Below are 72,089 nucleotides of genomic sequence, written 5' to 3' on the forward strand. Positions count from 1 at the left end.
CTTTATGAATTTTAAGATTTCCTACCAAGGTACAAGCTCTATCACAGCATTTGCTAACTTCCTGTGGAGTAAGCTCATTGCTTCCTTACATATAGTCATTTGGAAAAAGATAGCTCTTGACCTTGCTGGGGATATTAGGGCTAATTGTCCTGACTTTAATAGAAAACAGAACAAAGTTGGAGAAACATGTTCTGTCTCTCTGGATAAGGAAGAAAACTAGGAATTATTGGGAATACATTCACAGACCAAAAGAATTTTTTTGAGACTCACTGAGAAAGAAATCTGAGTACCTTGTATAAGTAGGGAAAATGAGACACTGAGGAATTTTTAAAAATAATAGTTTTAAATATTTTAAAATAATAATAAAATAATTTTTAAATTTTATTTTTAAAATAATAACAGTTAAGAAAGTCATCCTCTGTTATTCATGAATCGACTTTGGTGGCTAAGGACCAAAATAATTCTGTGTCTGAGTAGCAAGACACATTGTGTAATCATCTAGGGGGTCATTTGACCCTTCCAAGAGAAGAATTAAGAAATATTGAATACTAAGAGATAACTGACATCAAATTCCTCAAAGAAGCCATGAATGAATATCCAGATACCAGAATCCAAAACATTGGAGAAAATTATGAAATGCTATTTCTAACAAAAGTTGAATCTGACATTCAGGCCAAGTCTCTGATCAGCTCAGTGGCTGTTGAAAGCAATGTCTTTTTAGCAAAGTAATTGGCAGAAATATGGTCCTAAATCATTCTGAGGACCACAGTGTCCTTTTCTATCATTTGCAGGTTTTTACTGGCTTATTTTGGTAGAAGGCTGATGATTTTAATTGCTTTCTGTGCCAGAAGTGGGGCAAGTGATACTCTGTTCCTCCTGATGATAGGTGTGTCCCATACAAGATATCATTTATGCCACATGAAGCATCACTTCAGACATATCTGCCCAACCATATTGGAAATGGTTTGTGTGCCACTTCAGATCAGAATTAGAAGAGAATACAAGATCATATTCAAGAATAGAGGTCAAACTAATACATTGTTAGTGGAACTGTGAATACATCCAACCATTCTGGAGAGTAATTTGGAACTATGCTCAAAAAGTTATCAAACTGTGCATCCCCTTTGATCCAGCAGTGTTACTACTGGGCTTATATCCCAAAGAGATCATAAAGAAAGGAAAGGGACCTGTACAAGCACGAATGTTTGTGGTAGCCTTCTTTGTAGTGGCCAGAAACTGGAAACTGAGTAGATGCCCATCAATTGGAGAATGGCTGAATGGTACATGAATATTATGGAATATTGTTGTTCGGTAAGAAATAACCAACAGGATGATTTCACAAAGGCCTAGAGAGACTTACACGAACTGATGCTGAGTGAAACAAGCAGGGCCAGGAGATCATTATATAATTCAACAACAATACTATATGATGATCAATTCTGATGGACCTGGCAATCTTCAGCAATGAGATGAACCAAATCAGTTCTAATGGAGCAGTAATGAATTGAACCAGCTACACCCAGCAAAAGAACTCTGGGAGATGACTAAGAACCATTACATTGAATTCCCAATCCTTATAATTTTGCCTGTCTGCACTTTGGATTTCCTTCACAGGCTAATTGTACAATATTTCAGACTTCAATTCTTTTTGTATAGCAAAATAATGGTTTGGTCATGTATACTTATTGTGTATTTAATTTATACTTTAATATATTTAACATCTACTGATCATCCTGCCATCTGGGGGAGGGGATGGGGGAAGGAGGGAAAAATTGGAACAAAAGGTTTGGCAGTTGTCAATGCTGTAAAATTACCCATACATATAACTTGTAAATAAAAAGCTATTCAAAAAAATAGAGTTCAAATTCCTGAAAAATGGTTCAGAATCTGCAAGGAAGATGTGCTGAATGACCTGAATAAGACACCAAAGAGCTTGAACATAGGGTATTTTGAGAGTTTGTTCTCTGAGGAATGATTTTTTCCAAAGATGGATATTGGAGACATAACACTACCAGATATATTGTAATATATCATCACATTAATCATCAAAACTCTTTATCACTGCTTAAAAATGACTTTTTCCCAACAGAGTTGACAATAGAAAACAATTTTTAATATCCAAGAATATAAATTATTTATGGAAGAACATTTGTTTGAAAAAATTGTTGGAAAAATTTCGAGTTTTATAGAAATTAGGTTTAGAGTATCAGCTAGGCTTCAAATATCAGTGTAAGCAAAAATGGATGTGTAACCTCTATTCTAAAAGGTCACACTATTAGAAAATTATCAAAGAAATGGAAAAGGTACCTTTTGTTATCTATAACCAGGTATATAATTCTTAAATATATTAGAGAGATGTATAGTTATAAAGCAAAAATTATGTAAAATTGAAAATATTTTATCCAAAAAATGAGCATAACTCATATAGAAAGAGGTTAGGTCAAATGAGAAAATTTTTTTTGCATTCTGACAAGGATTAAAAATACTTTCAATTAACAAATACATAACTGAAAAAGTTCCATTGTTTTGAAATATATATAGTGTTCAAAAGAAAATGTTTAAACTCTTAGTAACCTTAAGAAAAATCCACGAAACCACTACTACTAGAAATTAGAATTGAAATAACCCAGAAATAACCCAGAGGTTTTTATCTCATATCATACAATCCAACTGGAAATAACGACAAAAAATGATAAGAATAATCAAAATTTTACTTTGGGTAGTGCTATTGTGGAAAGGTACATAGAGTAAAATTATAAGATTAAATGTAATTGTGAAATATTTAACAAACTAATTGAAAAGGAGCAGATAACATTAATATGTAGTTCTCTAAGCTAATATGTATCCATAGAGATTGATATTCAATGTTTATTCGTTTCACTTTCAGTTTCAATTTGACATATTGCACCAAAGTATCAATGTGTGGAATTCTGTATGCACATAACCATTCTGGAAAAATTTTAAATTATGCAATGAAATGACTAATATGTCTGTACTCTTTGATTTAGTGATTCTGTTGAGAGGCATAAAACCTGAATATGTCAAAAAGAAAAAAGAAAGGTTTCTTTCACAGAAATAGTTCTAATACCACTTTTTATGGGAGGAAAGAACTGGAACAAAGTAAAGTCTATCAATAGGCAATGACTGAACAAATTGTGACATTTAAATATAATGATGTATATTGTAAAACATTGTTGATCATTCATTTTTGTTCATATGCTTTTTAATTACACAAATTTATTTCTTATAAATCATAGCAGATTAAGAAGTGTATATGAGATTCTCTATAGGTTGACAGGGCATTGATTTCAGTTAACCAAAATTCTTACTTCTATTAGATGCCTTTTTTCAGTTTATTTCTTATTTCTATTAAGAGCCTTACTATATACAGCAGCTAGGTGGCACAGTGGATAGAACACCTGCCCTGAACTTAGCAGGACCTGAGTTCAAATCTGGTCCCAGACATTTAACACTTCCTAGCTGTGTGACCCTGGGCAAGTCATTTAACCCCAATTGCCTCAGAAAAAGAAAAAAAAAAGCCTTACTATAGATTTTAGTTGTAGTCATAGTCCTTGATCAAATATAAGTCATGGAAAACACCCTGAGTATTTCTGACCTGTCACAATTCTCCATTCTCAAGAAAATTCTTTATTCCTGTTAATGATTAAGAGATAGGCTTCTGTGATGACAATGGAAAATCTCAAAATCATGTAAACCCTTGTGAGAATCAATATCATGTCCCTCAATATGGGATTCATGTTTCCCTTCTATTAACAACCTAAATGAAAATGCATTAAAACATAATATTAACATGTGGTTTTCTAAGTCAATATACAGTCACACAGATTGATATTTGTGATTTGTCTTCCTTTCTATTTGACTTTGATTTAATGCACCAGTATTTCAATATGCCAATGCACCAATAAATTTTGATATTTCTCATGTATGTCTATAAAAGTGCTCTGTTAACTCAGTTCTGCTTCCTTTAATAATCAATGGATTTTGGACCAACCTTTTTTTTTTTTTTTTTTTTTTTTTTAACAAAATGCTAACCCTGGCTAATAAGCTGCTTTTATTTCAATTTATTTTGATATGTTTCCTTTATTTACAGTTTTCAATCATGACAAGATAGTGGTGTAAAAATGATAATCATGCTGAATACAGAGGAGCATGGAAGAAATTTTATCAGTTGATCTAACATGGAGTTTTATATATTACAAGGCTCTACATAAAAAGATTTTATAAATTTCTACCAAGTCATTAAAGGTGGTTGACATTTCACTATTATATAATTTCAACGTATTTATTATTTATTTAAATTTTTTTCTTAAAAAACTTTCTTATGAGATTCTGTTCTCTGTGAGGAGACAAGATATTATATAAGGCAGAAATCTAGATAACTTCTGAATAAAAAAATCTACAAAAGTTGTACACTTAAAAAACAAACAAAATGCTATTCAGAACAACAAAGATTACAAAAGATGAAAGAGAAAAGTAAAGATGTACTGTAGGAAGAGGAAAAGGAATACACTGGTAGAAAATGCATAACCAGAAAGGAGACAGGTTCATTAAAGGTGAAATGGATAACTGATCATATAGATTTCAAAATGTGTACAAGCACAACTAAAAATTGAATTTAAATTAAAAGAGAAGCAGATTAGGAAAATATCAATGCTGTATATTTCTCTGATAAAGGTCTGATTTGTAAAATGTATAAGGAACATATTAAATTTGTAAGAATAGGACTCATTCCCTGATTGACAAATGAACAAAGATTAATACTTTTCAGAGAAAGAAATCCAATAGATCAATCGCCATATGAAAAATATCCTAAATCTTATATAAAGAAATGGAAAAACCCCACCAATTCTGAGGTACTACCTCCTATTTATCAGATTGGAGAATTTCAAAAAAGAGAAATGAAAAACACTGGAGGGTCATTGAAAAAGAGATACATTAATGCATTGTTGATGAAAATGTGAAGTGGTCCAGTCAGAGTGGAGAGTAATTTAGAACTGAATCCAAAAATCTGTTAAAATATGCATGTTTTTTGATGAATGACTGAAGAAAAGAGGGAGTGGAATCACAGGAAATGCCACTGAGATCAGAGGAAAGTAGGACAGGACTAGTATATATATACTAGTTATACCAGTTCTGAATCTACTTAACTGTTGTAATACACATGAAATTTTTCTCCAACTTGACTGAAAGTATATTAATAAAGGCTTTGTAAAATGTCTTGATGAAATGCAAGTATTATCATAGATATTAATAATAAGACAAAATATAATAAGGGTTAGTATAATTATACTTGATTTAAAAAAAACTCACCAAATGAAATTATAGGAAGAGCTGATCTAAACTATCTGTGAAAAAGGCCTGGATATTTTAGTGAATCCTAAATTGAGTACTAGTAAATTGTGAGATGTGTCAATAAGAAAAACATGTGTGCTTCTTAGGGGGTAATTTTTAAAAAGAGGAACAGGACAAGAAAAGAGTTTTTTGGTTCTCTATTGTCTGCCCTAGGAATACAGGATCTAGGTCATTCTGTTCAATTTGAGACATCACATATATAGTATAGAGATGCTGACAAGTTGGAGAATGTCTACAGGAAGGTGACTTTGATGGTAAATGGAAATAGGATGATTATGTTCAAATATTTGAAAGACCATTCTGTGGAAGATTGTGGTGTTCTTTTTCTTTAAAATAATAATAATTCTCTCTGGGAAAAAGCAGGTTTCTCAGGGATATTTTCTGGAGGCAGCTTTAGTTTCAGTTGAAAGTAAATAATTACTCCAAAATCGCAGCCAGCTGGTAAAAGTTCAGATCTTTTATTGTGTCCTTCAATATAGCCCGGTTAGCTCAGAGGCCTATCTCTCTGCTTGGTTCCAAGAGCTCCCTTCAAATGTCTCCAAATCCAGAGGTTTGTCCTTCAGACTCCAGCCAGCACCAAGATGGAAGATGCAAAGAATCTCTCTTGCCTCGAAGATAGGGCTTGTGGACTTCCTCCCAGAGTGCTCTTCTCCGACCCCTGGGAATATTCCCAAGTAACTCTCTCGAGTGGCTCACTGGAGCTGTATTTATGTTACTTCTCTGAGAGTGGGATTGTGGGATATCCCAGCATGCTCTCTGAAATCTCCCAAACATGTGAACTCCAATGAGTACTTAAATGTTTCTTGCTTCTATGAGCTCTCTAAAGGTGTGAACACAAGCATCGTTTCTATCAGTTGTACTTAGTACCTTGTTTCAAGTTCTGGCCCAAAATATCTCCTTCTAAGATCAAATCAATCATATTGAACCATGCTAAATTAGATAATTATTGTCTCTATCAACTCTAATGGCTTAACACTTTGTAAAGATTCCAACAGAAGAGTGATTAAATTTTTTCTTCTTGGCCCTAAGAAACAATACTAGGAAAAAAATTATAGGGAGAAAAATTTTGGCTCAACATAGGGACAAGAGTCATAATATTTACACCAACCAAAAACTAGAATGCATTGTTTCTGAGATTGCAATTTCTGGTTGGAGATATTCAAGTAGAAGGGAGAGGGCTCCTTGGTGAGGATATTGTAATTTTGATTCATACACTGGATAGGGCTTGGAATAGCTGAAAGATTCCTCAAAACTCTGGATTTTATACCTTAATGATTATGTTACTTATTATGTAATCTATGGCCCAGAAGGAAAATTTTGAGTTTATATGGATTCAGTCTTGGGGGTTTCTCCCTTTTGACCTCAGGTAAGATTTCCCTTGAAAACATCTATATTTGGATCTTAAATATATCTATCTATCACTAAAGAGAAAAGGCCTTCAGGTTTCATATAATTGTTAATGAAAGTAACACATAAAATATAAGGCAGGTTTTATCTAAACAAATATGTAAAATACAATGGTGAACATAGTCAAAATCATGTTTTCTTGATCTAGATTGAACCTCTACCTAGCTAAGGACTCGGACAGCTTTACACTGAATAGAGCCCCTCACAATAAAGAAAGAACTGGAGATGATGATAGACCCCTTTTCCTCCAATAAGTTGCCTTCCTAAGAGATCTAACAATCATATAGACTAAATAGAACTATCCTGATTTCTAGGAAAGCATATTGAAGATTAATTCTTTTCTGATATATGTCATGAATATATCTCACAGGAGTACTTGAAAACAATATCTTGGTTCTATCGAACCAGTGTCCAACTAGTTCAATTCAAACCTAAAAGCAAACTTCATGATATAATATTTGAAGAAATTATAAAGGGAAACTGTAATTATGGATCCTTCAGAAGGAAACATAGAAATTGAAAGCATACACTAATTACCATCTGAAAGAGGTCTCAAAATGAAAACTCTCAGGAATGTTATAATAAAATTAAGGAGCCTTCATATCTAGGGAAAAAATATTGCAAAGGAGCCAGGAAAAAACATTCAACCATTATGGGGCAACAGTCAGTATTGTAAAACATTCAGCAAGTATCATGCTAAAGGACTAGAGGGCTTAGAATATAACATTCTAGAAGGTAAAGAAGCTAGGATTACAACCCAAAATAATCCACCCAGTAAAACTGAATATAAACTTTCAGGAGGAAAAATAGATATTTATTTTAATAGAGAACTTCCAACTATTCCTGATGAAAAGAATTGAATGAAATAAATGAATGAATTAAAAATTTGACATTCAAATACAAGATTCAAGAGAAGCATAGCAGGTAAAGAAGAAAGAGAAATCAGGAAGGACTCCATAAAGTTAAACTGCTTTTATTCATATATGAGAAAAAGTTGCTTATAACTCCAAAGAAATTTGCCATTCTTCAGGCACTTTAAAGGAGTCTACATAAATAGAAGAACTGAATAGGATACATTGTATTAAGATGATTTCCCCCCAAAAGGAAAAAAAATGAAGGAAGGAAAAAGAGGAATGCACTAGGAGAATGGGAAAGATAGATGTAGAATTGGGAAATACTTCTCACATTAAAGAAGTCTGCAAGGAAGAGATTTTATAGTGATGTTGATATGGTGACAATAGCAGGCAATGTATGATTATCATTCTTTTTTGAATTGGTTCAAAGACAGAAGAAAACATACAGACTCAAACACACACACACACACACACACACACACACACACACACACAATCTAAATTGGGTATAGAAATCTATCTTACCAATATGGAAAAAGGAGAAGGGAAGAAGAGAGATAAGAGGAAGAAATGATAAAAGGGAAGCCAACATACAATTTATAGAAGCAAACAAATACAAATAAATAAATATAGTAGCCTTGTATTTGACAATTATAAAGACAAGATTTTGGAATAAGAATTCATTATTTGGTAAAAATAATATGTTGGGAAAACTGGAAAGAAATATCACAGAAGGTGAGCATAGACATATCTTACATAATTTATGAAAAGAAAGTAAAAATTGATACAGAAGTTAGATATAAAAAAAGATTATAAGAAAGTTTAAAGAACATGGAACATTACTTATCAGGCTTATGGATAGGTAAACTATATGAATAAATAAGAATTAGGTAGCAGAATGAAGAATAAAATAAATCATTTCAGTTACTTAAATTAAAAAAGGTTTGTACATATCAAACAATTATAGTCACGATCAGAAGAAAAGCAAAAAATTGAGGGAAAAATTTGTATCCCTCATGAACTGATGCAAAATGAAACCGTCTATACCATAGGAACAATGTTACAATGATAATCAGCTGTGAAAAACTTAGCTACTTTGATCAATAAAATAGTCAGCCACTAATTCAAAGGGTTCATGATATAGAAAGTATGTGAGATCTGCCCATAGTAAGTGACTATTATATGCACTGTTCATTCATTTAATGCTGTTTATGCCTTATAGCAATGTGCATGTACAAGTGAACACACAAGTGTAATTTTAAAATTTAATAGTGCATACATGTATAAATATATGTGTGTACATGTGTATAAATATATGTGTGTAGATATACATCCAAATCAGCATTTCCATAGCACTTTGAGGCTGCCAAAGTATTTTCCATATGTTATATCATTTGATCCTTATAACAACCCTATGAGACAACAACAAACTCTTTTGCTATACATGAGAGAGACAAGGAAGAGATAAATGCGACTAGATTAAGGTCACAGAGATAGTGTCTGAAGCAGCATATAAATGTATACTTTTCTGACTGGGCCCATCACTCTCTCCACCTGACAACCTTTGTTTCTCCTTTTCTGTATCTTTTACTAGTTCTGTATTTCTATGTCTTTATTCTTTTTGTCTCTATTCCTCTCTCATGCTCATTACACTCACATATTTCCTTGTGTATGTTATTTGTTTTGTCTTATCCTTTGTCTCTTGATACCCCCTATGTCTCTCTAAGTCCTGGATCTATCAATTCCTTATTTTGTGAGTTGAGCAAGCCATTTTCTCTCTGAGACCCTGCAGCATCAGCATGGGGAGGGGTTAGATTAATTGTCTTCACTCTCTGTGCCTCTTAACATAACGTGGAGTTACTGTGGTAGCTCTTTCTCAAATCAGATGAAAGATCACTCTGCAGAATTATAATCTATCGCTGTAGTTCACTGTCAGGTTTGCTCTTCTTTTTACCCTCTCAATAAATGATTCAGTAATGCATACATACTTTCTATAGTCTGATGGCAAGTACCTATTTCTGTTTGTCAAATATATGTCAATGTTGTTACCATCAGTAAGATACAAATTCATTTAGCTGCATCACTGAATACACTGTAGTTTTTTTGTCATCAGGAATATTCTTATTCAGTAATTATTGAAAGCATATCAACTATTGTGGGATTTGGTGATTATATTTTGAAACCAAATGAGGAGACTCATTCCTGAAAAAGTTGGAAGATCAGAAAATAGAACATGGAGGAATGGGGAATATCTGTGATGACCGTCTCCCTTCTCCTCTTGTAATATGATCCATTTCCATATCAAATATAACTCCTGCTTTGTAAATAGGAACTGCAGGACTATAAGCAGATAACCTCCAGTTCCACAGATTTTATTCCTTTTTTTCAGATTCTTCTCTTTCCCAAAAGGGGCAGAAGAAGACATGGCATCAGAGGGAATAAATGAAGCTTCTCTAACAAGCTCAACCAACAAGAAAGGACAAAGATAATTTTCCTGGATGAAGAGGAGAACAGCAAAACCCTGAGGAATCACTATGAGAGTGAATCTCTCATAGAAAGATTTTAAAAGTGTGGGTTCAGGGGAGGGGAAGAGAGAAAAATGAGTGAGAAAATGCACTGATTCTTTCTGAAGATTACCTAGGTGCCTCATAGATTCTTTGAAGCATGACCTACCAGAAACTCTCGAAACCTGTGACCCATGATCCCTGAGCCACCTGATCTCCCCAAACCTTGACAAAGGATATTGAGGAATGGATGGTAGGGGCCCTCTGACAGTGGCAGCAGAATTGAACAATTCTATATATGAAGACGAAACAATGCAATGGGACAAGTTGAGACAGAACAATGCCCTCTCATAAACCTAGGACTTACTCTCATCTATATACATATAGACTGAGTGAGAAAAAAAATAAGTAAACCAGAGATTCTACCAAATTCTTACCATGATGCATAAATGATTTTAATACCCCAAAATAGGATGAACAACACAAAAGAAAGACTATAGATTAATTTCTCTATCTCTATTGAATATTGATGCAAATTTAAAAAAAAAACAAGAGAATTACAACAGTTTATCAGAAAGGTAATGACCAGGTGAAGCATATTAGGAATGGAGGATTGGTTCAATGTAAGAAAAACTCTAGGCAACGATTATTGATCACAAAATAGAAAATTTTGATTACATCAAATTAAAAAGCTTCTGTACAAACAAAACTAATGTAAACAAGATTAGAAGGGAAGCAACAAACTGGGAAAACATCTTCACAGTTAAAGGTTCTGATAAAGGCCTCATTTCCAAAATATATAGAGAGCTGACTCTAATTTATAAGAAACCAAGCCATTCTCCAATTGATAAATGGTCAAAGGATATGAACAGACAATTTTCAGATGATGAAATTGAAATTATTACCACTCATATGAAAGAGTGTTCCAAATCATTATTAATCAGAGAAATGCAAATTAAGACAACTCTGAGATACCACTACACACCTGTCAGATTGGCTAAGATGACAGGAAAAAATAATGATGAGTGTTGGAGGGGATGTGGGAAAACTGGGACACTGATACATTGTTGGTGGAGCTGTGAACGAATCCAACCATTCTGGAGAGCAATCTGGAATTACGCCCCAAAAGTTATCAAACTGTGCATACCCTTTGATCCAGCAGTGTTTGTACTGGGCTTATACCCCAACGAGATACTAAAGAAGGGAAAGGGACCTGTATGTGCACGAATGTTTGTGGCAGCCCTTTTTGTGGTGGCTAGAAACTAGAAACTGAATGGATGTCCATCAGTTGGAGAATGGTTGGGTAAATTGTGCTATATGAATGTTATGGAATATTATTGTTCTGTAAGAAATGACCAGCAAGATCAATACAGAGAAGCTTGGAGAGAATTACATGAACTGATGCTAAGTGAAATGAGCAGAACCAAGAGATCATTATATATGTCAACAACGTTACTGTATGAAGATATAATCTGATGGAAGTGGATTTCTTTGACAAAGAGACCTATTTCAGTTTCAATTGATCAATGATGGGCAGAAGCAGCTACACCCAAAGAAAAAACACTGGGAAATGAATGTAAACTGTTTGCATTTTTGTTTTTCTTCCCAGGTTATTTCTACCTTCTGAATCCAATTCTCCCTGTGCAACAAGAAAACTATTTGGATCTGCACACATACATTGTATCTAGGATATACTAGGACATATTCAACATATATAGGACTGCTTGCCATCTAGGGGACGAGGTGGAGGGTGGGAGGGAAAAATCGGAACAGAAGTGAGTGCAAGGGATAATGTTGTAAAAAAAAATTACCCTGGCATGGATTCTGTCAATAAAAAGTTACTATAATAAAATAAAAAAAAAGAAAAACTCTAGGCATAATTGAGCATATTAATAAAAAAGATTATATGATAACTTCAATATGTGGAGGAAAAATGCTTTTTGACAAAACACCCATTTCTATAAAAATGCAAATGTGAATAATTGGAACTTTTTTCTTTCTTTCTTTTTTTTTTAATAACTTTTTATTGACAGAACCCATGCCAGGGTAATTTTTTACAACATTATCCCTTGCACTCACTTCTGTTCCGATTTTTCCCCTCCTTCCCTCCATCCTCTCCCCCACATGGCAAGCAGTCCTATACATGTTAAATAGGTTACAGTAGATCTTGGATACAATATATGTGTGCAGAACCAAACAGTTCTCTTGTTGCTCAGGGAGAATTGGATTTAGAAGGTATAAATAACCCGGGAAGAAGAACAAAAATGCAAGCAGTTTACATTCATTTCCTAGTGTTCTTTCTTTGGGTGTAGCTGCTTCTGTCCATCCTTGATCAATTAAAAGTAAGTTAGATCTTCTCTTTGTTGAAGAAATCCACTTCATCAAAATACATCCTCATACAGTATCATTGTTGAGGTATATAATGATCTCCTGGTTCTGTGGAGCTTTTTTCTTAAAATAAATATCATCTATCTGAAATAAAGAGCAAGCACTATTGGTAATGGAGATGAACAAGATGCTTTCCCAATAAGATCAGGGTAAAGAAAGGATATCCATTATGAACATTAGTGATTTATGTTGTACTAAGAACTATTGCTATAGAAAGAAGACAGAAAAAACTCAAAGCAATAGAATTGGCAAAGAGGATATAAAAATATTACTCTTTGCAGATGATATGGTAGAGTACTTAGAGAACTCCAGAGAATCATCTTACAAAACTAGTTGAAGCATTAATCCTTTAAGCAAGTTTCAGAGTATAAAACAAAGCAACCTAAATTATAAGATTTCTATATGTTGCAAATCATGTTTAAGCACAAAGTGATAGAAGGATTACTTCCATTTAAATTAACTGTAAACAATATAAAATATTTAGGAGTCTACCTGCCAAGACCTAACAGCATCAATTATAAAACACCTTTACATAAATAAAAGGATTTGAGAAATGTTAATTGCTGAGGAATGGACTGAGCCAATACTATAAAAATGATAATTCCACCCAAATTAATTTACTCATTCAGTGTTATACCATTCACACTACCAAAGAGCTAGAAAAAATAATAAAATCTATCTGGAAGAAAAGTGATCAGGAATATGAAGGAGATCAATGAAAAAAATGGTGAAAGAAAGTGCTATTTGACAAACAATGGCTGGGAAAAATAGCAAGTAGTGTGGCAGAAACTAGGCATAGACCAATAATTTACATAATATGAGCAGCTAAGGTCCACAGGGATATGTGATTTCTACATAAAAGATGAGATCATAGCAAATTAGTAGAGCACGAAAAAAATTTGCATGTGAGATCTATGGATAAGAGAAGATTTTAGAATAAAATAATAGAGAGGAATCATAGAAAGCAATGTGGATAATTTTGGTCACATAGAAAATTTTGGAGAAAAACACATAATTGGGAGGGAAGTAAGAAACAAGTCTGCTTGATAATAGCCAAATTTATAATAAATGCTATTCTGCATTTATTAAATAATCAAAAGATATGAAGAGGCAGTTTTCAAAAGAATAAAAACTATAATCATATTAAAATGCTATAAATCACAAATAAAAAAATGAAAATTAAAACAACTTTGTGGTACTGCCTCACACCTATCATATTGGTTAACAAAGCAGAATGGGAAAATGAGAAAACCTAGAAGTGATATGAAAATAAATTTGTCCATCATTGCACTGTTGGTGAACTGTTCTATTCATAATAGAAAACAATATGAAATTGTGCCAAAAGTTCTATAAAAAGATGTATATCCTTTGGCTTAGGAATATTACTACTATTAAGTGTATATTCCAAAGAGATTAAGGGAAAAGGAAGCAAATCTACATGCAGAAAAATTTATAGCAATTCTTTTTGTGGTGTCAAAGAAGTAGAAATGGAGAGGATGCTCATCAATTAGGGTATAGTTAAACAAGCTGTAATAGATGATTTTGATGGATTCTTATTGTGCTATAAAAATAGCAATAACTTTGTAGTTAACAAGTATAAAGAGAAGATTTGGGGATAAGAAATTAACAAAAAACATGTTGGTAAAATTGGAAAGCAGTATGGAAGAAATTGGATTTCTGATCAATATCTTACACCATTTCCCAAGATAAAGTAAAAATGGATATAGAACATATTATTTATTAGACTTCAGGATAGGTGAACAATGTATGAGTAAACAAGAGTTATAAGTGTAAAATTGAACATTTCAATTACTTTCTTTTAAAGGGTTTTATACAAATAAAAAAAAATGTTGCCAAGATCACTTTCCTGGATGAAGGGGAGCATAGTAAAGTCCTGAAGAGCCACTCATAAAAGAATCTGAGATACTGAGATTTTAAAGGTATGGATCTGGGTGAGGGAAAGAAAGGAAAATGGATGAGAGAATGCAATGACACTTTATCTAGGAGTCAGCTAGATGCCTCATTAACCCCTTGAAACATATTTCTGCTCAAAACTCTTGAAGCCTGTGATCCAACATCCCTGAGCTACCAGATCTCCCCAAACTCTTTGGTTTCCTTCATTTCTTAAGTAATCTGACACTTGCAAAACTCTGTCTGTCTGTCTCTCTCTGTCTCTCTCTCTCTCTCTCTCTCTCTCTCTCTCTCTCTCTTTTTCTCGGTGTGTGTGTGTATTTCTCTCTATGTGTCATGTGCATGCCTTTTTTCTGTCTTATCTCTCTGCCTTTTGCTACCTGTCCTATTCCTCTTTGTATTCTTTCTTTACTATATATCTTTCTGTCTCTGTTAATGTTTACTTTTTGCCTCTCTGTCTCTCTGCCTCTCTGCCCCTCTATCTCAGTCTCTGTCTATGTCTCTGTCTCGGTCTCTGTCTCTTTTTCTCTCTGTCTCTCTTTCTTCTCCCCTTCCCTTCCCTACCTCTCTCTCTCTCGCTCTTTCTCTTGCTCTCACCCTCCTCCCTCTCTTCCTCCCTCTCTCCATTTCTTTCTGTCTCTGCTCTGTCTGTCTGTCTCTCTCTCTCTCTCTCTCTCTCTCTCTCTCTCTCTCTCTCTCTGTCTCTCTTTCCATCACAATATGTGTATCTCTCTATTGTTTTTTCTGCCTTTTTTTTTACCTGCTCCTTTTGTTATTAGCTTTATTCACTACATATATTTCTAATTGTTAATGTTTTCCTCTGTCTCTGTTTCTTTCTGTGTGCATGCACATGCATGTATGTGTGTGTGTGTGTGTGTGTGTGTGTGTGTTTTGTCTCCTTTTCCTTTGGCTACCTGCTAATCTTCCTCTTTTGTCTTCTTTATTACATTTCATTCTGATTCTGCTAATGTTTTCTCTTTCATTTTTTCAGGCTTATTCTCTCTCTCTCTCTCTTTCTCTTTCTCTCTGTGTGTGTCTGTTATCTCTCTGTCTCTGTGTCTATCTCTGTCTGTCTCTCTCCTCCTCCTTCCTGATACTCCCCTCTTCTTTCATCCCTTTTCTCTATGAATGAGGGCCACTTGCTCTAAGGTTATAAATTGTTAAGGTAAGAATCAAGACAAGGGGGAGTTCAGACTTCTTCAAGAATTTAAGGCAGTACACCCTCTAAACATTCCAAAAGATAAGACTATCTCGGATACCTCATTGACGTCTTTACTTCTGTTTATTCAGATTCTGTTTATTCAATCTGGGTCCCAAATTTATGGCCTAGAAACTTCCTGCTCTTTTCTTTCTTTGTTTCAAGGCCTATAAAAAACCTGGGATCCTCACATTCGCCACTGGACACTTTGAGACAAGAGTCCTGTCCAGTCAATCATAGTCTCCAATTAAAATATTAAAAACTCTCTAATCTGTATCTTGCCTCAGTTTCTCCAGCATTACATTTTGTAAGCTTCCCACCGAGATATTAGGAACTGAGAATGGGAGCAGAGATTAGAGATCTTTGGGTCTCTGCCTTTGGCCATGGGGTGGCTAGAGATCTAAGTTGTTGGCCTGGAGAGGTGGCCCTCTGGATTTGTTTCCAGAGTCTCCAGGGAAGAGAGTGGTTTTCAGTTGCTGCCACGCCCGATGGTACACACCTTCATATTCAGCCCTGAGAGAGTAAGTTTCCATGTCTGTTTTAGGACATCTGATGTGTTTATCTGTTCTATCCATTTATGCTAGTATCTGTATTCTCAGAATAATAAAATGCTGATGGGCATCAAATTCTGAGAAGGATATCATTCTGGGATGCTGGAAGATATCCTCTGAGTGTCTTCTGTGACACATCCAGTTCTTTGTTTCAGTGGAACAACTCTGGGTATTCGAGAGTATAAATCTGGTTGGGTGTTCTGACACCATCTGGTCTGGTTCTGATTCTGGTTGCCTCTGGGCAAAATCTTGGTTCTGGTTCTATCTAGGCATTCTCTGTGAAGAGAGAGAAATGTATCAAATGGGCTTGGAAGATTAGAGAAGCTCCCTTTGGATTCTGGGAAGGAAGAATTTCAGGCTGAAACAAACTGATCTGTATGTGTTAAATGTTTAATGTTGTAATTGCAGTCTGTGTGATTTGTGTTCTGTGTTCTGTGTGATTTGTGTTCTATGTTCTGTGTGATTTGCCTGTTTTATTAATTTAAGAGCTCTGTTAAGTTTTAAGAACAATGATTAAGAAATTTGGGAATTGGTTATTTGAAAATTTGCTTGTGATTTTAAACTTTTTAACCTGATATACTAATTTGTAAGTAAAGGAAAAAAAAATCTGGGCTGAAGAGTTTTCAGAGCCTGCTACAGTAAAGGGCAATAAAACCTTATCTGATCGAAACTCAGGCAGGAGAATAACATTTGATTAGGAACTTTGGGATGATTCTGAAAATTGTGAGAAATAATTTTACTATTGCCTGCACATGCTAAATTTGTTTATTCTGAGTATAAGGTCTTGGAATTTGTTTGAATATTGAAACCTTTATTACTAAAGAGGAAAAAAAAAAACACAGCCTGCTTTAGTTAGAGATGAAGAGAAAGAACAATAAAATTCAAACTTAGCTTGGGCTGGGCCATAAAAACTACCTGGACAGATAAGAGAGAGATGCTAATTCTTGTCAGACAAACACTCAGGCAGAAAAAACTTCTGTAAAATGTTTGGTTTGATTTGGTTTATTTGTTAACATAAGTTATACTTTAAATCCAGCTCTGTTGGACGTGTGGGTTTTGTAGAGTTTTGAGCTATTCACTATAAGTGTGAATCTTACAGGTTTTGAAAGATAAAGGAAAGAGGAATGCAGGTGATTTATGAAGGATTGATTTGTAGGAGCAATTAAAGGTTTGGATGATTTCAGGGAATAAGAGAAAGCATTGGGAAGATTTTGGGAGTAGGAAGAAGAGGTTGGGGAGAGAGAAATGGAAGAGGATCCTTTGTTTTCAAAGGTAAAGATTCAATTCATACCCCTCTTCCCCCCACTGCTTTCTGCTACTTTAGCAAGCATCCAGTTAGGAAAGTTGTTGGAGATTGTTTAAGGCATGTCGCTGAGGGAAAGAGAAGAGTTAAGTAGTAAAAGAAAGAGAAAAGTTTTTTAAATGGAAGGATTTCTGTGTAAAAATTGAGTGGGGGACCTGAGGGAATTTTTGTCCAAGGGTGTAGGAGTGGGGGAAGGAGTGGCCTCCCCTCATGCCCCTACATATGTTCCAGCCGTTTTTTTTTGTTTTTTTTTGTTTTTTTTTTTGGTTCAGTTACTGCCAGTGCAGCAAATTGTGATTTAAAGGGACAGGATTACTTTTAGGTTAATTGACTGAATATTTGTTTCTTTATACATAATGGTTTTCTTGTTTGAGGCATATGGTCATAAATGTGATCCATACTTTGATAAGATTATTTCTAAAAGTTTAATTGCTATTTTGAAGAATCTTTCAGATTCTCTTATGTGGTATTTGGACATTCTGGATAAGTTTTAATTGATTGTATTGGGTCATCCTGAGGTTATTTAAAGGGCTTCTGAAAATAATAGTTCTTTCTTTGTCCTTTTGAAAATGTTTCTGTTATGGACAATATGCAATTTGGGATATTTTTCTATGTATTGGGTATTTTAAAAGCAAACTGATTTGTATGGATAATGTTCATTTATGAAACATCTACTTGGATATGATAATTGTTCTAAGTTGTGAACTTCCTGGGACAGATTTCTTATTGCTATCAATATAAGGTTATGATAAATATTTGTTTAGGATTTATCTGAAATTTGATTAATGGAATCTGTTATTGGAGGTAAAATTTCTTTGGCTTATAGTTAGTTAATGCTTTTTGGGAGTTTTAAAGCTCCACCTTCTGACAGTTAATGGGACGATTGGAATAAAATTGGGTTAAAGCTATTTTATCCTGTATGTGCTGAAGGTTGAGTTTTGACTGCTTCTGTTATGTCATAGTTATGTTCTTGCATTTTTTATTTCTGTGATTGATCTCTATGATCAGAGTGATGAAGTTTAGATTTGGGATACCCAAATGAAATTAGTGTTACTGATGGTCAGGGAGTTAAATGAGGTCTACTGGCAGGTTTGGGTTCAGGGAGTCCTGTGGAGCTCCGCTGTAACCTCTGTGGATTCGGCACGAGGGTAGGGAGTTTTGGGGAACTCCCTTCTGGTGGTGCAAGAAGTTTCTGGAAAGAAATTTACAGACCCGAAAATCCAGATTGATAAAAGAGGTTTTTTATTATGGGGATTGGAAGTAAGGTTAAAGTCTGGTTAAGGAAATAGGTGAGGGTAAAGAAAAGATAGCACTGGAAACAGTATTCCAGTGGGCAGAAAGATCCTGGCTATAAAAGGCACTGCCAAGGTCCATCTGCAAAAGCCTTAGTTGATAGAAGCTCATTATATTGCTTGTCTTGGTGGGGATTGGGAGGTCTGAGCAGATAATCAGAATTGGGCTGGGACAGCCCAAATTGTCTCAGATCCCGTGGGGCCTGGGACAAGCCCAAATCTCCTATCAGAATTCAAAGGGATGCTTTTGACCAGGATTTGTGAATCAATGACCCTAGCTTCCTGGATTGATGATGTGTCTGCCAGGAGAGCTTGGGAATCAGAAAGCAATAAATCAATCTGAAAGGAATTACAAATGCAGTCTCTTAAAAGGACCACAGCCCTCTTTATTCCCCCCTCAAGCAGTTCAAACTTAAATTCACTTAAGAGAAAAAAAAGAACTTGGGGCAGGGTCTCTTATTGAGGCAGAGTTGAAGGAGATTTTCTCCTTTGAGGATTTTCAGAGCTCCGGGGTCCCCTCTTCATTCCCCTCCTCATGCAGTCACCTCCAAATGCATTTGGGCTAAAAGGGGTGATGATCTCCTCTTAATTGCTTTGAGCTGGTAAGGGTTGTAGAGATTTTGGGGGTTCATGCCATGAGGTAAGGCGTGAGGTGTGGGGTTTGGGGATGGCAACAGGGCATCTAAGGTGTGTTTGTCCCGGTCAGTCATCTCCAGTCAGTTGTCCATGTTTTCCAGGCTGAAGGGCAGTTGAGAATCCAAAGTTTGGAGTCCAGAAAAAAATAGACCTCAGGAGCAGATTAAAAGTGGGGTGTCATCCAGGGTTGAGATGGTGACATTAGGGAATGGGGCCTTTAGCTGTCAATGAATTAGGTTCCTTCTGTGGGCTGCCTATAAGAATGCTGCTGGCCCATTTAAGTATCAAAGAGAAGGAGGAGAAAATGCTGGGAGCAAAAGATTCTTTTTCTATAGTAAAACGTGTTAAGTAGCCTAGAGTTTAGCCCCTTCACTCTAAATTTCAGGGTGGCAGGGATTAAGGCTGTGAACTCAGAGAGTCAGGGTAGGCAGGAGGCCTTCATATCTAGTAGATTTAGTAAGCAGCTGCTCTTTTGTGAGGTAGGGTCTAGGGATGGGCGTGTCCCTGCTTGTCCGGGCTGCAGAGCAAGATAAGAATACAGTTTAAACTAACTGTGCTGCTTTAAAAAAAATAGAGTTGGTTCCTCAACCTCACCAGAAAAATAAGCAAAGCCTTCCCTCCTACTATCCCCACTCTTTATGGGGGGTGGTGGTGGTGGTGGAAGGGGTCAGAAGGAGTGCGAAGTGCTGCCTACCCAGCTTACCAGCTACTGAGGTGTTCGGGCCTAGGCTAAAAGGGGAAACAGGGCCAGACCCCAAATTCCAACCAGAGAGCAGGACACTGGTTGGGGGGGGGGGTCGCAGTTCAACTCCTGTGGTGTTTGCTGTCATGTTGGAAAGGAAGTTCCTCCTGCTCCAACGCAGGACAGAGGCTGGGGTCTTCTCAGACAGTTTTCATGGCACCTACAGGTCTAATTCTGGGAGAGATTTGTATTAAAAAGGCACCTCCATTCTGAGTGTCTTCCCAGGAGGCAGAAGTTGCCCTGAGAAGAAAAGAGCTGAGAGTCTCAGGTTAGAGAGTTAAAGGAAAACCCACAGTGTAAAGGGTTGAAACTCTTGAGTCACTACACTGAGGTCAGGACTGCTGAGCACTTAGGGCTAATTACCGATTGGACAATACTCTATGGGTATATGCTTGGGGAATGGCCCTTCCCATTATCCTGTGCTGGCTTGAGAATTGGTGTATACAGAGGATTATAGGAGGAACTAGGGGGTGGAGTAAGAGGAGCCAGAGTCACTTTGGTGGTGGACGAGGAAGGAGGTCATGGAGATCCTGCTTCCATCCCCTTCACTTCTACCCCTAAAGACCAAGAATAAAGACCAAAGACTTTTGCCTATCCTGACTCCAGCTGATTCTAAGGTATCCTGGGTGTTAGCTTGGGTCGTCACACGGCTATTTGTAGCAGAGTGGGAGAAACATGGAGGGCTGAGGGGGTGGGTGGGTCCCAGGTCTCATGAGGCTGAGTTTTTCAGCTTTGAAAGAGACAAGTGTGCTGGGTGTGTTTGGGCTCCCCACTTTTTGTCTGAGGGCACGTGTGTCAGTCAGTCCCAGGGTTTGAAAGAAAAAAAAACACTTGTAAAAATGGACTTGTCCAGAGAGTTGGTGGGTGAAGAGAGAGATTGGAATTCAGCTAATCTATTCGGAGTTCAGGTTTTGAGACTGAGGCATTTTTCTCCAGCTGAGTGTGTCTCTGCATTAAAAGATAAACTAAAGGAGAATGAATCTCTAGGAATGAAGAAAGAAAGTTGACCCATCCTGTCACAAGCCCCAAACTTTTCCCTTCTACAGTGTCCTCTAGACATCTCTAGGAAGGTGAGATAAAGAAACTTTGTCATTCTGCAGGAATTTGTCTGCCCAAGGGTCCATGGTGCTCAAACAAACCTGAATTTGAGCCTTGCTTTGTGGGAGGGCCACCAATAATGAGGGCAAGGCTCTTGGAACAGTTTTACCAGTGATCCCCCCGGGAATTTGAACTGTCCCCCCACTGTAGAAGGGTGATGTGCTGGGCTTACTTCAGTGGGTGGGAGGGCCCCCAGTGATGAGGGCAGGGTAGCAAAGGAGAGGTGTGGCAAGAATGGATGTGACATTTCTCTGTTTTCCATTCAATAGCTCCTCACCTAACTCTAGACAGCATTCATATTCTATAGTCCCTGGGCCTTCTCTAGAGAAGGGAAACAAAACAAACAAACAAACAAACAAAAATACTCCTTGAGCTGTAATGCCAGAGAAACAGGTAGAACTGTGACACAACAGAGCAAGGGAGAATTTGTCAGGGACCAGGTATAGAACAGAGAACAAGCCTAGAGAGAACTTGAGAACAAGACAACAGGAAAGACAGACCTCTTTCCTTTAAAGCTGTTCACCAAATTGAAATTAAGGAGTTTCAAATAGTTTCAGTCTCTCCCTCTAACTCATTTCCTGCTGCAGTCAGGGAATGAGAAGAGGAAAGAAAGAAAGAAGCTATCTTTACTCTTAACAATCTAATTTTCCTTGATTTGGAATTTTATTCCCCAGCCATCATTGCAAAGGTCTTTCTTGAAGCTGCAACATGGCCAGGGTTGGAGCTTAGAAAAGAAACCTTTAATTGTTGGTGGGGGCATAGAATGCCAATCCAGAGAAATAGGAGAGAGTGTGCTAAAAGCAAAAGGTCTTGGGACTGAGAAAATTAGGAGCAGAAAACGTTCCCAGCTGTAAGGTTGGGTGGGAAAATGAGTGAGGGAGAGAGAGAAACATAACCTGGTTTAGCAAGGCTATTCATCTCTCTGTGGAGCAGCTGAGGAAAGTTTAAGCAAGTGTCCTGAGGTTAGGGAAAAAAAACTCCAGAAGAATTTGGAATCAAAGTTGGGGTTCTGTTTGGTCACCAAATTATGTCTAGTTTTCAAGGATTTTGGTCAGGGAACCAAATGATGAGGTTTAGATTTGGGGTACCCAAATGAAATTTGGGTTACTGGTGGTCAGGGAGTTAAATGAGGTCTACTGGCAGGTTCAGGGTTCAGGGAGTCAAGTGCAGCCCCCCTGCAACCTCTGTGGATTTGGCACAGGGTAGGGAGTTTTGGGAAACTCCCTTCTGGCAGTGCAAGAAGTTCCTGGAACGGAATTTACAGATCCAAAAACCTAGATTGATAAAAGAGGTTTATTATGGGTGTTGGAAGTAAGGTTAAAGTCTGCTTGAGGAAATAGGTGAAGGTAAAGAAAAGATAGCACTGGAAACAGTATTCCAGTGGGCAGAAAGATCCTGGCTGTAAAGGGCACTGCCAAGGTCTATCTGCAAAAGCCTTAATTGATAGAAGCTCATTATATTGCTTGTCTTGGTGGGGGTTGGGAGGTCTGAAAAGATCATCAGAATGGGGCTGGGACAGCCCAAGTTGTCTCAGATCTGGTGGGGGCCGGGACAAGCCCAGATATCCTATTGGAATTCAAAGGGATGCTTTTCACCAGGATTTGTGAATCAATGACCCTAGCTTCCTGTACTGATGATGTGTCTGCTAGGAGGGCTTCGGAATCAGAAAGGAATAAATCAATCTGAAAGGAATTACAAATGCAGTTTCTTAAAGGGACCACAACCTGCTCCAAGAGCAATGGTCAATAAGAAACTGTTAATGCAATTCATTTATGTCATACCTTGCTATTTTCAGTCTGATTATATGTAATCATTGTATCCTAAATGCTTAGGCAAATAAGTATTTAGCCTGGTTATCTGTCTATTATGGGATATGTGTTTTTTTTTAAGTTTTCTAAATGATGAGAGGACAATTAACAGTAGTCTGTGTGACCTAACTGCTGTTACGACAAGACTACAGCCGTTTTGCCTGTCCTGTAAAACAAACTCATCTCTTCACATAGGAAGCTGTTGGCTCTTTGCACTTTGCAGTAGTCTTGTGGACCATTCTTTCTATCTCAGGCTGTTTTAACCTTTATCTGTTAGATTTGTGTTTTTGGGGGGGTTTAGATTTTGGAAAAATTACAGATATTGACTTGCTTCTCGGACCTAGATCAGCTTTGATCAGCTTTCATTGTCAGCATGGCACACCACCCTCTACATGGAATGAGAGCCATCCAGACCATTTCTCAGCCTGCAGCAATTTTTGAATGAAGCCATGGGCTCAGCTTCTAGTGTACTTTGGACTGATATGAGGGACTTTGGAAATGGTTGATGAATGATTATTAAACCTTGCCTGGGTCATCTGTTACTGTGTGTTTAAGATTTGGGATGGGATTTGTAAAACTAACTATTGTTAAACCTTGCCTGGGTCATCTATTACTGTGTGTTTAAGATTTGGGATGGGATTTGTTAAAACTAACTATTGCTGTATGTTTGAGGGATTTTTAGGAAACTTACTGTACTAGTCTGTTATGTATAGGAATTTTGATCCCCTCTTGGGATTTATATGTGGAATGGTCATTTGATAATTCCTTTCCGTGAGAAAAACAGAGAGGAAGAGATAGAAAATTGGGGAAACTGGCAAATTTTTCACAAAATACCTGAAAGAATGGGAACCCCTTATTCTGTCAGAATTGCCCTGGCAGACTCAGTTCTTGGAATTATTATTTTTTTAGAAACAACCAGAAATCAGACACCTCTCTTGGGATTAGCAGTCTCTCTGACCTATTTTTCCAGTCTTGTAACCTCAGTTCATTAATTAGTATTTCAGCAATCTCAAAGGATTGTAGTTTGATATCAGGCATCTACAAGTTCAGAGTTTGCCTGCTTTGGTCTAACTGTGCATAATCTGCTCTGCCATCTAACAGAGCAGCAGATGGCAGAACCATCTGGTTCTTTTTGCGGCCCTGTCTGTTCCTCTGGGCAGGGGCAGATGAAGCTACTCCAAGCCTCACCCTTCTCCCTTGGAGAGGGTTACCCCTCTAAATGGGCCTTGAGCCCTTGAGCCCTGCTACACCCTCTATAAGCAGAGGCTGAGTTAAGTGTACAAATGACTGCAGATCACCTAACTCACAGTGAACTGGCCATCTCAAACTGGATTCTCTGGCTGAGATGGTGCCCCAACTGCAGAGGACCTGACATGCTTGCAACAGAGAGCCTTTGTATTGCTGCTAACTCTGGGGTTATCAGGGAGAGACTTGTCCTTGCATTTTTCTAGTTTTATTTTGGTTTATTTACTTCACATAGGATTAGTCAAAATTATGGTGCTTAGACCTCCTGGGTATCTGGGGAAAGGTGATTCAATGATTTGAATACTCCAAAGAGAGAGAGTATGGAATGTTGTGCCACAGTTCTCTTTTATTGTCCTGACCCAGTTTCCCTAATTGTTCTGATTTAGTTTCTTTAAATTGTTCTGCCTCAAGTTCCCTAAATTGCTCTGCCTCAGTTTCTTTAACTGTTCTGTCTCAATCCCCTTAGTTGCAACTTTCCCTTCTGGTTCATTAAGAATGAGGGTCACTTGCTCTAGGTTATAAATTGTTAATGTAAGACTCAAGATAAGGGGGAGTTCAGACTTTCTGGCTCTTAACTCTTTCTGTCCTCAAGAATTTATGGCATCACACCCTCTACATATTCCAAAAGATAAGACTATCTAGGATACCTCATTGACGTCTTTACTTATGTTTATTCAGATATTCTGACTCTGGCTCCCCAAATTTATGGCCCAGAAACTTCCTGCTCTTTTCTTTCTTTGTTTCAAGGCGTTTAAAAGGCCTGGGATTCTCACATTCGCCACTGGATACTTTGAAATGACAGTCCTGTCCAGTCAATCATACTCTCCAATTAATAAAGTATTAAAAACTCTCTAATCTCTATCTTGCCTCAGTTTCTCCAGCACTACACTCACTCATTTTTTAGAATTAGATTATTCAGTTTCCAATTGGTTTTTAGCATATCTTTGCTGGCTCCTTTATTGAATATAATTTTTATTGATTGTGGTGTGAAAAGGAAATATTTATTACTTTTTCCTTTTAGAATTTGATTATGAGATTTTTTTGTGCCCTAATGCATGGTCAGTTTTTATATTGGTGCCATGTATTGCTGAGAAAAAGGTGTATTCCTTTCTGTTCCTATTCAGATTTCTTCAGAGGTCTATCATATCTAGGTTTTCTAGGATTCTATGAACCTCCCTAGTTTCTTTCTTGTTTATTTTGTGGTTAGATTTGTCTGATTCTGAGAGGGGAAGGTTATAGTTTTGCTATCTATTTCCTCCTGTAACTGGCTACTTGATGTATACATATATAGTACCCTTATCAAAATATACTTTCCTTCCTTATCTTGTTTTAATAAGATCTATTTTTATTTTTGCTTTATCTGAGATCAGAATTCCTATCCCTGCTTTTGTTACTTCAGCTTAAGCATGATAAATTCTGTTCAAGCCTGTTACATTTACTCTTTATATACCTCTTTGTGTCAAATGTGTTTCTTATAAACAACATATTGTAGGATTCTGTTTTTTAATCCACTCTGTTATTCACTGCTGTTTCATGGGAACCTTCATCCAACTCATATTCACAGTTAAGTTGATTAACTCTGCATTTCCCTCCATCCTATCTTTCCAGGTTATATTTTCTTTCCCTTTTCCCCTTCACATCAGTGCTTTATTTCTCACCACCATCTCTCTCAATATGTCCTCCCTTTTTCAGCCCCGCTTCTTATCCCTTTCCCCCTCTACTTTTGTCTTCCCTTCTATGACTCCACTTCTCTTTTTTCTTTCCCCTCTTACTTCTTTATAGAATGAAGAATATTTCTATACCAAAGTATATATGTAATTCCCTCTTTGAGCCAAATCCAATGAGAATAAGGTTCAAGCAGTGCTCATACTCATCCCTTTATCCCCTCTTTTGTGTTTCTTCATATGATGCAATTTATTCCATCTTCGTTCCCCTTTCATCTTCTCCCAATACAATACCATACCTAATTTCCTTTTTATATTATCACATTAAAGTCAATTTATACCTATAATTTCAGTTTACCCCTTCTAACTCCCTTACAAAGATATACTTCTCAAGAATTACAGATATTATCATTTTATCAAATAGGGAGGTAAACATTTTAATCATCAAAAAATATAGTTTTTCTTCCCCCTTTACCTTTTTTAACTTCTCTTGAGTTTTGAAGATACAATTTATCCTGAAGATAAAATGTTCTGTTCTTTTCTGCTTTTTGCATTAGAAATGATTGGAAATTTCCTATTTCACTGCAAGTCCATCTTTTCCCCTGAAAGATAATGCTTAGTTTTGCCGGATAGTTGATTCTTGGTTTTAGTCCAAGATCCTTTACCTTCTTGAATATCATATTCTAGGCCCTTCAATCCTTTAATGTGGAACATGTTGGGTTCTGAATAAACCTGATTGTGGCTCTTTGATATTTGAATTGTTTCTTTCTAACTGCTAGCAATATTTTCTCCTTGAGTTGATAATTCACAATCTGTACCAAGGGCCATTTTGTGTGTTGGGACCAAACACTTTTCATATAAATGTTCCAAGCCAGAATAAAAAGAAAACTGACATTAGATCTAGCAACTGTGTGGGTTGCTGAGAAGTTAAAAATGACAATGAGTTTGTGAACCTGATATCTTCTTCTAGCCTTTTTTGTGTCTTCAACAGCCATTCAGACCCATTTAGCAGTCCCTCAATTAAAGAGCTAATATTTGAACCTAGAAGCTTTAAATGAACAGACAAGTGAGTTTATCTTTGAATCCTAACTCTAGTAGGTAGGAAGGATGTAGACAGTTTAACAAATGGGAGAGTGGCGTGGTCAGTTTTAAAGTCCGGGCTAGGTCCCTGGAGCCCTCAGAATCAGCCAGAGTCAGATAAGCAAAAGTCCTTGGTCTTTAGGGGGAGAAGTGAAGGAGATCGACAAAACTGCCAGGAGTTTTGCCAAGGATCCTTCCTTGATTCTAGAGTTCAGAATCTCCACAAATCTCCACACTTTTCTCCTCCTCCTCCTGAGATCAAGTGAAGTTCTCTCACTTCTCACTCTATCCCCCTATCCTTCCCTACAATTCTCTTTACCCCAATCATTGAGCTAGTGTCAACTGTGAGAAGAGAAATTCCAAACATGCTGATAGAGTTATTGTCCAATAGGTAATTAGCCTTAAGTGCTCAGCTGTCTGATTCAAGTGCACCTATTCAGTTTCAGACCTTTACAGTCAGTTTTGTACCCCACAATAATCACTTTGATAGCTATATAGATGGGAGGATGGAGAGATGCATCTGTGAGACCACAGAGAGAGACAGAGACAGAGAGAGGGAAAGAGGCAAACAGCGAGACAGAGAGACAGGCAAAGAGAGATAGATACAGAGACAGAGATAGACAGAGACAGACAGAAATAGAGAGATTGACAGAGAAATAGACAAAGAGAGACACACAGGGAGAAGACAAACAGACAGAAAGACAGAGAGAGAGGACATAGAGACCGAGGCAGAGAGACACAACACAGATACATAGAGAAAAAGAGAGACACAGAGACAAAGATAGACAGACAGAAACACGTAGAGAAAACGATAGAGACAGAGACAAAAGGACACAGAGAGACAGAGACAGAGAAAGACATACAGAGAGAGACAGAAATAAAGAGAAGATGAAGTCGAAACTAAATGAGCCACAGGAGCAAAGAGACTCACAGGAAGGATCTTAGGGACGGTCTAGGTCTATATGTTCATTGTGAAAATAGGGAAACTAATCTCAGTTAAGAGAAGAGACTTCTGTGACATTAGTAGTAGTGAAGTTAGGATTAATAGTAAGAAAGACATAAAATTGGAGACAGAAGAAGGCACAGTCAATCAATCACTAACCATTTATTAATTACCCACTATGTGGCAGGCACTGTGCTAGATACTAGGGAACAAAAATAACAATGAAAGATTCTATGCTTGAGGGGAAAAATGGGAACAAGAAATAACAGGAAAGGTCCAAGGGAAGATACACATAAGTTGTGATTCTGGCATGAAAAGTATTTAAACAATAAGAGAGAGAGAAAAAATTAGTTGGGAGAAGAGGGGCAGGGATTGAGAAAGGGGAGGAGAGAGACAGACTCACATCGAGATAGAGACAGTGACAGAAAACATTAGCAAAGAAAAGGAAAATGTAGTAAAGAAAGAAGACCAAGAAGAAGATTAGCAAGTACCTGAAAGCAGAGACAAAGACAGAAAAGAGACTCATACACACACACACACACACACACACACACACACACACACACGCAGACAAAGACACAGAGTGAGCCAGAGAACAAACATTAGCAGACACAGAAAGAAATGGAGTAAAGAAAGAAAACAAAGAGGTAGATGAACACATAACCAAAGAGAGAAAAGGGAGACAAACATACACAGAGAGGCACACAAAGAGAAACAGAGAGACAGAGATAGAAACAGAGAGTGATCCAGAGAGAGCCAAAGAGGAAACATTAGCAGAGTCAGAAAGTGTCAGTATTCACTAGGGAAATTAATCTATAGTCTTCTTTCTTTTTTGTTCCTCTTCCTACTTTAAATACCAAAACCATATTATTTCATGTTAGGAATGTAGTAGAGTTCTAGGTTTGTTTTGCTATTTTTTTCCAAATAATTTATATGGTAACGAAACGAATTGTTCCAGTTTTTAGTATAATTCACACTTTTGTACATTGGAATTTTTTCCCAAGAAACTCATTTTTAGCATATTCTTTTAATTTTTCTAAAATGGGATTATTTAAGTATTCTATTTCTTCTTATGTTAAGCTGGACAATTTATTATAATGTTCTTAGTTCGGTTTTCTGGAGGGCTCTGGGCAGCTTTCCTTTCAGCAGATTAATCACCACAAGAATAGCCAGGTGTTAAAAGTCCAAAAGTCTTTGTCTCCTTCACCTGATAGCTGAGGCTATCACCAAGATAGCTGAGGCTAGCTTTCTTGTGGCCTTCAAAGGGGACTTGGTTTCAATGGAAAAAATGCAAGAGACCAGGTCAACCACCACAAGGCTGATGAAGGAAAAAATGAATCTCTCTTTCCTTGACTCTAAGAGCTTGAGCTCCCACCTCCAGTTTACTGTCTTCTCTAGCTCTCTGAATCTGTCTGAGGCTCCCAGTTTAAATGCTCTACATTGAGTATAAACCAGTCATTATATCACTAGGAAACCATTATTTGTTGTAAGATTAAATCAATCATACTGAACTTAGAGAACTATTAAGCACCATGCTAAACTAGATAACCATTAGCTCATCAATTCTACTGACTTAACACCTTGTAAGAATCCTTGTTTCAGATTCTGGCCCATAATAATTTATAATTTTATAATTTAGCTTGTTAGTTTTATTGGCATATAATTGGGAAAAGAGTACTAATTGTTGCTTTAATTTCACTTCACTTAGTGATACATTCAACTTTAAAATTTTTGAAACTGATGAATCTGTTTTTTTCAAAAAAAATTCCCATGAAACCATCTACTAGTTTCATTTATTATTTCAAATTTTTTTTTTTTACCTAGAATTTTGTTTTTGATTCCTTTCATTTCCATTTTTTTGGTGTTTAATTGTGGATTTTATTTCATTCTCTTTCTAATATTTTTAAACTCAGCTTTTAACTCTTTGTTAACCAAGGTAGGGCTCTGTTCCTTGACCAGAAGGTCAATTTTCCTAAGCTTCAAGAGTTTTGTGCAGGTGTTTTCAGAGATCTATCTAGGGACATGACCACAGTCACTCTTTTCTTCCAGCAAGTTATTAGGAGTGTTTCTATCCCACTATAGCTATAAAATCTATTGTGCTAAAGCAACTGTGTCCTGCTGTGATGTGAACAAAGAGACCTCCCATGGACTGAGGCCTTCAGAAGCTGGCTCCTCCACTCTAACCCATGACCACTCTTGATTTGCTGGTTGCTCAAGGCCCTCTAAGGTTACTGAAAAACCTTTCCTGCAGATCTTGCAAGTGTTCTTTGGTGTCTCTGGGTTGAGAATTCTAGAAACTTCCAGTCCTGCTGCTGATTCAGAAGTCCTGTTTCGCTGGCACTGGGGCTGGAACTTCAATTAGAACATCTCCTGCATGCTCTGTGGTGGTATTGCATGCTAGACTCCTATCCTGTTGCCAAAGACCTTTTCTGCTGACCATCCAAGTCCTCAATAGGGCCTCTGGGCTAAGAAGTCTGGAAGCCACCAGTTCTGACCTTGATTAAGAAATCCTAGGCATAGCTTTGCTGGCACAGGGCTGGGACTGAGACTGGGCCAGGGCCAGGGACTACACACTAGGTTTCCATCCTGGTGCCACAGACCTTTTCTGCTGACCTTCTAAACTTGTCCTCAGCTGGAAAATGATTTGCTCTGACTTTTACAGTATTCTGATATTCTAACATTTGTTTAGAGTCATCATTTAAAGGGAATTAGAATGGTTTAGGAGAAAGATTGGGCAAGTTCCTGCCTTTACTCTATCATCTTGGCTCTCTAGATTTTTTTAAAAGTTGAATGCCCAATTCATTGATTTGTTATTTCTTGTTTTTATTGACACAAGCATATATAAGGATATAACAAACATACTTTATGTAGGTTTGTGTTTTGTACACATATATATTGTGTATATACGTCTATATGTATGTATATATTTTTCCTAAGTACTTTTGGATACATCTCACAAATTTTCGTATGTTCTCTCATGTTTTCAGGAGTTTTAGTGAAGTTATTGATTTTTTTCCATAGAATTAAAATGAATCAAGAATTCATCAATTATCTCTCTGGAGGCATATATAATGAAAAAAGAGAGAAAAGGAGAGAGACAGAGATAGAGACACAGACAGAAAGAGAGAGAGAGAGAGAGAGAGAGAGAGAGAGAGAGAGAGAGAGAGAGATTTTGTTTCATTTCTAAATGTATACTTAGACTCATTAGTTGTCAACTAGCACTGTGATCATGGGCAAGGTACTTTGATTCCCTAGTCTTTAATTTCCTCCTCAAGTATTTAAAGTTGAGGATCTTTTACTTCCCAGGCAAATCTTATGAAAATTTTCTATATATTGATAAATGAATCAAATAACTTACTCCAAAACTATATCTTTTCTGTGAATCCATATATAGCATTTATCAAAGTTGCACATAATAGGTTTTATATATACATATATAGAATATACATGCACACACATATATACTTAAATACTGATATAGGATTTCCCAAAAATGTTGGTGCAGTTTTAAGATTTGGGGTCACACAACCTGTGTGTACACCAAATTTTGTCTCAATTACTAAATGTTAGACCCTGGGCAAGTCCCTGCATCATTATTTGCTTCGGCTTCCTTGACTGACCATTCCTTCCACATTCTATCCTGATGGCCTTGTCCCAAAAATAGATCGAAAAAGCTTATGTGGGGTGGTCCATGTATTTCCCAGAATTTATTCATAATAGCTTCCTATGACCTATGAGGACCTACCTCAGGAGAGCCTCTCCATGATTGCACCTCCATGGCAGACATGGCCAAAAGACCTCACAGTGACCTTTCTGGCCACATTATATATACTGATGGTTCTTCATTTTTGAGGGATGGCCTGTGGTATACAGGTGTGCTGTCAGCTCTGACTATGATCCTGTTTGTACATCCTCTTTGTGACCTAAACTCAGCATCCAAGCAGCTGAATTCATGGCACTTACACAAGCTTGCTATTTTGCTGATGGACATAGCATTAATAGTTATCTATATCTATTCCTATCATGCCTTCAGAGGTTGTCATACTGTAGGGATGTTAACTACTACAGAGAAATTTTCTGTTTTTTCTTCTTAAGTTATTGTCAGTGCATTTATCCCATTGGACTTCTATCCTTTCTATGGCTTTCTAATGCCCAGGTCATTGTCCATTCTCCTGCCCATACTAATGTAACTGACTGTTTTTGGAGGAAATTACTACACTGTTGCTGTTGTAAAATATGCTGCCTTTAAAGACCCCACATATGTGCTTCATTTTTCTCTCCCTGATAATGCTAATTTTTTTCTCCTCTCTTATAATGGCCCTGAGATTGAAAAATAGAAACATCATTACAGTAGCAAGTAAGTATCTGAGGGTCTGCAAAAACCAAACCAAAACAACAACAAAAAAAATCAATCCTCCCTCTTGGATATAATCATCAGGTATATTTATCTGCCCACATAAGGTAGTGGAGGAGGCATTTTGGTACAAAAGTGATTGTTTATAGGGTTAGAAAATATAGGTTCCTCTCAGTAATACCTTTGTTGCTGTTTGTACTTGCTACTTTGTCAGCCATTTAATCAACTTACCTTTCATGCCATCACTTTCAGGAGTTGTTCTCCATTTTTGAGCACTTTCAGATTGGCTTTAATCTAACCACTAAAGGGTCTGCTTCATTATCTTTGATCAGTTTACTGTTTGGGTTGAAGTATTTCCTTATTCTAAGGCACTACAGGTTTTGTTGCTAAAATTATACTTCAAGAAACTGTGAACTGGTTTGGCCTTCCTCCTTGCTTTGAGTAAGGCCAAAGATTGCACTGACAAAGTCCTCTCCCAAATTTATTCTTGCCTCAGGTTGCCTCCTAGTTTCATAATTCTTCTCATTGCCAAAGTTCAAGTCTGGTTGAACTTATGGATGGAGAATTTAGGAACCTGACTGATAAGCTGTGCTGTGAAACACTTTAAGTGACCTGATGGACTTCCTCTTGCTTTGTTCTATCTTAGTAATCAACAATGGACAGGATTGCACTTCTCCTTTTAAAAGGTTTGTTGACCACCCTCTTATAAATGTGACACATTACTCCGGGTCATATACATTGTGACTGAGAGGGGATACTTCTGTTGCTTTTTATATTCAGAAACTCTGAAACAGATTGAGACAATATCATGACAAGGGAGTTTTGATACAGATTGTACCTGTGCACTTTAGGTTATCTACTTTTTATTCTAGAGGTAAAGTCTATATCAAGAAGTTCCAATAAAGAAGAGAACTTCAACCACTTAAGAAGGCCCATTCCAAGAACTCATTACCCTGACTGCAGTCAAGATTGGGAAAAAGTGGTCTTGGATACATTGTCCTCATGTGAAGTCTGACCCTCATATTTTCTTGATTTCTTTGCTTTATTGGCTTTCCACTATCTTGCTTGTTACCATTTTCTGCCCAGTCCAGTCCTCTAAGAGGACTGGGAAAAGGGTGAATGCTGTTAGTAAACTGCATGTTGAGGTAGGACAGGCTCTGTCCATGTTAAAGATGAATTTCATGGACATTGTGTGTGCTGTCACAAATAGCAAGGGTACTGTGACCCATGGGAAATTGTTCCTGTGACAGAAAATCACAGCAATCAATAACTGAAGGTTAGGTTTACAAAAAAAAAGAGTTGGGAGCAGGGTGGTGGTATTGAGAAGGAGAAAAGACAGACAGACAGACAGACAGACACAAAACATTAGCAGAGACAAAAGTACAGCAAAGAAAGAAAAATCAATTGCAAATAGCAAAAGGCAGAAAAGAAGAGAGGTAGAGAGAAGAGTTTTGCGGGACTAAATTAATTAGGTAATAAAGGAGATCAGAAGGTTTAGGGAAATCAGATGATCAGGGACCTTTAAATAGGGGGCCAGTTCACTGTCCCTCAGACTATTGGAGGGCCAGACTATAGTAAAAACAAAACTTTGTTTTGTGGGCCTTTAATAAAGAAACTTCATAGCCCTGGGTGAGAGGGATAATTGTCCTCAGCTGCCGCATCTGGCACGTGGGCCATAGTTTAAGGACCCCTGTAAGAGTTTTAGGCAGGTATATACTTCAAGAGGGTCACTGGAGTACCTAGGTACCCTCAAGATAGAATATTGGTGCATTCTCTCTTCCATTTTTCTCTCCCTCTCATCTGTACCTACATCTTTGAAGTCTTTCTATGGGAAATTCACTTATGGGTGGCTCTTCAGGGCTTTGCTGTGTTTCCCTTCCTCCAGGAAAGTGATATTAGGAACATTTGTTTTATTTGTATAAATTCTTTTTAATTAAGGTAATTGAAATTGTCCATTTTACACTTCATTCTGCTCTCTAGCTCTTGTTTATTCATTGTTCAATTATCCATAAATCTTGCAAGTAATATGTTCCATGTTCTTCAAATTTTTTTGTAATATCTCTATATCTACATCAACTATGCTTTTTTTATTTTATTTTGGGAAATGGTGTAAGATACTGTAATGTGCCCAATTTCCGCCATACTGCTTACAAGTTTTCCAAACATTAAAAAAAAAAAAAACAAATAATGCACTCTTAAACCCAAATCTTGTCTTTATGCTTGTCAACTACAAGGTTATTGTTTGTCATTTTTATAGCACAATAGTAATGCATTGTAGTCATCTATTCTAACTTGTTTAGCTACGCATCAATTAGTAAGCATCCTCTCAATTTGTGGTTCTTTGACATTACAAAAAGAAGTGCTATGAATCTTTTTTTTTTATTTTTTTTTTGTTTTTTTTTTTGTTTTTTTTACATATAGGTTCTTTTCCTTTTCCTTTAATCTCTTTGGAATACAAACTTAATAGTACTAATATTGCTAGACCAATGGGCATACACACTTTTCTCATCGTTTTGGCACAGTTCCAGATTGTTTTCCATTATGCTTAGACCAAATTACAACTCCACCAACTCTGCAATCATGGGCCAATTTATTTTCACATGGATTCTAGTTTTTTTTTTTTTTTTTTTTTTATAATTTTCCTCTTCTGTCCTGTTAGTAAATCTGATAGGTGTGAAGTGATATCTTAGAGTTCTTCCAATTATAATTTTTGTAATTATTTGTGGCTTGGAGCATTTTAATACAACTATTGAAAGCTTTGATTTATTCTTTTGAAAATGACCTCTTTATACATTTGATCATTTATCAATTGGAGAATAGCTCTTATTTTTATAAATTTGTCTTTTGCCAGACACTTGCTTGTTTCCTGCTTCCCTTTAAATTATGCTTCTATTTGTTTTTGTTTCTGTAAAATCTTTCTAATTTTATATTATTAAAATTATCCACTTTGCCTTCCATGATCCTTTGTATCTTTTATTTTATCATAAAATCTTCTCTTATCCATAGATCTGACAGGCATTATTTTTCATGCTTCAGTATGTCCAAATCACAGACTTATTTGAATCTTAGCTTGACAAAAGGGGGGAATTATTGACCTAAGGTTAAATTTGTGCCAGAATGCTTCCTACTTTTTCCCCAAGCTGTTTTTGTCAAATAGCATTTTTCTTTACTTTTTTTCATTGATTTCCATGATATTCTTGATCATTTTTCTTCCAAATGGATTTTGTTATTATTTTTTCTACACTATAATTCTTTGCTAGTTTCAATGGTATAATACTGAATAAGTAAATCAATTTTGGAAGAATCATCATTTTTATTAAATTGATTCAGGTCACCCTTGAGCAATAAACATTTCTGGAATTCTTCAAATCTGTTTATACTTATGAAAAAGTGTTTTATAATTGCATGCATATAGTTCCATGCATATAGTATTGATCATTATATTCCCAAGTATTTTGTATTATTTTCAGTGAATTTAAATGGAACTTATCTTTTTATTTCTTTATGCTTGGTTTTCTTGGTAACATAAAAATCTTTTAATATATGTGGATTTACTTCATTCCCTGAAACTAGTTTTTGTAGTTGATTCTCTAGGTTTCTCTAAGTATTGACTAAGTTTCTCTTCTGCAGAGTCATAGATTTGTTTCCTCATTTCCCAGTCTTAATGCTTCAAGTTTTTTCCTATCTTATTTCTAAATCTCTCATTCCTCATATGATATTAATTTCCAATGGTGATAAAGGATATCTATCCACATCCATTCATGGGAGAGATACTGGTGCCAGCCCTGGGCCCTGATTCATAGACAAGGAGTGAAGAGGTAGGACTCAGCAGGAGTGGTGAAAATGGGAGTCTGATTTCTTCACAATTACACCAGTGCTATTATATCTAAGTTTTATATAATTGGTTACAAATGCCTAAATTCTCAGTTAGATTATTACTACCTTTATATTCTAACAATAAGCAATATATGATACCCAAAAGTATTCAGATAGCAGATAACAGATAATAGAATGTCTGGCAGATGTCTTCCAGATGCATTTCTTAGAAGTCAGTGATCCTTCCTCTAAAGATTCTTGGTACTAATAATCAGCAAGTTTAGACACTTCTCCTGAATTCTCAGAAGGCTTGCCACCTGCAGGGGAATGGAGAAGCCAAACCATACTTGATTATCAGAGTTCTCCAAGGACAAAAGGGTGTTACACCTTTTCCAAGGATTCCCCTACTGTGCATGGACATCAATATTTCCCCCTTTCTTTTGTTGTAATTAGAGCAAAGATACCTCTGTACTAAGATCAAGGAAGTGACAAAGTATGACTTTTAAAATAGTAGAAATTATACAGACAAGAACAAATAATGCAAGTACAAAATGCAAGCATGAAACAATAAATGATTTCCACTTATCCCACAATGACTGTATGGGAAATAATTGTGATCTAAAATCCCTGTTTTGTTTTTAAAAAAGCTAAATGAAGTTGGGTGCTATTTTGACTGACAGGCTAAAGGAATACTTTCAATAACCCTGATAAGCAAAGTAATAATAACTTAAGCACAATAAGAGCTGGTCCAAAGTGTAACAAAACAGAAATTATATTGCCTAAAGGATTCAATTGTTGTATGATAGATAATATATTTTTTGCAACATTTCCAGGATTAATTTTTGGTCTTTGCCTATGTTCGATATTATTAATTATTGCATTTAAATCCCATATCCAATGTGATATTAACTTAAGACACCAGATTTCAATTACATTTTCCCCAAAGCATATGTTTAAAAGCTGTCAGATCTATTTTCCATAGGGTTTTATTTTTCCCTTTAACAGCATAGTGTTATTTGTAGTCATATCAGAAGGTTCATCCTCTCAAGTCACAAACCCATGGCGGAAAAAGAAAGTAAGTCCAATATTGTTCAGCAGCTATTATCTGATTCTGCTTGCTGAAGATTGTAAATAACATAGTTAGAGTCCCAAGAGAACATAAGCTTTTTCTTTTCTGTCTACTTTTTCTGAACTGTCCCTCTGTCAATAAGAATGTTTGCAAATTTGCAGGGTGAGATACTGTAGCAGCTGCTGAATCTTGTGGGATGCTTGCTTTTTCCCAGATGATGTGCATATGTCTGATTCAAATCCATTTTTTCCTCCATCACCTGTTGAAATAAAATCAAACTTTCTTTCCTAAGTTAGTATGTATGACAGTCCATGCCAAAAATTTATGTGGCGGTCTTGCCACATGGCCCTAATAAATTTTATCACAGGGCACTTGTGGAGACAGTATGTGAAATGACCCTGACAGGAGAGGGTAAAATTTGTCTGTGGAGTATAAGCCATTGTTATCAAACATCAGAAAATGAATGGTGAAAGTGAATGCTGTTTTGATGGTAAGTCCCATCCTGTATTATTCATTTTTTATCTTTGTAGAAATATTTTAATGTCTCTATGATGGCATTCCACAATTCCTTGACTTTGTGGATTATAAGGAATGCCAGTAACATGAGAAATATACATTTTTATGCAGAAGGCTTTGAATGGAGTTGAAGTATAGATGGGAGCATCATTAGTTTTAACATTACTGGAAAGCCCATGAATTGTGCAGCAGCACAAAAATAATTTATGTTGGCCTGAACTCCCTCAGATTTGCTAGTGTTAACATAAGTAAGGTGAGAGTATATGTCCACTGATGTCCAAGTCCCAAAATATGTCATATGTGTAGTCCCTAAATTCTTTAGCACAAAAACAGCATGAGTACTGTCAGAAAGTAAATTAAAGCCCATAGGCCAAATCTTTAAAGCCTATAAAACAGCGAGTAATTAATTTTGTGTGTAAACTCAAAAGGAGTATGATACACATATTTTCGGCTGAGAGGACAAAAACATGCCGCTTTATTATGCTTAGTAGCATCAGTTAAAACATTAAGACCCTGTGAAATAGGCTTGTCAATAATTATTCTGGGTATCCCCCAGGCCCACGCAGAATACAATTTGCATTAGGCAAAGGAGAGTCATGTAAATGAGACAAGGAAAATTGTAACAATAGCTGCCATTCTAATGATGTCTGAAACAAATAATTTAGGAGTCTTGTAGAAAAAGGAGTATATATTGAAATTACAGGACATCCAGTCAAAATCATAATCCTTTTTATAGCCTTGAATGATATCAGGCTATCATAGTTATATAGGGGGTTAATGAAGAGTTAAACTGCATCAGAGGTATCATCCATTTTACAATAGTTTTTTTTTTTTTTTTCTTGATGTAACATCAGAGTAGGGTATTCAAGAATACCTAACACTCTAATACTTAACCCTTTGTCTGGGTTGATGTGACCTGTTTGAGTCTTTTCAACATTTTGTTTAACTGTTTATAGTGTTTTTATAGCTGACTAAGCTGGGTGTGGAGAATTTAAATCTGAATTTCCTCTCAAAATATCAAATAAAGAAGTCAATTGTGTATTAGACAATTCTAGTTTTGGGCAAAGCTATTGTCTGTCACCCATAAGCTTTTGGATATCGTTTAAAGTTTTTAATCTATCTTTTCTGATCTGCAATTTTTGTGGTTTTATAGCTTCTGTTGTAACTTGAAGGCCCAAGTACTGAAAAGGAGGATATTTTTGTAATTTATCTAGGGTTACCTCCAATTTATGTAATTTTAATTGTCTTATCATTTCTTGTAAAGCTTGCTCTAAGGTCCTTATGGACACCTAGCAAGTCATCCATATAATGTAACAATTAATTCTTTATATCAAATTCTTGACACATTGTGGAAGTATTTTTCATCCCTTGGGGTAAAATAAGCTCCTGATATAGTTAATGGATGGAATTGGAAATGCAAACCTAACTCTATCTGAAGGTGCAATGGGTATAGAACAACAACAATCTTTTATATCTACAACCCAGACAGGCTATCTGGGTAGCAAAACATTAAATGAAGGCAGACTGGATTGCAATGTACCCATACTATACTTTGTTCATCAAGTTTTCTCAAATCAGTCAGCATACTCCACTTTCCAGATTTTTTTTCCCTGATAACAAATACTGGCAAATTCCAAGGGCTAAGAGTAGGTTCCTTTGCCTTAATTGTAATTCAACTTTATCCTGAAGAACCTCAATCTTTTCTTTTGTTAAGAGCCAATGTTTTACCCATACAGGGTCATTATCTTTCTAATGAATATGGATATGAAGTATGGGTATGTATCGAAGCTGTTTTAGGACAGCAACCTTACTGGCTATTTCCTATCTGTGATTTATAGAGATGGTACTCATTTGACCAGTGAACATTTCTTCTGCATTTAGAGCACAAAGCTTGAGATTTGTTATTCTTATCTCTCAGGCTGTACTGAGTCTTAAAGTGCTCTCTCTCTACTGAAGCAAACTTTTTAAAATTAGACGAGGCTTTTTTATAATCTTCATTACAACTTTCTTGAGCCAGCTGTTTTGGGGGTGCTTCTACTATTTTCTCATTACTAATTGATCTAGCCAGGCCTCTTACTAGGCCTTTACTAGGACACCTAGTAAATGAGAAAACAATCATGGCCCCTCTGTGATTTTTTGTGAATGAAACCCCTTGATATTTCTTTCTTGGAATTTTCATCCAAGTGCTTAAGTATAATATTCTTCTCTAAAATATAATCTTCTCTGGGAGCAGGTTTCTTGGGGGGCTTCTGGAGGCAACCTTAGTTTCAGTTCAGTATAATCACCCCAAATGAAGCCAGAAGTTAAAGTCCAATCCTTTATTGTCTCCTTCCTGGGGCCCAGTTAGCTTATTCTTAGAGACCTATCTTCCTCCTTGCTTCCTGCCACTAGTCCTTTGCCTCTGCCAGCTTCTGCCTCTAGCTCCCTCCAAATGTCTCCAGCCATCACAAAAGTGGAAGATGGAATGGATCTGTCTCCTCCGAGAGTGGGCTTGTTTTTTAGTGGGCTTGTCCTTCCTGGCCCTAAGAGCTCCTCCTTATATATGCTCTCTTGAAGGTATGAATCTTGTGGAATTATAGTAAGTAATAAGTATATCTAAATTAGAGAATCATTATCTCATCAATTCCACTGACTTGGCACCTTGTTAAGAATCCTAACACTTAAGGTTTAAGGAGCTATCTGCTGATAAATTTCAAGAGGATATCTTATGTGCTCAGCATTGGAGTAGACATCATATCATCACTTGGCTTCAATCTTTTGCTAATTTTTTCCCAATCATTAGGAGTCAGTTTCTCATATACAATTTATTCTAACATCATTCTAACAAATGGAGAAATAGGACTATAGTCAGAGTAGGCTGTTTTTAATTTTCTAAGAATGGTCACATGAACTGGTTCATATATCCTTCTCTGTTTTCCTGAGTTATTGAGGTCAGATCTTTCTGTGATTAGATAGGTGATAATTCCTAAATAATAACACATATAATCCTTTTTTCTTGCTTTCATGAATCCCTTTTGTAGTGGAGACATTAATTCTTCAGACTGTTGGCACATAAGAGCCTCTGGTGACAGTGGAGGCCACCTTTCTTTATCCTTATAATTAAGATTACTAGATAAGGCATACACCTTTTCCTTAGGTAAAGGTAGATAAATTAAAGGAAGCTCAAGAGGCTCTTGTTTCTTAATATTCCCAAATTCTGTGATTTGAGTCTGTGTAACTATCAATCCCTGCCTGCTCTTTTATAAATTTTGCTATGCATTTCTCATACTTCCCTGTAGAGGGAGGCTCCTTATTAAAGCTTTGCCTCATTATTGGCTGAAAATGAAAGTAACTTTTTACAATCCTTACTGATTTCTTCCTAATGCTAATGCTTCCCCTTTATCACTTATCTGGGGAGTCCTTATTGGAACCTCGACCTTTCCTAGGTGGGTTAAAGTCTTGTGTCTCTGTTTGAGAACCACCTGGATCTGTTCATGGGAGGGCTATGGGAGTCAGCCCCATGCCCTGATTCATAGAAAAGGAGTGAAGAGGTAGGACTCAGCAAGAGTGGTGAAAAGGAGAGTCTGATTTATTTAGGATTACATCAGTGCTAATATACATATATCTAAGCTTTATGTAATGAGTTACAAATGCTTAAGTTTTCAGATTACTGTTACCACTGTATTCTAACAATAGTCAATACATCATACACAAAGGTATTCAGATAGTAGATAACAGATAATAGAATGTCTGGCAGATGTCCTTCAGATACATTTCTTAGAAGTCAATAATCATGATGAAATTGAAACTATTACCACTCATATGAAAGAGTGTTCCAAATCACTATTGATCAGAGAAATGCAAATTAAGACAACTCTGAGATACCACTATACACCTGTCAGATTGGCTAGAAGGACAGGGAAAGATAACGCGGAATGTTGGAGGGGATGTGGGAAAACAGGGACACTGATACATTGTTGGTTGAATTGTGAACACATCCAGCCATTCTGAAGAGCAGTTTGGAACTAGACTCAAAAAGTTATCAAACTGTGCATACCCTTTGTTCCATCAGTGTTTCTACTGGGCTTATATCCCAAAGAGATACTAAAGAAGGGAAAGGGACCTATATGTGCCAATATATTTGGGGCAGCCCTGTTTGTAGTGGCTAGAAGCTGGAAAATGAATGGATGCCCATCAATTAGAGAATGGTTGAGTAAATTGTGGTATATGAATGTTATGGAATATTATTGTTCTGTAACAAATGACCAGCAGGATGAATACAAAGAGGATTGGCGAGACTTACATGAATTGATGCTGAGGGAAATGAGCAGAACCAGGAGATCATTATATACCTCAACAAGGATACTGTAAGAGGATGTATTCTGATGGAAGTGGATTTCTTTGACAAAGAGATTTAACTTAGCTACAATTGATCAAGGATGGACAGAAGCAGCTCCACCCAAAGAAAGAACACTAAGAAAGGAATTTAAACTGCTTGCATTTTTGTTCTTCTTCCTGGGTTATTTATACCTTCTAAATCCAATTCTCCCTGAGCAACAAGAGAACTGTTCGGTTCTGCACACATATATTGTATCCAAGATCTACTGTAACCTATTTAACATGTATAGGACTGTTTGCCATCTGGGGGAGGGGGTGGAGGGAGGGAAGGGAAAAATCAGAACAGAAGTTAGTACAAGGGATAATGTTGTAAAAAAATTACCCTGGCATGGGTTTTGTTAAAAAAAAAAAAAGTTATTTAAAAAAAAGTCAGTAATCATGCCTTGTTCTAAATATTCTTGGTCCTTCTAACACCAAGATTAAATATCTCTCCTGAGTTCTCAGATCTGCTACTTGAAAGGGGGATGGAGAAGCCAAGCCAGACTTGATTAGTACAGTTCTCCAAAGAAAAAAGGATCTTATACTTTTTTCAGGTATTCCCTTACTGTCCGTAGCCCTTAATGGATATCCTTTCTCCACCCTGATCTTTTTGGGAAGGCTTCCTGTTCATCCCCATTACCAATATGCCTGCTCTTTGTTTTAGATAGATGCTAGTTATCATGTTAAGAAACAGCTCCAATTATTCATATACTTAATAGGGTTTTTACAGGAAAGGGTGTTGTGTTTTATCAAAAACTTTCTTCTCCATCTAATGAAGTAATTACATAAAAATCTTTTTTATATGTCCAATTATGCCTAGAGTTTTTCTAATATCAGACCAGTCCTTCATTCCTAGTTTCACCAGGACATATTTCATGATTTTTGTGATATATTATTGTAATCTTCTTGCTATTTTTCTTTTTTAAAAATTGCAACAATTTTCATTAGAGAAATTGAACTATAGTCTTTTTTGTTGCTCCTCTTCTTCAGGTATCAAAACTATGTGTCATGTTATGAATTTAATTTAGTTATTTTTTTCCCCAAATAGTTTATATGGTATTAGAATTAATTGTTCTTCAAAGTTTTGGTACAATTCACTTGAAAATCTTTTTGTTCCTTGGGATTTTTCCCCTAGGAAGATCATTAATAGCTTGTTCTAATCCTTTTTCTCCAATAGGATTATTTAAAGATTCTACTTCTGTAAATATGAGAAATTTATTGTTTCATAAACACCTATTTTATTTAGCTTATCAGGTTTATTAGCCTATACCTGGAAAAAATAGGTAGTAATTATTGCCTTGATTTTATTTTTCTTCTCTTTTTAAAAAATTCAAATTAACTGAGTGTTCTATTTTCCCCACAAAATGTGTTAGTTTATTATTTCAATTTTTTTTAACTTAATTACTCTTTCAATCCTTTCACTTTCAATTTTTTGTGGTGTTTTGTGGATTTTTATTTTGCTCTCTAATTTTTTTACTTTGAATAATCCACTGATCTGTTATTTCTGTTTTTATTGATGCAAGCATATATAACATATATACATATAGGTGCATATGTATGTGTATACACACACACACATATATACACACAAACATAGGTATATCTTCCCCCCAGCTACTCTTTTGGATACATCTGACAAATTTAGTAGTTTTCTCACTTTTTGAAATATTTAATTAAATTATTCATGGTTGCCATAGAATTAAAATGAATAAAGAATTCCTCAGTTCTCTCTCTGAAGATAAATTAGAATGAGTGAATTACTAATCTATGTTTCTAATGTTTTTTATTGAATAGAATGCACTTAATATTTCTGATTTTCTGCATTTGTTTCTGAGTTTTTATGCTGTCAATTTTATTTTATTATTTATTTTATTATGCTGTCAAAATTTTTTCTGAAGCTGTCATGTACAGGTGAAAAATAGACATACTCCTTTTTGTTTGCACTTAATTTTCTTTTCTTTATTGTGCCTTGATATCTCATAGAATCATTAAATTGTACTTGCCCCATTCTAGTTTTTAATTCCACTCTTTATCCTTGTAGTTATTGTATATCTCTTACCTCCTATATACCAACTATTCTACTTTAATTCTTCTTAACTTGCCTTGCTATTAATTAACCCTTTCTCCCATGGATACCTCCCTTATCTTATCCCTCTACCTTTCTTTCCCTCTTTATCTCATTCCCATTAATCTACATATCTTATCCCACTCTTGTTAATGTAAACACTCTTCTATACTTCATCTTTCCTATGCTACCCTTTTCCTCCCTCTTTATCTCATTGCCATCAATCTACACACCTTGTCCCATGGGATTACTCTACACATCCTTTTATATTCCATCTTTTCCTATTCTCTCTCCTTTCCCTCCTTCCTTATTTCTTTATAGATTAGATAGATAATTTTATAAATATATATATATATATATACATATATATATATGTGTATATATATATATATATATATATATAAACAGTTGTTTATTTAACACATTCCTGATGTGGTTAGGTTTTCAGAACTATGAGTCCTCTTCCTCACTCCAATGCCTCTGTGTCTATTCCTCCTCTGAATTTCATTTCTATAATGTAATTATTATTTTTACCCTCTCCTAGGCATTTTTGCTTTTTAGAATTAAACTCAGATCTGCCCCACTCTTTCTTTTGTATTACCCAATTATTGTTGTTAAATTTAAATATGAGGTACACATTTCCAAGTAAAAAAAAAAAGCAATTTTTCTATGTTAAGTTCATTGAAATTAATCTTTGATATTGGCAATATTAAATTTCCTCTTAAATTTAGGTTTGGTTGAAAATCCTGAAAATCTGCAAGTTTGTTGAATGTCAATTTTTTCCATTCAATATTATACATAATTTTATTAGATATGATATTTTTGGCTGCAGGCCTAGTTCTTTTGATTGTGAGGACATATTATTCCAGGGCTTGTGATCTTTTTTTTTGGTGGCTGCCGTTAATTTGTGTATAATTTTAATTGTTAACTCCAGCATGTTTGAATTGTTTTCTTCTTGTTTCTTGCAAAATTTTCTCTCAAAATTTGTCAATATTATTTTGTATTTTTTTACTAAGTATCTCTTTGAAATGGTGATCAGTGGGTTTTTTTCTATTTTTATTTTTCCTCAAGGTCTATTATTCCAAGAAAATTTTCTTGAATTGTTTCTTGCATCCTTCATGATATCATTTTTTTTTCTCAAATACAATAAAAAACCCTTTTTTCAATTTCTGTTGATCTTGCCTTTTCTAAATAAAAGTAATCAATTTAGCTTCCCACCCAGGACCTTCAGGCAGAACAGTTCATGTTTATGTGAGTATATATGTAAACAATCACCTCATAACTAGTGAAATTCAGGAATCCAGAGCTCTGGTGATCAGACAGTTTGGCCTCCCAGAAGAGACTAAAAGGAGTGACTCAACCACTCAGACTTCTTCTTTTTCTTACCATCCAAGAGGATCTGGCTACATCCAGACTTTCAGTTCTTAATTTTTGGCTCTTCTATCCAAGGGAGATGATAAAATGATTTTTCTAGCAGGGTACATAAATACACCTCTTTTTGTTATTGGGAATGATAACAAATGTGCTCCCCTATAGGTGGCAAACATTCTTTTCATTCCACAAAGGTGGATTTATTGTTCAAAATTGCCAAAGTAAAGTCTTCCTTTTAATATTATCACTTGTTACACATTTATTACTATTAACCTGCCTCCTGTACCTCCATGTATACATCTTACTTGACTTTCCCCTTGCAATGTACCATCAAAAAAGCACATTCTATTGCTTTAAGCTTTCTTCATATGGGAACTATTGCTTTCAAAGTCCTTGGATTTTCTTGCAAACATGGAATCTATGTTCTGTCTAGTTATATTTCTGTCAAATCAGTTATTAATTATACAAAAGAGTTAACATTTTAGGAAAATGAGTTTTTATTAAACAATGTTTGGGGAATTTAGGATTTCCATGGGCAAAAGATAATGGACACAGAGGTGTTCATGGAAATGGCATGGGTTCAATAATGAACAAGGTAATCTGAATAGAGATTAGGATCATGGTGAGGTGGTAGGAACATTTTAATCTTTCTTGCGTTAAGGAAGCAGCATAATAGGAAGTAGAAGGGAGTAATATTTTGGCATTGGTACAAGGAAAAAACTGACTAAACAAAAATTAGATATTATAAGAGCTTGCAGCATTGGATGAGAAGACAGTCTTCTATGAGTAGGTTAAGAGTAGAAATGAGAAAGATCTTAGAACAAGTTTAATTCAACTCAATAAATATTTATTAAACAACTGCTTTGTATAAGTTCCTATGCTCAGCATTGGAAAGAAAATGATTCAAAGTGATTATCTCTTACGTCAATGTGCTTTTATTTAAATGGAGATAATACAACAAATAATATGAGGTACAGTATGTTGGAGGAAAGCAGAAGTCTAGTAAATGTCTTGCAGGAAATTTTAAATGTTCCAATTAGTTCACCAAAAAGGCTTCAGTAAGGAAATGCCAAATAGCTAAGTTCTGAAGAAAGATTATCAACAGTCAGAGATAAGGAAGAGTATTCCTTTCTTATACTTTAAATATAGGAGATAAAAGAGTAGCATGTATACAACTTTCAGTGGAATATAAAATAATGAAAGGGAAGTAATATCAAGTAATGTTGGAACATTATTCCAAATGTACAAGATAAGGCTTTAAAAGGCAGGCTATGAAATTTATGTTTTTATCTTTAGTGCTTGGGAGAAATTTTCCAAATTAGCTGAAGATTAACCTATTCTAAGAAGACATAAAAGGGTACAAGAAACAGAAAATGAGACCTCAATGAAATGAGTGATATTTGCTAGTCTTTTGGAGAGAGGACTGAGCCACATGATTCATTTAAACTATTTCCTGTTATTGCCCTCCCTTCTTTCCTCCACTCTAGCTCCTTACTGGTCTCCAAATGCTGCAAACCCAAATCACCAGGCCTTTGTGTTTCCATATCTATCATATACATTTAGTCAGCTCCAGGGGCAGAGTGAATATATTTCCTGTGGGGCTCTTTCTACATTTGACACCTTTCCCAAATACCTTCTGTGCTGTATTCCTCCCAAAGTGAAAAACAGCTTTTGATTGATGTTCTGTACTGTCCTACAGGCATGGCTACACCAGGGAATAATGAAAATGAACCACATCCTGAAGATCCAGGAAGAAGAGACCTGGAGAACAAGTTAAAAGAATTGGGACTGGATGCCCAACGTTGGATACCTATACTGCAGGAACACCTGGGTGTGACCTCTGTTCAAGCTTTACAACATGTACAATACAAGGAAATCCTGGCACTAAAATCCCAGGCAAACCATCCTTGGGAGAAACAGGCACTGGAGAAACTTCTTTTGCTGTGTAACAGTCAGGGATCAGAGGAGATGAAAGAGAAACACTGGGAGCTAGTGAAGAAGAGACAAGAGCAGGCACAGTCAGCCCTGAATGATCTGAGGGAGATGCAGGCAGCAGGTAAAAGCCGTGAGGAGGTGATTGTGAGGGAGAAAGAAGAGGAGCTGAGGCAGGTCATGGAAATCCCAGCCAAATACTGGCCTCTCTCTGAGAAGCCCTTAGTGGAGGTCATAGAAAACATGGAGAGAAACCTCAGTCTCATGGAAAACACTCTGTCCCATAGGGAGAATCTTCCTGACAGGGAGCTCCTCAAAAGGGTGTCAGGTGGCCTAGCACTGCAGGGGATTTACCAAACCAACCACCCAGAAGACCTTTTGGAGAAGAGAGAAGAACTGATCAGCCTTCCAGAGAACTTCTTCCTGCTCAATCCACAACAGAGAAGTGGGATGGAAACAAAGGAGTTTTTGTCTTCTCATGAAGAGTCCATGTTTACCCAAAGCATGGAGATATTGGGCTTCAGTGTTAGCTTCTTGGCTAAGGGTGGAGGCTGGGGATTGAATCTAGAAACCAGCACCAAGGACAGCAGATATTCTGACTCCAGAGATGTCCAAAAGTCACACTCTGAGGAAACTTACTCATGCACCACCAAGTTCTGCTATATCCCACTGGCCTCCTGCCACTTTGCACGGGATCAGCTCCACCTTTCCAAGTCAGCTTTGCAAGAGTTAAAGCAGCTGGAGGATCTTCTGAGCTACTCTGATGGTGCAGAAAACCATTCCCTGCTGAAGCAGAGATGTGAGGCATTCTTTAAAAGGTTTGGCTCTCATGTGAACCAGGGTCCATTGCACTTGGGAGGAGTTTTCTGGTGGAAAGCTGTAGCTGCAGGTTTCAGGTCAGAGACACTGCGTGACGTGAAACGCCAAGCCTCAGAAGCACTTGATAGGTACATTGGAGGCAGCTACAGTGGTTTTGGGGTGACAGCTGCAGCCAGTGCAAATGTGTCAAACTCACAGTCTCAAATGAGTTCTCAGAATACAAGCTCCACTAATTTACAAACAAGATTAGAAATGTCTGTATACCAAACAGGAGGCCCCCCAGAGGTAGATTCTCTCCCACAGTGGAAAGCTGGTCTTGTGGCCAGTAACCACAGCTGGTGTATCATTGACCGAGGGTATCGGCTAGTGCCTGTCTGGGACATAATTCTGTCTAACCACAGACAAGATTTTCAGGATCCTCTTCAAGTGACTCGTTGCCTCACAAGCATTTACACAAACCTGACTGGCAGACATGTAAGCATCCAGGATGGAGAGGAGCTACTGAGTGCAGTGAGGGATGCCAGGTCATTAATAGAAGAAGTGAAATTCTGGGAAATCACTGAGCCTCAGGAGAAACTGATGAAACTGATCAATTTTCAGCAAAAGCTGAGTGAGAAAACCAGGAACTATAACATCTGGATTAAGATCTGTCTTACAGACCCAACTTTGCAGCAGTTCTTGGTGGACATTGTCAATTTTTGCAAGGACTTCCCAGTTCAAGAAATCAAATTAATTAAACACCATTTGCGCAGCCTTTTATATCCTCATGTCTATGAAGTGAAGGACTTCCCACAGAGACACTCAATTATGCAGTGGATTTTCCACTCAACAAAGAAGAAACAAGATATCCGTGTCACAGAGTTTGCTGATTTCATTCAACTCTTAGAAAAGGCAAAGAATGACCTTCTTGAAATCAATCACACCTCTGAGTACTTAGAAAAGTTAGAAGAAGCTCAAAGGAAGGCCACTTATGAGATCAGTTTGTCTCTCAGATCTTTTCTGAAGGCCTTAAAAGAGGCAGAAGAGTTAGCCATATATCTACTGCTCCTCTGCATTGCAGCTGGTGCAGGGTACAAGGAGGAAAGCCAAACCTTCCACTGTCTTCTTGGATATGAAGAATTAAATTTCCTATTATGTGAAATGAAAGAAGCCCATGAAAAATACCAGGGCCTTCATCAGAAATCTGAGTATAGGGCTCAAGCATTCCTCCTGTTCACAGGGCTCACAGTGACTCCAGGACCTATTGGTGTGTCTGCAGAAGAAAAGAAGCAACGTTTAGAGCTTATGCAATTTCACATGGGACAGTCATGGTCCAAAGAAGTGCATCATTTCCTCTTGAAACCGAGAGTCAGTCATGATTGGGAAACTCTGGAGAAAGACCTGAATTTGCTCATCAATGGAGAACATGAGGCTACAGAGAACTGTCTACAGATAGAGCAGGTGAAAAAAGAATTAGAAAGTGTCTTTCATGGAAAGGAAAATACCCAAGAACCAGAACCCTGTACCATCAAACAGCATGAAGTGATACAAAATTCTGACTTTCTAGACTTAGCCAAGAGGCTTGGGCTGGAGGATTTCTATCCAAGGAAGATGGGCCGAGCAGATTTCCATGTGATTTACAAGGCTTCTGTGCATGATAGTCTGCCAGACACAGAAAGACAATTGCCATTTTATTTCCTACAGAAGCTGTTGATGCTGGATTACCGACTGAGATACGTAGTGTGCAAAGATGATGGAGACCCAAGGGCCAGTGGGACACTGACTCTGACAAATCTTAAAGAGGACATTTCAGATCCTTATGAAGATTTGTTTGATGAGAGTGACACTTCTGTTCTCTTGTCCACAAACCGGCCCCACATTCACCCAATGGACACCCAGATGATGATTTTTCACTGTGCAGATGATTTCATGAGACAATACATTTCAAACAAACTGGCCATTTGTCAGTTTGCTCTCCCCTTTGTGGTGCCCAATCCCAGTTCTTCAGTAATAGAATTCCCACTGTGGTCTCTCAGCCAAATCAAGAGAAGCTGGAGAGAGGTGAAGAAATCAGGGAGAGAAGACACAATCATTAACTTTAATAACCAACTCATCTCCCAGGCACCCATTCCCATTGTGTCCTTTATAAGGGTTGTGAATTCTGCTTCTTCTTCCAAATCTCAGATCTTGAACTCTCTGCTGAGTAAGCACAAACACGATGTTTTTTTCCACCGTGACTGCCGAGGCAACAGCAAATCCTGCCTGTTAATGGGAGGTCTGGTAGAAATCTCCTGGTTCTGTCCAGGGGGGAGAGATGAGGACAGATTTGAAAGCTGTGTTGCCTTCACTAATCTGCATGGAGATGCCAAAGATCATGAGGCACAGTTCAGATTCCTGCAGGACATTTCTTCAGTCACAGTGGTCCTTGTATCTGTTTCTGATAAAAGTGAGAGCACCAGGAATGTGGTTCAGAACCTGTGGAATCAGCCAAACCTTTGGTTTGTTTGTTTGATGACAAAGAGAAGACTGTGGGCAGTGATGTTGGTGAGAAAGTGAGGATTGGGATCAGGAATAGAAATGAGGCTGAATTAATGGATGAACTCTCAGGTGTCATCAAGCAGTTGCTGAAATCTTCAGGTCCCTTTCTCACTCTGGAAGACTGTGCTGAAATTGCTCGCCAGCATGGCTTTCTTGTAGATGTGGACAGGAAGGAATGTCAAGAGGCCAAAGAAAAGGCAGAGGTGGTGATGGCCCTCATGGAAGAAATAAAATTGTCTGAAATGAAGGAGAAATTGCTGCCCTTCAAGGAGAACTTTGGCACCAGTGGTGTAAAAGGATAAGGAGCTTTGTCACCTGAGAGAGAAGGGAACTGCAGCCTTGAACAGCACAAAATTAAGATTGAGAAGAAAAGCAAGAAATAAGACAAGCACAGCTACAGAAAATATGTCCTCTCAATGACTTGATGATATCAGTTCTTGAAATCCTTTACTCTTACTCAGGGAAAGACAACAGCACCAAGCTGTACTTCCTTCAGTGGCTCAGTATGTTTATGGACAACTTGACCAGAGGTGAGTTGGAAAAACTCCAGAAGAGGTACAACCACTTGTGGTCCTTGGTGCTGGCAGAAACACAAAAGGAATCAGTGAATGTGTCCTTGAAAGATCACCAAGTAGAACTGGAGTCTGTCTCCAAGGACATCAGGGATTCCTCATTGGGTATTGAACATCTCCTGAGAGAGGTTGGCCAGATCTATGAAGCTTTGGAAGAAACATCACCACAAAGGTACACTTTGTCCTTCAACCTTCCTGAAATTGCTGCTGACCTGATGATTTCTGGGTACCCCTTGAGCTGATGGATGGGGATGCTTCCTATGTACCCCTGACATGGGTAGCAGCGGTTTTTGACAGATTAATTAAGAAAATTGGAGATGTAAAGATCTTTGTTCTTTCTGTTCTTGGCCTCCAAAGCACAGGGAAGTCCACTCTGTTGAATGCTATGTTTGGCCTGCAGTTTAATGTCAGTGCAGGGCGATGCACAAGGGGAGCTTACATGCAGTTGCTAAAGGTGGAGAAGACACTCTGGGAAGAACTGGGCTTTGGTTTTGTCCTTGTGATTGATACAGAAGGACTCCGGGCCCCAGAACTCACCTGTAAATCACAGAATCGGGATAATGAGCTGGCCACTTTTGTTATTGGACTTGGAAACCTGACCTTGATAATATATTTGGAGAGAACCTTTCCAGGAAATGGAAGGATATCTTGCAAATTGTTTCCAGGCCTTTCTGGAATGAAACAAGTGGAACTTTTTCCCGTTGCCTTTTGTGCATCAGAAAAGGGGAAATCACCGCCAAATATCAAAACATGGAAGGAAGAAGGAGATTGCAGCAGAGACCGATGAAATGGCAGCCACAGCCGCAACAAAGGAACAGTTGTCGATATCAGCCACTTCAGTGAAAGTTATCGGTTTGATGTTAAACGCATGTCCAATTCTTTTGCCCATCTGTGGAAGGGGATCCCCAATGGCCCCCTCCCAACCCCAGGTTATAGCCACAATTCCAGGAACCAAAAGAGGAATTTTCTTTGGCCAAAAAGGAATTTAGAGGCAGACTTTGATGGTTTCTGAGGTAAAAGTCCGATCCAGGATTTGTGGAAAGCCTTGTTGAATGAAAAATTTAATCTTCAGTTTTAGGAATACTAAGGTCATGGTCATGATCAAATTTGAGACTAAAACCAACTGACCTGGGAATCTAAAATATAAAGAACCCAACTGACCAATCAGACCAGAATGGGGAAATTCAGGATTCCCAAGAAGTTTGATTGAAAACGAATATTGGAAAATAAGTTGTCAGGAAGAGCTTCCAAACTTATTTTGATGATGATCCGAGAATGAAATCTTGATCCAGTGGAAGGGAAACTTTGAGAAAAACTAAGAAATCTTAAAGAAGAATTTTGTTTCCAGAAAGCATTAGAAAACCACTGATCTCCTTAGTTCAAGGAAAAGGTCAAGAAAACTGAAAAAGAAAATCAGAATATGAAAAGAGCTTTTTATTAAGAAGCAAGAGATGTGGCTCTTTTCCTATATAGGTAAAGAATTTAAGGAGGGGAGTTGGAGAAATATTCATTCCATTCTGGACAAAATGGGTCCATGAAGTATCCTCAAATTCTCCTCCCATGGAACATCCCAAAATTGATGTAGATTTGGAGAATGTTTTTCTGGACCATTTTAAACAGGAGTGCACTGGTAAAAGCAAACTTGGAGATCAGTGTTGGAAACATTTTTCCATTGATTAAGAGAAAATGTAAAAAAGAAGATTTGGAAAGGGTGTACACACCCCCGAGCAGAGAGGGATAAAGAGACAAGATGAAACTACCAAAAGATTACTGACCTGGTCATGATAACAATTGATTCTTAAATTGAAAAATGGAATGGATTATAAAATAAAAGTTATTCCCATCTACGGAAATTGATAGACAAGCACAATTGATTCTGCATCCGATGAGGCACGGTAACATTTACAAATGAGTACAAAAAGGATTTGTCCTTATTTTATGCTATAGAGCAGCAGCTTCTTTTTGCACAAGGTTCAAGAGAGCCCATGACCGTCATACCTAGAAAAAAGAGAGGAGGATTTCTTTCATGTGTTTTAAGATTTTCCAGGGCAACCTATCACAGGATTTGCTGGATTCCTTGGAGAAGCCTTTGTTTTCCTTAGATAAGCCATTTGGAAAAGATTTCCCTTTGACCTTGTTGGGGGACATTAGGGCTAACCTCCTGCTTTAATGGAAAAAGATCCAACTTTGAGAAACATATTCTCATCTTCCAAGGGAAGAAAATTTTGAGGATTATTAAATACAATTCATACACTAAAAAGAAATTTTTTGAGAAATAATTAAAGAGAGATCTTGCATATTGTGTGAGTAAACCTTGAAGAATTTTGGTAAAAACAAACTGGAACATTTTAAGAAACTATTTTCTGTTATTCATGAATCAACTGTAGTGGCTAAGGACCAAAATAATTTTGATCTGTGCAGAACAAAAAAATCTAGGTGTCATTTACCTTCCAAGAAAGAGCTAAAAATATTGAACACCAAGAGATAACTGAATTGAATTCCTCAAAGAAGCCATGAATAAAATTAGATACTGAACCAAAACATTGGGAAAATTGTGAAAAGATATTTCTAAGAAAATTGAATCTGACACTGACCATGCCTTTGATCAGCTTTGGCTTTAAGCAATGTCCCTTTGCCAATTTGACAAAAAGGTCACAAATCATTGTGAAGAACAGTGTCCCCTTACATCGTTCTGAGGTCTTGTTGGCAGATTGGCACAAGACTGATGAGTTTTCATGATTTCTGTACCACTTGAGGAAGGATGATGTTTTACTTCCAGATAGGGATCCATTAAGACTTATCGTCAGGCAGGTGGGAATATGCCACATGGAGATCACCCAGACACATCTGCCCAACCATATTGGAAATGGTTTGTTTGCTTCAGATCAGAATTGAAGAGAAGTACAAGCTCTATTCAAGAACAAAGGTCAGATTCCGAAAATTGGTTCAGAATACAAAAAGATGTGCTGAATGACCTGAATAAATAATGATTCTTAGGACACTAAGGAGCCAAATGGTTGTGAGAACTTGTTCTCTCAGGAATTTTTAAAGAGAATATTGGAAACTTAGCATTACAGACATAATGGAAAATTTTCGGCTCTGTATGATTGGTTTAAAAATTTTCAGACAGAGTAGACAATGAGAACCAAAGACTTGTTCTTAATTTGAGTTTTCAGTAATCAAAATATAAATTATTTATATAATTATTATTTATGGATGTTGGGAAAATTGTTGGAAAAATCTCAAAAGGAGCTTCAAAAATTAGAGTATCGGTTAGCATCAAATATCAATTTAAAAAAAGATGTATGACCTCCATCATAAAAGAGCATAATTTTAGAATATTATCAGAGGAATAGAAAAGATACCTTTCTTGTCTATTTTATCTTATACATACATTATATATCATTGAAAATATTTTACGTCTAAAATTAGCATGGATCTTAGAGGAAGCTTTTGCTCAAATGGGAAAAATCTTTTATATCAACTATTTATGACAAAGTACAAAAATAACTTCAAATACATAATATAAAAAGTTCCATTTTCTATTAGCTTGAATGTTGAAAGGATATAAATTCACAGTGTTTAAACGAAAATGTTTAAATTTTTAGTTACCATTAAGAAAATAATCCTGAAAACCACTACAATAGAAATCAGAATTATAACAACCCAGAAGTTTTACCTCATATCAATCTAGCTGGAAAGAATGACAAGAAATAAGAATTATCAAAAGGTTATTTTTAGGCAGTGGTATTGTGGGAAGGCAGAGTAAAGGTACAAGATTAAATTGTAATTCGGAAATATTTTACAAACTACATGAAAATACAACAAAACAGATAATATGAGGTTCAAGTCAATATGTATCCACACAGATTGATATTCATGGTTTATTCATCTCCCTTTCTATTTGAGTTTGATGTATTGTACCCAAGCATCAGTGTGTGGGACTTTGTATGCATATAACCATTCTGGAAAATAATTTAAAATTACACAAATTAAATGGTAAATATGTCCATATCACTTGATTCAATGATTCTGTTCAGAGACATAAATCCTGAGGTTGTCAAAAAGAAAAAAAGAAAGGTTTCTTTCAGACAAAAACTGTTCCAAAACCACTTTTTATGGAAGGAAGGAACTAGAACAAAATAAAGTCTATCAACAGGCAATTACTCAAATAATGGTGGTTTCAATATAGTGACATATTATAAAATATTAATTATTGATCAATCATTTATTTTTATTCATATGCCTTAATTACACATAAAATTTTGTTTTTATGAATCATAGTAGATTAAGAAGTATATGTAAGATTTTCTATAGGTTGACAGGACATTTGATTCCAGCTAGATTCCCCTGTTAACCAAAATCATCATTGCTATTAGATGTCTTTTTTCATTTAAGTTTCTTATTTCTATTAACATCCTTATTATGGATTTAAGTCATTGTTATTCCATGATCAAATATAAAGGACAACACCATGAGGATTTCTCACTGTCGAAATTCACCATCCTCATGAACATTGTCTCTTTCTGTTAATGATTGCTTTATAATATAGGCTTCTTCTTTGACAATGGAAAATCTCAAAACCCTGTAAACCCCAGTGAGAATCAACATCATGTACCTCAATATGGGATTCATGTTTCTCTTCTATTAACAAATTAAATGAAAATGCAATAAAACAGATAACATTAATAGATGTTTTTTACGTCATTATGCTTTCACATAGATTGATATTCGTTGTTTATTTGTTCCTTTTTCTACTTGAGTTTGACATGTTGTACCCAGTATTTCACCAATACACCAATGTACCAATACATTTTGATGTTTCTCATGCCTTTCTATAAAAGCACTCTATTATTTCAGTTCTGCTTCCTTCTGACAACTTGAACCATTATTATTATTTTTTTTTTTTTGGACAAACTTCTAGCCATGGCTAATAAATGGATTTTGTTTTGGTATCAGTGTCTTCATTTACAGATTTGAATCATGACACCATAATAGATAAAAATGATAATCATGCTGAATCCAGAGAAACATGAAAAAAGTTTTATCAATTGGTATAATATTCCAGATTTTTATATATGGACAATATACATGAAAAAAAGAGCAATTAAAACAAATCAAAATGAATGTTTGCAAATTACAGAAAAGATATGATATATGTCTACCTAATCTTTAGTAGATATGGGTGGGGATCCACAGGTATGTAATTTTAGATCATTTAAATGTATTTTTTGATTATTTGAATTTTTTTTTCTCTCTTCTTTTTCTTAAAAAAAAAAAAAATCCACAATAGTGGCGGCTAGGTGGTGCTAGCTTAGGAAAGGCAACTTTTTAGAATCTGTGTGGTATATAGGTGGCCATTCATTTCTTCTTAGAAGAATTTGATGTCCATTAACTACTGGTGTCCATTTTAGAAGAGCCACATGACTCCCTAAGTGATAATGCACTATGTCCAGCCATATGTATACAGAATTGTTTTTGTTAGGGTACTCCTTAACAAATGAATACTCCCAGTGATCACACAGTATTTTTAGCAATACAAATACAGATTTGTTTTGGTCCTTAGGAACTATGGTCCTCACATGAGTAGTAGAGAGAATGACTTTCTTGAGAAAACAGAAACTTTTGTTGAAATTGTTTTTTCATTTTCCCATTCACTCTATTTCAACCATATTCCTTGACATATATTTCAGTGTAATCTAAAAATAGTATTTGATTTTCCCCAATTATACATAAAGATAATTTTTATACTCCATTTTTATAAAATTTTGAATTCTAAATTTTTCTTCCTTCCTTTCTTCCCACCTGTCTTTCTAAAATGATTCCCAATTTGATATAGTTTTCATATATACAATCATGTAAAACATATTTCTACATTAGGCACAGTTGCAAAAAAAGAAACAGATCCAAGGAAAAAAAATACTGCCCCCCAAAAAAGGAAAGTGAAAATGATTTACTTCAATCTGCATTCAGAGCCCCCCCCCCCGACTTCTTTTTCTAGATTTAGATAACATTTCCAACATGAATCCATTGTAATAGTTTTGGATTATTATGTTGCTGAGAAGAACTGAATTATTCATGGTTGACAAATACATCGTGTTGATGTTACTGTGAACCAGGTTTTTTTTTTTAATATGCTCATTTCACTTTGCATCAGTAGGTACATGTCTTTTGAGTTTCTTTGGAAATTTGCTGCTTATTATTTCTCATTGCACAATATTATTCTATCATATGCCACAGCTTATTCAGCCATTCCTCAGGTAATAGGTGTCCCCTCAATTTCCAATATTTTGCACCATGAAAAAGGGATGATATAAATATATTTGCACATACATGTTATTTACCAACTTTTATGATCTGTTGCTGGGTCAAAGGGTATTCATGGTTTGATTGTCCTTTGGGCATAATTCTAAATTGTTCTTCAGAATGATATATTTCAGTAAGTTCCCAATTCTACCAATAATGTATCAGTGTCCCAATTTTCTCATATCCTGTTCAGCACTTAGAATTTTCATTTTTTTAGTTGTGTGGACCAATCTAATATTTCAATGTCATTCATAATTTTTAAATTTTGGAAATGGAATCTAATGTCTATAACTCTCTTTTGCTACAGGGATGAGATTATGTTTGTCCAAGTTGATTCTGTTGCCATGGAAGGCTAGCCACTTAGATCTAAATTCCCAGGCCAGGTCAAGAACTAGAGTTCCAGACAGCTTTAGGGAGGATGGTAGTTTTAGAAAATACTGTGATGGACATTGCACCTTGGTAGGAAATCTGAAAGGTCATGAGGCAGTCTTCTTTCTTATTTTTTATATATGTAACAATATTGTTTGTTCTCTTGAATGATAAATATATATCCTCAAATTTATCCATTGTTTTTTATACACACAATACACCAATATATATATACATGAAAAAAGAGAAAGAGAGACAGAGAGACAGAGATCAATTTTGTTTCATTTGTAAATGTTTACCTGGACTCATTGTTTGCCAACTACCTTTGTGACCATAGGCAGAGCACTTGACTCTAATCTTTAATTTCCTCATCAAGTGTTTGAAGTTGTGGATCTTTCACTTCCCATTCAGATCTTATGAAAACTTTCTACATATTGGTAAATGGATGAAATAACTTATCCCCAAATTGCATCTTTTTCTATTTATCCACATACAGCATTTTGCAATGTGCCTTGCACATAGTAAGTTTTACATAGACATATATATATAATATACATACACACATATGTTTATGTATATACTGATAAAGGATTTCCCAAAAATCTTGGTGCAGTGTTAAGATTTTTGCAGGGACAATTGATGTGTATACCTCAATTACTAACTGTTAGACTTTGGGCCAGTCCCTTCATCTTTATTTGCTTCAGCTTACTTGAGGGGCTATTTTCTCCATTCTTCATCCCTATGACCCTCACCTAAAAATAGACCAAAAGAACATGTGTGAGATGGTCCATATATTTCCCAGAATTTATTGGGCCATAATAGCTTCCTATGACCAGGTTTCAATTTCCCCAAATCACCACTGGTTTTTCTGTAGGTTATAATAACCTTGTTGCCATGGTTTAATCCTTTCAGTGGATTCCAAGTCTTCATTTAATATAGAAATGTTTTGCCATTTCCTTCTCTGGCTCATTTTACAGATGAAGAAACTGATGTAAACAAGGTTAAGTGACTTGCCCAGCTTCACATAGTGTCTGACACCATATTTGAGCTCAAGTCTTCCTGACTCCAGGCCAAGTTGTCTATCCATTTTTATACTTATCTGCCCTGGTGGCCTTTAATCAAACTCTGAGGAAGAGTCTTCTGATCTCTGTGCATTCTGGGAAAGGTAGTTCAGATTCTGTCAGTGGGCAGGCAGAATTCCCAGCAGCTCCATGCCTTTATCTGAGAACTATCAGACAAGTGGAGTGTGTCGATGTGGATAAGTCAGAGACTGCTGGTGTTCATGTCAGAGAAGTACATCCTCACCACAGGTGTTCTCTACCTTTGAGTCCCTACTGTATTATTTCTATGAGTGGCTCTTCTTTCGATTGAGCCTAGACATATTTTTGTGAGAATAAGCCCCAAGTTTATAGGAGAGCATTGCTCTATCCTTTCAGGTCTAATTATGTTGCTTCATCTTCAGACATAAAATTGTATAATTCTGCTTCCTTGTCAGCATCAAAACTAAAGGAGGATATCTGCCATCTATTCCTCAATATCCTTGATCAAAGGAAGCTATTGAATGTATTTCACCAATTATTGGCCATTTGAGGGAGCAACATGTTGCTGTTACCTGTAAATCCTCTTGGAGCACTTCTATCTTTTCTGTTCAAAAAATCCAAGCCAGGTCCTGATGGGGATCCTTGCAGCCAGTTGTATCCAACTCCACTTCCATCATGTCCTCAGTTCCCTGTGAGGCTGCCTGTTTTACTGTGTTAGATCTTTGCTCAGATTTTGTTTTTAGTCATTCTCAGTCACCACATCTATAGTTCCTATTTGACTTCCCCTGAAAGAACACACAATTTAGGAGGAATCGTGTTGCTCAGGAGTATGTAGAAAGCCCCAGTTTGTTTTTCTTAAATCTTACAACAGGACTTAGCTTCCATCTTTTAGAAGGATCCTCTTTGGCTTAGTACAGTTTTAATCTTAGTGGTATAAAGTATTGGATTCTGCTGAGATGAAAGCCATGACCTCCTTTAGCTTCATCTAAAGAATCTCATCGTTTTCAAATGAAAGGTGCAGTGGTGCCTTCACTGTCCAGGTGTATTTTAGTTTCATTCTGTTTGGAGGTGTTTAATCTGTTGCTCCAAAGCCTGTGTTGGCTCTTCAGGAACAGTTTGTACAACCAAAAAATATATACCTATAGTATTCTGGGAGTAGCCAGATATAGCTAACCATAGATTTCATATTTTGGTAAGATAACTAACTCTCCAGTTTCTCAAACCCCAGATTCTTTTAAAGAACCATTGCATTTAAGCCCTAATGAACATCTCATTGCCCCAGTAGACCTCAAGAAAGCCATGTTATGACTTTTAGCATTGGGGAAGCCTGGGTCACAGTAAATCCTTTTTTCTTTTTGGTCATGGACACAAAGGGTGACCTCTGATATATTGAAATTTTTGACCCTCTCTTTGCCTTGCGGCATTTTGGGGACAACCCTCTGCCTATGAACTGTCCCTACTACTACCCTGCTAAGAGAGAAGGCATTTGATGTAGTTTTAGGAGCTTCTATGAGTATTCACTGTCCCTATATGGTCAAAACTCTTTTGTTATGCCATTAGACTCAAACTTTTTCTAAACAGAGATTATCCAGACAGCCAGTTACTTTCAGAGGTAAAAACAGTATCACTTTCAAACATTGCTCCATTCTTAAGACAAAAGCACTACTCCCAGACATACCTATCTCAGGGGAGCCTCTCCATGATTGAACATACATGATACACATGGTCAAAAGACCCTACAGCCACATTTTATATACTGATGGTTCTTCATTTTTGAGGGTTGGCCTCTGGTACACAAGTATGCTGTAGGTTCTGACCATGACTCTGGTTGTACATCTTTGTGACTTAACCTTAGCATCCAAGCTGCCGAATTCATGACACTTACACAAACTTGCCACCTTGCTGATTGACATAGCATTAACAATCATTTATATCTATGCTCATCATACCTTTGGAGTTTGTCGTGCTGTGGGAATGTTAACTGCTGCACAGGAATTTCCTGTTTCTTCTGGTTAAGTCATTGTCAGTGTACTTCTATCCCTGAACTTCTGTCCTTTCTATGGCTTCCTTGTGCTCAGGTCATTGTCTATTCTCCTGCCAATACTAATGGAACTGACTGTTTTGGGAGGAAATAAGTTTTACTCTTGCTGTTACAAAATATGCTGCTCTTAAAGACCTCACACATGTCTTCCATCTTTCTCTTTCTGATAGTGTTGTTCTTTTTCTCTCAGTATCAAGGATAGTGAGGAATAGATGGCAGATATCCTCCTGTTGTTCTGAGATTGCAAAACGGAAACAGTATTTCCATAACAAGTAAGTATCTGGGGACTGTGTGACTGCAACAAAACTATATTCCTTCTTTGATGGAATCATCAGGTATATTTGTCTGCCAATATATGATGGTGGAGGAGGCATTTTGGCACAAAAGGAATTTTTAATAGTGTTAGAAAGATGTGGGTTGCTCTCAGTATTACCCTTGTTGCTGTGTGTTTGTGCTTCCTCCCTTGGCAGGCATTTAATCAATATACATTCCACAGCATCACTTTCAAGAGCCATTCTCTACTTTTACTCCTTTTGAGCACTTTTAGATTGGCTTAAGTCTAGTCATTAAAGGGTCTGCATTATCTTTGATCAGCTCACTGTTTGGGTTGAATTATTTCCTTATTCTAAAGCATTACAGGTTTTGTTCCTAAAATTATACTTCAAGAAAATGTAAACTGGTTTGACCTTCCTCCTTGCTTTGATTAAGACCAAAGATTGCACTGATAAAGTCCTCTCCCAAATTTATTCTTGCCTCAGGTTGCCTCCTAAGTTTCATAATTCATCTCATTGCCAAAGTTCAGGTCTGGTTGAACTTAGGGATCGAGAATTTAGAAACCTGACTGATTAAACTGGGCTATGAAACACTTTAATTGACCTGATGGACTTCCTGTTGCTTTGTTCTATCTTAGTAATGGACAGAATTACACTTTTCCTTTTAAAATGTTTTTTGACCACTTTCTTATAAATGTGACACATTTCTCCCTGGCATATACATTGTAACTGAGAGGGGATACTTCTGTTGCCTTTTATATTCAAAAACTCTGAAACAGATTGAGAGAATATCATGACAAGGGAGTTTTGATACAGATTGTACCTGTGCATTTTAGGTTATCTGATTTTTATTCTGGAGATAAAGTCTATATCAAGAATTTCCAATGAAGAAGAGAACTTCAGCCACTTAAAAAGGCCCAATCCAAGTATTCACTACCCTGACTGCAGTCAAGATTGGGGAAAAGGAAGTCCAGAATACGTTGTCCCCAGCTTGCCCCTCATATTTTCTTGATCACTTTGCTTTGTTGGCTTTCCACTATCCTGCTTGTTATCCTTTCTGCCCAGCCCACTCCTACAAAAGGAATGGGCAAAGGCTTTGTAATGCCAGAGAAACTGAGCAAGATAGAGATTAGAAAACAATTTAATAATTTATTTAAAGGGAGAGATTTACTGGGACCAAATGGATCCATGGTTTGGTCCCAGGACTGAATGAAATTATCATCTCCAAGAATCCAGCCCTGAATGTCAGATCCAAGATTTTTTAATAGGGTAACAAGAACAATGACATAATGGGGGAGGTACTTGGATGGAGATAACCTAATGGGGGGGAGGCATCTAGGATGACATAATGGGAGGTACTAGAGATGCTCCTGATATTCTAATGATGTCTAAAATGGCTAAAGACTTTTATCCCATCAAACATTAAGAGGGAATGATTATAGCCTAAGGTCTGAGATATAAGACCTTTACCCTAACATTAACAGGGAATGGTTATAACCTGAGGCAGAATAACTGAATAGGGTAATTAGGGAAATTGGGTTAGGATATTAAAGAAATGTGGCACAACAGCTTATTGCTGTTAGCAAATTGCATGTTGAGGTAGCACAGGCTTTGTATCATAGACATTTCATAGACACAGAGGAGAATTTCATAGACATCGGGTGTGTCATCACATACAGCAAAGGTACCATGACTCATGGGAAATTGTTCCTCTAACAGAAAATGGAACAAATCAATTCCCTCAGTAGGGAACTTTGTAGTTATAACTAACTCAGTGTATCTTGGAAATTCCAGTAAAAAGTTACTAAACTGGACAAGCCCCAGACCAGTAACCTTCACCTTCCTAAAGAGTGACTACAATGTGTTTAGGTCAATAGCTCTTGGAGAAACCTAGACTTAAACCACACCTTTTTTTTTGCTTTGCTGAGGCAATTGGGGTTAAATGACTTACCCAGGGTCACACGTCCAGCAATTTGTTTAGTGTCTGAGGCCAGATTTGAACTCAGGTTCTCCTGACTTCAGGGCTGGTGCTCTATCCACTGTGCCACCTAGCTGCCCCTAAACCACATCTTTTTGCTTTTACTTATTTATGTTTCTATCTATTCATTTATTACTTAGGACTAAGGACCCTATAATACCTTTGACTTTGGCAAGGCAATCAACTGTATCCAAAATCTTACTTTATTCAATATTACTAGAAGTTATAGAGATAACACTATAACTTTTTCATTTGTGCCAAATATGCTTTGTAATAATCACATACATAAAAAATATATAATAGTCATATGGACAAGGCTCCCTCAAGTATGTTTTCCTAGCAAACCTCACCAGTAATGGTTTAAATAGGCATAAGTTTAACAACACTTTAGTCAAGGAATTTACAAACAAATAGAGGAAGACAGCAAATACAAAAGGAGTTGAAAAAATTTGGGGAGGTGAAGTACCTTATGCTGGAGGCATGATAAAGTCCAATGGAGGGTAATCCAATAAGAAATGTGGAAAATGGTTAACAACAGATTGATTGCACATAGAAAAAGGGGATCAAGAAGTTGACACATCTTGAGATCATGACATGAGAAGATTGGTTGAGGTTAATAAGGATATTTATAGCCTTGGGGAAGAGCTGGGAATGTAATGCTGGAGAAACTGAGGCAGGATAGAGATTATAGAACAATTTAATATTTTATTTGAAAGAGAGAGGTTTACTGGGACCAAATGGATTCATGGTTTGGAACCAGGGCTGAATGAGACTATTGTCTCCAAGAATCCAGCAGTGAATGTAGGATACAAGATTCTTTTATAGGGTAACAAAAACGGGGACATAATGGGGGAAGTACTTGGGATGGGGATGACCTAATGGGGGGAGGCACTTAGGATGAGGATGACACAATGGAGGCAGGTACTGGAGAGGCTCTTGATATTCTAATGATGTCTAAGATATAAGACCTTTATCCTATCAAACATTTAGAGGGATAGTTATAACCTGAGGTAGAGTAACTGAGTAAGACAATTAGGGAAACTGGGTTAGGACATTAAAAGGGAACTGTGGCACAAAAGGGACTTGTAAATGTGTTCAAAGGTTAGAATGTCTTTCCTTTTTCTAATCAAATTAACCAAAAGTTTATCTATTTGTTGTTTTTTGTTTTCATAAAACCAACTCTTAATTTTATTTCTTAGTTCAATAGTTTTCTTACTTACAACTTTATTAATCTTTCTTTTGAGTATCAGAATTTCTAATTTGGTATTTAATTGGTGGTTGTTAATATGTTCTTTTTCTTGCCTTTTTTTTTTTTTTTTTTGCATGCCCAATTCACTAATCTCCTCTTTCTCTGTTTTATTCATGTAACTATTAGAGACGTAAAACTTTGCTTGCATCCCATAGCTTTTGGTATATTGTCTTATTATTGTTATTCTCTTGGAAGAAATTATGGATTGTAATGGGGTGAAGCTCGAGTTGATGCACTGAGGTCCCAAGCACATGAGGCTAAATAGTAATTGGACCATACTCTATTAATATATGTTTGGAGAAAGAATGGCCCCACCTACTCTTTGTGCAAGTTTTGAGGTGTTGTATGGGAAATGACATAGGGACGATTTTGGTTGGTGGAGAGAGAAGGGTGGAAAGAGATGCAGAGAGACTGCTGGTCGGGTTTGTGTCATGGCTGATCTCACTTTCTCTCACCATCCCCCTTCACCTCCACAAAGACTCCGGCTGATTTTAAATTACGCAGTCATCACACTTGGCGCCCAAGCGTGGGAATCAAGGACCCTACTTTCACTGAAGAAGTCTCCAGTGATCAGGCACTTAGGTGACTATTTTAATAGAAAAACGGGGAACTTATTTTCTTAAGGACTAAACTAGTAACCTTTCCTGGCTGAAATGGGACAGATGTTAGGAACGCCTCCATCCCCACCCCCCCTCCCCATCCCCACCTCCACCCAGAAGTAGCGCTATAGAAAGCATGCTTAAACTGATAGAAGGACAAGGGCTACTTATAACTTGGGAACAGATAGCTAGACTTCTGGGTACATTAAAACGCCTCGTCAATGCTTTCAGTGTGGTAAAGTAGGGCATTTGAAAGCTCAATGTTGGTATAGAGACAGAATGAGAAAACAGAGTGCGAGAACAAGAACCAATACAATGCAACAGAGGCTTCCATTGGGCCTCAGAATGTAGACTGATTCAGGGAAACGGGATGAGGGGCCCAGCCTTAGTGCCCCAGGCAAAAAACACTTGGGGTATGATGGCAGTCAATGCTACACCCAGTGAGTGCCTAGAAGTCCAGTACCCAGACATGAACAATCACCCAGGAAGCCATCTGATGGGAGAAAGGGATTGCAATTGGAGAGAATAGAGTTGTATGCAGCTAGGAAAACTGAGATACCTCCTGGAGAGGTGAAATCTGTTCCTCTCCAGCCTATGGATCCCTTGCCTCCGGCATAGTAGGCTTGACCATTTTACCTCCCGAGAGTACGTACAAAACAGTGTCCATCCACACACTGATGTGGGAAACTGGGGAATGTGTAGATAATATCCCAGTCACCAATACAGGCAGACAATGTGTGACTTATCACCAGGAGAAATAGTAGCATCAGGTTTACTCATACAGAATCCTAATAAGCAAGCTGGTGATAGTCGCCCAGATTCTGACTCCAGACACAATATCCAGGAATATACTGGACAGCAGCTGTAACAGCTGACCGACCTATGCTCACGATCTATATAAATGGCCTACCATTGGAAGGATTGGTAGACACAGGTGCAGATCATACAGTCATTAGAGGTGCCAACTGGCCCAGTCAATGACCAAAGATTAAAGCAGACGCCTACATGTCTGGCGTAGGAGGATCAATAGCAGCTGAAGTTAGTGCTACCCCTATGAGATGGACTTTTGAAGGCAAAACAGGAGTTTTTACTCCTTTTATAGTTGAAAAAATCCCCATCAATCTGTAGGGAAGAGATGTTTTACAACAATTAGGATTAAAAACGAGTACTTCGGTTTTTTAGGTAGGGCTGCTGTTGAAGGCCTGCCAATACTTTCACCAGTTCCTATCCAATGGAAAACTGATACACCAATGTGGACAGAACAGTGGCCCTTAGGTAGCAATAAAATTCAGGCCTTATTTGATATAATACAGGAGCAATTTGACCAAGGACACTTACAACCTTCTCTAGGTCCTTGGAATTCCCCAGTATTTGTTGTAAAAAAGAAATCTGGAAAATGGAGGATGTTGATTGATTTAAGAAAGGTGAATGAACAAATGGAAACTATGGGAGCTCTTCAGCCTGGACTTCCATCTTCTACTCAATTGCCTAGAGAATGGCCTCTTTGGGTTATAGACATTAAGGATTGTTTCTATTCTATCCATCTGGATAAGGAGTATATGAAAAGATTTGCCTTTTCAGTGCTCAATGTTAACTTAGCTGACATAAAAGATATGAATGGACAGTTTTGCCACAGGGAATGAAAAACAGCCCTACTGTGTGTCAAATGTATGTTGCTGCTGCTCTTACTCCAGTAAGGAAAGCATTTCCAAAAGTTATGCTATTACATTATATGGATGATATATTAGGATTTGCACCTGAGGAAGAAATGTTAGAAACATGTCTAAAAAAGACCATAGAAACACTAAGGAATTACAAATTGTACATAGCTCCAGAAAAAATTCAAAGACATGCTCCTTTAGATATTTAGGGTATGAAATATATTCTAAGGTGCATACAATACAAAATCTTTCCATAAGAACAGAGAAGCTAAATACCTTAAATGACTTTCAGAAATTCATAGGAGATATTCAATGGATGTGTCCAGTGTTAGGCCTGACTACCTATCAGTTACAACCATTATATGACATTTTAAGAGGAGACAGTGCTTTAAACTCACCATGCCAGCTTACAAAAGAAGCTCAAGAGGCGTTGAGAGAAGCTGAATTGGCTTTATTCAATGTGGTTGAAAGAGTCACTCAAAAACTCTTGGAAATATCAGTTTTTGCTACACAAGAGGCACCCACAGCAGTCCTTCATCAAGGAGACAGTGTGATAGAGTGGATGAACCTCCCAGCACAACCAGAACAAAGCTTTAATCCTTACCCAGTGCTTGTGGCTAGAATTGTATTAAAGGCCATTAAGTGAGCAGTATAATTATCTGGGACAAAACCTGACAAGATATACACTTTTTATACTAATACAGAAATTAATGTGTGCTGTGAGATCATCCCAGAGTGGCAAATTTTATTAGCCATGGCTCCAAATTTCACACATGGATCTCCATTAAAGATAACCAGACTATTACATAATTGGCAATGGATTCTTGAAGAAAAAGTTTCTAAAATTCCTCTTAAAGGACCAACTATCTTTACAGATACATCCAAACATAATATTTGTGCTGTATACTCTCATGACTTAACTATAAAGAGAGTAATCAGAACTCCTTTTAAGGAGTTCACTCAGCAGAATGAATTGTACGTGATCATTCTAGCTCTTACTTATTATCCAGGAGACATAAATATAATATCTGATCTGGCCTATTCAGTAGGTGTGGTACAAAGAATTGCCACAGCCCAAGTAAAATTTGCAGCCCCTAATATATATCAGCTCTTTAAGAAACTTCAAGAACAAGTGAGAAAGCATCCAGGTAAGATTTATATTTTGCATGTCCACTCTCATAGTGGACTTCCAGGTCCCATTTTTGATGGCAATTCAAAGGCAGATAGCCCTCTAACTATGTTGGTCAATACTCCTTTATTCCAAGAAGCCTGGGAATCTCATTTTAAATATTATCAGGCTGCTCGAGCTTTACGTTTACAATTTGGAATAACAAGAGAGGAAGTTAGGAGCATAGCAGCAGCCTGTACGGCTTGCCTTCCTTTCCACGCTCCTACACTGCCTCCAGGGAAGAACCCTCGTGGTTTGAGGCCTAATGAAATTTGGCAAATGGATGTGACCTATTATAAATCTTTTGGTCACCTGTCTTTTATCCATGTTGTGGTAGACACCTTTTCAGGATTCACTTTTGCAATACCAGCAGCAAAAGAGACAGCCCAAGTGGTCACTGAATTCCTCATAAAAGCATTTGCAATTATGGGTGTGCCACAAGCAAAAAAAAAACAGACAATGGTCCTGCATATACTTCTATAAACATTTTGCACACTTTTGAGCACAATATAAGATTTTACACACCACTGGCATACCTTTTAATTTTCAAGGACAGGCAATAGTAGAGAGGAGAAACAGAGACATTAAGATGCTCCTCCAAAAACAAAAGAAAGGGGGAGCCACAGGTAACCCTAGAGAACTTCTAAATCTAACCTTTTATACTATTAACTTCTTGATTTTTGACAAAGATGCACTGGCTCTGGCAGACAGGTTTTATAACCCACTGGAAGGGCAGTGTCCAATGCGAGCGGCTCCACTATCTTTAGATAATCCCCAGGTGATGTGGAGAGACCCAGAAAGTGGTGAATGGAAGGGACCAGATAGGCTAACTGCTTGGGGGAGAGGGTTTGCTTGTATCTCTACAGGTGGAGGAGGAATCATATGGGTGCCAACGAGCCTTATTTGGCTTGTCCATTGCAGAGAGACAGAGCAGACCCTTGAAACAAAGGAGAAGACCCAAGAAATAGCAGGTGGTTCTGTTGCTGATTTGTGCCCACCACTGAAAGAGCATGGCAGTTATGGCGTTTGACTGACTCATGGACATCGACAATTGTTAGGCTTCAAAACCCTTAGGAATCCTTGGATTCTCTGAAACATAAGATTATTGTAGGACTTGAAAGCCCTCAGGAATCATTGGATTTTCTGAGAAATGATAAAACTATTGCAGGACTTCAAAATCTGCTGGAATCGTTGGATTCCCTAACACATAAAAGGACCATTGCAGGATTTCAAAAACTTGGGGGGATCATTGGATTCCCTGACATGTGAAGCAATGGACAATAGAATGGCTTTGGACTATTTCTTGGCTGCTGAAGAAGGTGTATGTGTGACTGTTGTTTACATACCCTCCTTCTAGGACTTCTGGAAATCTTTTACAACGACATGTTGATTTATATTGTTATACCGCTACTTGTGTGTACAATTCATGTTTGTTACACCACATCGAGCCTGCACTGACTGTGGGGAGAGTCATCACTAATAGCCTCTGTGTTATTGCTATGTACTTGTGTAATACCTTCCATGCTGATGGGTTTGTGCATAATAAGACCCTTCAGCCCAGAAACCCGCTAGCAACTCCCACTTACCTTTGGTGCTTTTCATCTCCCTTCCTGAGATGTCAGGGAGGGCATGATCATCTCCTTTTTAGTGCTTTCACCTCCCTTCCTGAGAAGTCAGGGAGGGTGTGATCACTTCCCCTTGGGGGTTCTGACCTCCCTGAGGAGTCAGGGATGGCATGACCACCTGTGTTCTAAAACAAAAGAAAGCGGGAGATGTAATGGGGGTGAAGCTCGAGTTGATGCACTGAGGTCCCAAGCATGTGAGGCTAAATAGTAATTGGACCATACTCTTATTAATATATGCTTGGAGAAAGAATGGCCTCCACCCACTCTTTGTGCAAGTTTTGAGGTGTTGTATGGGAAATGACGTAGGGATGATTTTGGTTGGTGGAGAGAGAGAGGCCAAGAGAGAGGCAGAGAGCTGCTGGTCCGGTTTTTGTACAAGTAGTGGTCTGATCAGCCACATTCAGACATACAAACTTGACTCTAACACAGGTGATGTCATTTTGGTCCTCTTCAAGAATGAAGGATAATAATTAACCAACTAACCAACCAATTTTTTTCTGGAAATCTATGCTATATAATGGAAGTGTCTTGGTTCTTAATTTGGGGCATATATAGATAATTATAAGTTGGTTACAGTGTGCTTACCTTGTGATAAGAATATAAAACATTGATTGACCACATAATTGGATCTGGGGTATGCTTTAAAGATACTAGTCACACTCTGTCTTTATCTTGGTATAACTCTTTCCTATTTTCCTTTATTTCACCGAAAGGGACAATATTCTAAGTATAAAAGTCTCATGTCCTCTTCATCTGAGATCAATATTTGAGCCAGTAAATATGTGCCTTGATTCTTTGCCTCTTTGGATTTATTCTTTCCAAATTTAGTTGGAAATTGTAGATGACTATGATTTTGAGAAGATAAAAAGGCTGGTGTAAATTATATCAAGTATATGAGGACTCTGATACATCTATTCAGAAGTCTGAACACATGCCAGCATTTGTTAGAAGATAAACAGTGAGTAGTGAGATTTCCAAGGAAATTGCTTGATCTAGTACAGCAGTGGCAGAGATACAGATTCATCCATCTGTCATGCTACATTTGAAGATACACTTTAAAAAAAAATGAAAACGTTTTCATATCAGTCATGTTCCAAAAACAAAAACAAAACAAAAAATCTACGAAAGTGAAAATATGGTGTTTCAATTTGGACTGCTATTAGCTCTCCCTCCAGAGGTATGAACTTGGTATTGTGAATGACATGGAAAAACTGAATGAAGGATGTTTTTACTCTTACCATGAATCAAGGTGACATTAGTAAAGAGGGAGTCTCCAACTGTTGAGGCTTAGCATTTTCATTCCTTTTTTTTCAATATCTATAAAGTCTTTTTTTTTTTTTTTTTGCTGAGGCAATTGGGGTTAACTGACTTGGCCAGGGTCACACAGTTAGGAAGTATTAAGTGTCTGAGACTAAATTTGAACCCAGGTCCTCCTGACTTCAGGACTGGTGCTCTATCCACTGTGCCACCTAGCTGCTCCTTATAAAGTTTCTTTGTAAATGGTAATGAATTAAAAAGATCAAAATCTCAAAATGTAAACTAGGAAAAGGTACAAGTGGGGACATGATATGGGCATAAATCATATACAAATTAGAAGACACTGGGAAAAAATATACTTTTTAATTGTTTGGCTAAGTAGAATATTGATAACCAGATACAAATTGGCAAGGTTCATTAAAGATAAAATAGATGATGTGATTATATAGAATTTAAAAAGTTTCTGCATAGACCAAACTCACTTAGCTAGAATTAAAAGCAGAAAATTAGGAAGAAGTCTTTGTAATACATTTGTCTGATTAAGGTCTCATTTGTAAACATATATAGGGAATATATAATATATATGTATATATATATAAATTAAAAGAATAGGAGTCATTTTCTGATTGACACATAGTTAAAGATTAGAATCAATACTTTTCAGAGAAATTCATACAACCTATCAATTGCTCTGGTTCGGTTTTCTTGGGGTCTCTGGGAGCAGCCTTCATTTCAATTCAGTAATCTCCACGAGACTAGCCAGGTGTTAAAGTCCAAATTCCTTATTGTCTCCTTCAAAGTCTTGTCTCCTTGCCTGGGGCTTCAGCTAGCTTTTTCAGAGGCCTTCCGAAGTCTTGGTTTCAGTGGAGAAGTCCAGGAGGCCAGGCCAGCCACAGGAGTCTGACCAAAGATGGAAGATGGAATTGAATTTCTCCCCTTGGTTCTGAGAGCTTAAGCTCCTGCCTCCAGTTCTCCTCTTCTCTCCTTCTGATTCTGGCTGAGTTTGTCAGAGCTTATATGCATCTTGTAGAACTACTTAGTACTTAATATAGAGAACTATTAAGCACCATGTTAAACTAGATAACCATTCTCATCAATTCTACTGACTTTTAAGAATCCTTGTTTCAGCGTTCTGGCCCA

At 36.9% G+C, this 72,089-nt stretch overlaps 1 protein-coding gene across 1 annotated transcript; it reads left to right on the forward strand.

Annotated features, from left to right (window-relative positions):
* Nucleotides 1-20,632: 20,632 nt before the first annotated feature.
* On the forward strand, nt 20,633-52,712 carry LOC100918980 (interferon-induced very large GTPase 1-like). The gene is given in 14 exon segments (XM_003765334.4): nt 20,633-20,776; nt 47,244-50,753; nt 50,756-51,073; nt 51,076-51,102; nt 51,105-51,143; nt 51,146-51,175; nt 51,178-51,615; nt 51,618-51,986; nt 51,989-52,162; nt 52,165-52,200; nt 52,203-52,441; nt 52,443-52,525; nt 52,527-52,651; nt 52,654-52,712. Coding segments are annotated over 13 exon segments (5,436 nt in total). The 5' UTR covers nt 20,633-20,776; nt 47,244-47,245; the 3' UTR covers nt 52,704-52,712.
* The last annotated feature ends 19,377 nt before the right edge of the window (nt 52,713-72,089 follow it).

This window comes from Sarcophilus harrisii, chromosome 3 (genome assembly GCF_902635505.1).
Source record: "Sarcophilus harrisii chromosome 3, mSarHar1.11, whole genome shotgun sequence".
Classification (NCBI taxonomy): Eukaryota; Metazoa; Chordata; class Mammalia; order Dasyuromorphia; family Dasyuridae; genus Sarcophilus; species Sarcophilus harrisii.